Source organism: Myotis daubentonii, chromosome 2 (genome assembly GCF_963259705.1).
Source record: "Myotis daubentonii chromosome 2, mMyoDau2.1, whole genome shotgun sequence".
NCBI classification, from domain to species: domain Eukaryota; kingdom Metazoa; phylum Chordata; class Mammalia; order Chiroptera; family Vespertilionidae; genus Myotis; species Myotis daubentonii.
The window spans coordinates 177,639,587-177,711,675 of record NC_081841.1 but is presented as its reverse complement, the minus strand read 5'-3'; the positions used below and the strand labels follow the sequence as shown (position 1 = coordinate 177,711,675).

Below are 72,089 nucleotides of genomic sequence, written 5' to 3'. Positions count from 1 at the left end.
TTAAAAAATGAGCAAGAAAATATAAATAATCAGAAGGAGCAGACTATTGTACGTGTTTATAGGAAAGTACACAATTCAAATAGGGGTTTACATACAGAAGAAGGAACTGAATCCAGGGCAAATGTGTCTCAGACCACAAAGGCGCTGCTTAGAAATGGTGTTGTAAAACCTCGTAGGAAGTTGGCTAGGGAGATATGAAATGGAATGTTTAGGAAAGGATCTGTTGTTCTGCTTCCTCAAGAAATGGGTCAACCCCAGTAGAAGATGTGATACATCCTTCGCTTTGAAGTTGGAGAGCCAAGATTCCCTACCCCTGGTTATGTAGTTGCTGGTGACTGCATTTGGGGGCAAATGGAGGTCATGAAAAAGAGCTTTTATCTCCTCTCAGCTCTCTCCAACCAAGACACAAAAAGTGTATTCTAATGCTATGGACTTTCACACACCCATCACTCTGGATTTTCACACACCTATCACCTGTATTAGGAAAAACATGGGACTTGACTCAGAAGGTCTGGTTTGAGTTCCAGTTCTGCCAATAACTATGTGGCTATGTAATCTTTGCTAAAATTTCTAACTTTCCCAGAATCATCCATACGATGTGAAACAATACCCACCACCCAAGATCATTGTGAGCTGCAAATAACACCTCTCATGTTCAAATGAAGTCACGTATGTCAACACACCCAGTAGGCTAGAGAGCACCTCCATGTGGATGAAGGTTGGTGATGGGTGTTATTATGCTGTTATTATTTAGCATTGAATTTACAATTACTCTACCAAGGAAAAATAGCACTAGCTAAGCAAAATGTAGTATACTCATACAATAGAATATTATCCAGCCATAAGAAGGAATGGAGTCCTAATATAGCCTACAGCATGGATGAGCCTTGAAAACATTATGATGAGTAAAAGAAACTCCACAAAAGATATTACATTACTCCATTCATATAAAATGTCTAAAACAGGCGAACTTGTAAAGACAGAGAGTAGATTACTGGTTGCCTAGGGCTGGGAGAAATGGAGGGATTGGGAATGACAGGCAATGGGTATGGGGTTTCTTTTTGCAGTAATGAAAATGTTCTAAAATTGTTTGTGGTGATGGTTGCACAACTCTGAATATGCTAAAAACCATTGAAGTGGACACTTTAAATGGGTTAATTGTATGGTACAGATTTATATCTTAATAAATCTGTTACCTGAAAAACAGCAGCAATTGGAATTACCAAAGGGTTCTTAACATGAAACAGGATCTCTCTCTCTCTTTGTACTCATTAAAGATATTTGGGTCCCTCTGCTGACAAGAATAGTTGTGAGCACTTGTAAAATGACAGGTATTGTGCTAAGCATATGATAAGCATTCTCTGTTTCATCCTTACAACACAGGTTTTTGTTCCTGTTTTAGGGATATGTAACAAAAGCTCAGAGAGGTTAAGCAACTTCCTCTAGATCACACAGCTAGTGCATTGCCATCAGCCTCCAAATTACCGGTTACTTCCACATATCGTCATTGAGAGCATGTTGAAATGTCTTGAACTCTATTCTGTTTCCATGAGCTCTCTCATTAAGTTTAAAATGGTAAATCTTATTTAAATATTTACCATGTAATTTATGGTTAGGGGAGAATCTACCTTTTGAAGAGAAAAAAATTATTCTAGAAAGGCATAAACTTGGTATCAGCAACTCCCTCTGACTCGACTGCCAGGAGCATGTTTTGATCTTGAGAGGATGCCCAGAAGGTGTGCGTGTCTCAGTCTTTTCTTCTAACCACCTCATTAGAAAACCAGAGCTTTAGCCAGACATGACTTAAAGCCTATGGGTGTACCTGTTTCCAGAGGCAAAAGGAAGGTGGGTTCAGTTGATTAATTCTGGGGAGCCGTTTAACATGTTTGTCAGATTCGGGGGGCCCAATATGGTTTTGTGATATACTTAGCGTGAATACAAAAGGCTACACACAACACGAATCCCCCGTTTCTCCACTCGCACGCAATTGCTTTCCCCTTTGAGGCAGGGTCGGAGGCTACTTCCCAGCCGGGCCACCAGAATAGATTAATTTTGTCATTACCCTTTCTCAGTTTCTGCCTTTGACCAGACAAAAGAGGTTAATTGTGTGCCATTTCTCAGGAGAATGAGGTATCAGCATTTTAATTCCTGATATTTTATGAATTGTGGGCAGCTAATTAAAACTTAAAGATTAGAGGAGCTATTTTGGCTAAGAGGCCATTTGCAGGCTTGTGAATTGAAGAGAACAAAGGGTTGTCTTTTCTTTTTATTCCTACAGTTTAAATGAAACTTCATGCTGAAATAGAGCCTTGAATTGCTTTACACACTGAGTATTCGTTGTATTGATTTTGATTTTAATTTTGTCGCAAGTGGTGCAATATATGAAAGCAATTGAGGGGTTAATATTGGGATTCTTGGGAATCTGAACTAGCAAGATTTGTGTTTGGAGGCTCCATTTGACCCCACTTGACTTCTGAGAGACATCTTAAAGTCAGCTAGGAACCACTCACAGATTCTATTAGATGTCCTTAATTACCATCTCAGAACTCAATACGCGTTTAGATTTTCTCTTCTGTTCTCCCTTGCAATTAACTGTTTGAGTTGCTACATAATAGATTAAAAGACCTGCCACGGCCTTGGGCTTTTTCTTGGTTCATTTATTACCTGGTTGACTTTCAGGCTATCTCATTTCTTTGGACACCACTTAAACCAAAACCATCAAGGGCCCACACCTTGGGATGTGAATGAAGGAAGTCACCAGCCTCTACACTACTTTTTGCAAGTTAGAAAAAAAGACACATCTCCTGCTGATGCAATTCCCACAGACTTGCCACTTGGAGAATCAAGCGTGGATGGATTTTAGCTCCTACCCACCTCCTTGACTATGCAGAATTCTGAGCAGAGCAGCACCCAGTCAACAGATTATGTGGCCATGATTTAAGCAGCTCTTTCCACCCATTTCTCAGCCCTGTGTCTCATATGCTTCTTGGTGTAAAATAGTGACTTCTTTCAGAGGTGGGATTAGGTTAGATGAGATTCGAGTCAGTATCCCAATGCAAACGCCTTGGGCACAAAACCAGGCCTTCCTTGATCATCTTTTATATCCCCAAGTACCTAGTTTTTTCCTTCCATCTAAAATTGAATAAGTACCAACTAGGACCCAGGAACTGTTCTAGGTGTTGGATGTTCACCAGGAAGGACACAGGCAATATTCCAGATGCTACAGAAATTGCCCTCTGATGAGATGCACTAAACAACGACACAAGTACTTAACAAGTATCGCCTCCTTATGTGCTGTGAAGGTAAAGTATAGGGAGAATATAATTAGCAAATGTGACTGAGACAGGGAGGTCAGGGAAGGTTTCTTGGAAAAGATGACATTTACAATGGAACTTAAAAGTAAGAAATAATCAGGCTGGGGTGGGGGTGGGGGCGGGGTGGTGATGGGGTAAAAGAGAAAGGACACTCCTCCAAACAGAGGAGTGTGGGCCAAGACTCAAGTTGGAAAGAATTTGGTGCATTCTAAGAATTGAAATAAGGCCAACAAGACTGAAGCTTAGGGATTAAGGAAAAGCATGAGGTGAGATAAAACTGCGGAGAGAAGAGGCCACATCCTGGGGGGCCTGGAGTTCATGCTCCCCAAAGTAAGGGTTTGGGACCTTATTTTATGAGGAACTGGACTCTATTCAGATATTCAGGTTTAAGCAGAGACATAAAATGATCAAACTTATATTGGAAACAATGACTCTGGTCATGAAAAATGAGCCACCTGAAGGAGAGCAAGAATGGATGTGGGAGATTTGTGCAGAGGCAATGGCCCAATTCAGGCTACAAATGCTGGTGAAAACATCAGTGAAAGTAGAGAAAGGTGATCAGCTTTGAGAAACCATCAGAAAGTAAAGGACTTGGCGATAGACTGGCAAGGGGATGAAGGAGAAAAGTGCGAAGGATGATGCCCAGGTTTCTGATATTAGTGCCATTTCCTGAACATAGAAAAGAGGCTTGCAGAGTGAGAGCCTCAGATCAGTTTTAAACACATTGGATTTAAAGTGCCTGCACGACCTCCAAGTTGGGTATGCAATTATATATGTATGCTGCCTTCTATAACGCTTGAACCTAGTCAATTTTCCCCACACATTGCCAGATAAATTTGTTTAAAATACAACTCTGATTTCCTTAATCCCAGCCCCAAACCTCTCAAGCTCTTCACTGTCTTCAGCATAGCCATCCACACTCCTCTGCCTCCCCCACAAGGCCATCTATACTATGCCTAGGTCTCTACTAGTATCTTCATCCTCCCCCTCACACCCTGTACTCCAGTCACACCAAACATCTTAAAAGTACCAGCCTTTGTCATTTACTTGCCTTTCGCTGTGGTCTTCCCTTTGCCTATTTAGTCCCTGCTCTCCCTGGTTAGCACCTATCCATCTTTCACAGTAAGCACAGCCTCTCCTGACACTGCCCTGAAGTCTGGGCCTCCTCTTGGGCTGTCTCCTCTTGGGCTGCTGTAGCCCTGGAACACCAAGAACCTTCCAGTGACTCAAGCCAGCCAGAGAGTCCCAACAAGTGGCCTCCAGGGAGCTGGCCGCTAACTTTGCTGACCTCAGCCAGACTCTGCAGTGGTCCATCCAGCCTCCACAGTCAGGCAGGGAAACAAGAGGGCATGGTGCAGACAGTCAGCTTGAATTCATATGTGGTGAGCCCTGTCCACCCCTCCCGGTTTTGGTGGTCTGGCTTGAGCACTAAGTTTGTCACAAAGTTTATATTTTACGAGCTCTTCTTATAGGTAAGGGCTGAGCAGGATCATCAGGGAGACAAGTTCACAAAGGTAGGTTTTCCAAAATGTAGACCTCATGTAGGGTCCCCCTTTGCTCCACATGACTCACACATCAATCCACTGGTTGTCTAAGTCGGTCTCTTATCCCCAAACACCTATTCAATTGGCTTCTCCACACTGAACATATAACTAAGTTAGAGCTGTGTCACCAGGAGCAAGTGGCTGCAAATTGTCATTTCTCATAGGGTCTGATCCAGTGGCAAAGTGGAAGCACAGATTTCCTCCTGGAGTTTCTTGGCTGGAGGAGGCTTTCAAGGGCCTCTAATTTAAGTATCAATCCCCTGCTTTCATCCTTCTTCGAGCGCTGGTCCTCCAGGACCAGGAGTTCACTGAGTCCTCAGGCAGCCTCACCTGTAATTGGATATCTGGGTTAGAAAGTTTCTTGATAATGAGCTGAAATCGCTCTCTCTAAACTTCCTTCTCAGAAGACATACACCAGTTATAATCCCTCTTTCTCAAAACAGCCCTTCACATTTTTGAAGATGGCTTTCACGTTTGCCCTGAGTCTTTCTCCTCCAGTTGGACAATTCTCTAATTTAAAACACATCAAGCTGAAAGTTCCATGTTTGTGACATTGACAATCTTTATGCAATTTGACATGATTCTTTCCTCCTTTCCTTCTTCTATTCCTTCCCTCCCTCCTTTCCTTCACTACCTTTCCCTTCTCCCCTCCATGCCAATGTTAACAGAATGATCCAAGTTAAGAGATAAATAAAAGGGGATTGATCAAACAGGTCCAGTGTGCATTTATCTAAAGCCAGAAATTATTAGCCAATGTGTTTGCTGCATCATCTATGCCGACCTCACAGAGTTATTGAAGGATTAAAGGAAATAATCCATAAAGTGGTCTGCTCAGTGCCTGACATATAAGAAGAATAAAATGTTAGTTATCATGACAAATAAGGCACTATTAGACAGCTTCTACCACCAGCATAATACACATAATGGTTAGTGATCAATTTTTCCTCATATCATTATGAAATGTACCATGCTATGCACGTTCTGGACATATTTTCAGATGAATGAGGTTTGACTATGGTAAGTCATGGGAAAAAGTAAAAACATGACTAAAGAGCAGCATAATTGGGTCTTGATGTGCACGTATTTTTTGCTAATGATTTGAATGAGCAATTTCTTCTAACGTTAATGACGTGAAGGACAGAGGCTAAAACCTGTAGACTCTTGACTCTATAAAGTTAGAAGGGATTAATTAAAACTGAGCTAATGTTTTATAAGGCTTAAATAAAAATAGTCAATATAGCAGAAACGCAAACTCCACCTGTTGTTCAAAAGCAAGATGTCCTTTGATATGGGTTGATTAAAATCTACCAAGGAGAGACTCTTTTGTAGCTTAGATCAAAGGTCTTGTATCCATTAACTTGTGGTGTGAGGCTGAAAGACCATCAGAACTCCAAACTTAGAATACCAGATGGAGTTTTTAATTTTAAACTTTGTATTTTGAAATAACTTCAGACCTGCAAAGAAGTTGTAAAAAAGAGTAGAGAGACTTCTTGCAGACCCTTCATCCCAACTTAACCTTAGGTTGCTATCTTATATAACCATAGTCTAATTTTCAAAATCAATAAGTGATTGAGACAATGATATTAATTAATTTAGAGATCTTATTTGAATTTTACCAGTGTCCCTGATGTTCCTTTTCTGATCCCATAGGGCATTTAGTTGTCATGTCTCTTTAGTCTTCTCTTATCTGTGAAAATCCTTTCTTTGTCTTCCATGACTTTGGACTTGTGAATAATACTGCTCAATACAATGCCCTTATTTTCCATATAAAGAAACCAAGACACAGTAACATAATAGTAAAACTGTCAATGTGCATCTGTCTGAGTTTCTTTCTTTTTAAATTTATCTTTATTGTTGAAAGTATTACAGATGTCCCTTTTTTCCCTATTGACCCCCTCCATCCTGCATCCGCCCCTCAGGCCTTCACTGCATGGTTATGCATATGTGCATACAAATTCTTTGGTTAATCTCTTTCTTTCCTCTGTCCCTCCTTCCCTCTGAGATTTGTCAGTCTGTTCCATGCTTCTATGCCTCTGGATCTATTTTGTTCATCAGTTTATTTTGTTATTTAGATTCTATATATGAGTGAGATCATGTGATACTTGTCTTTCTCTGACTGGCTTATTTCACTTAGCATAATACCTTCTAGGTCCATCCATGTTGTCACATGATAAGACCTCATTCTTTTTATATGGCTGAATAATATTCCATTGTATATACATACTATCAATTTTTAATTCCTCATCTATTGATGAGTACTTGGGCTGCTTCCATAGCTTGATTGTTGTAAATAATGCTGCAATGAACATAGGGATGCATACATTTTTTCAAATTAGGGAAACATGATTTTTAAACTTAAAAAATATTTTAGAATAATGCAGACCAAACTCTAATTCCTCTTATTTCCTAGATTAAAAAAAAAAGACTTAGTACAATAATGGGAGAACCCCCATGCCAAGAACCCTAAACCAGGATCCCAAATCCTGTGTTCTTTCCTCCACACTGAACCAGAGTGCACAGGATAACCAAGAGTATTTCTGTAAAAAAGAAAAAAGGGATACATTGTTTTTATGAACATTTTCTAAACATTTTGGCTTACCAGATTTCATCAAACTGAACTGAACACCCCTGTGTCCCTGACGTGTGCTAGGGTATAAGGATGAATGAAGCACTGTCTGAGTTCTGATACAACATAGAGACTAGGGGAAAATACACAGGCGAATACACAGTTTGACAAGAAAAAGTTATAAGGGAGTTGTGCATAAAGTACCTCAGACACTAAGGGAAGAAGCCAATGCAAGTCACTTTTGATTATTTTTCACAATAAAGCATCTCTTAGGCACATCACAAATGTTGCATTAGAAATCCATAGCAGTAATTGTCACAGTGGTGCTCATGGGCATTCTGAGCACGATAGTCTTGGCTCCTGCCTATTGAATTTCAGTAACAAGACCCCCTCCCCCCAGATCAAAAACAAATGCCCCAGCACCGGCTGGGTGTGCACTGTGTTAGTTGAGAACCTTGCACCAGTTAACAGACAAGTGTCCACCTGCAGGAAATCTGCTAAACTCACCTGAGAAACAAACAAAAGCAGAATGGTGCTTTCCAAACAGTGTTTGAAACATTGAAAATAGAGTATCCATTTGGAACAGATGATGTTGGCTGATGATTAATTACATTAGCCGAACACAAGCATGAAATTCTATATAAATAGCAATGGTTGCACCATTTACACTAGCACCTTATTCATTCGACACCTCACAAATCTGGCTTTGGATCGGATAAACTAATGTTTATTTTGCTTTGACTTTTATGAGTTCACCAAGGAAAGACATAAACAAATAAGATAGAAAATATCTACCCCACTTATGCACACTCAGCACCACCCATTTTACAGGTAAAACACAAACGTGTAGCTAATGACTCTAATTGTTAACAAAGTCAGGGCCTCCACTTGATAATTACGTGAGTAATTTTTAAAAAGAGAATAACAGATACACGCCTGTATTGGCTTCCTAGGGTGGCCATAACAAATGACCACAAGCTAGGCGGCTTATACCAACAGAAATTTATTCCCTCACAGTTGTCTGAGATCAAGGTGTAGGCAGGCTGCACTCTCTCTGGGGGCGCGAGTGGAGAGTCCCTCCTCATCTCTTCCAGCTTCTGGTGGCTCCAGCCTCTTCCTCCACAGACTTTCCTTCTTGCATTCGCTACATCAGTTACATTACAATGACTTGTCTCAGGGTCCTATCCTTGGGACACTCTACCTCGCTCATCGGCCCCCAGTTTTGGTGTTCTTGCCATGTGTCCCTACAGCTCTGTCACTTGCTCTATCTCACTGTGTCCATGTGCCATGCGTGCAGGAGCCATGGCTTTCTTCTTCCTCATTATTCTATGTCTGATGCCTAGTGCAGTGTCCGGCATACAGCAAGTGCTTAATAAACAGTTTTTTGCAGTGAATGAAGCAATAAGAAAAAGAAGGAAGGAAGAAAGGAAGGGCAGATGGAGGATAGGAGGGTCATTGTATTTTCTGTGTGCTAACCTGTGTGCTAGGTGTGCTAACTTGTTTAATTTTCCCAACGACCTGATCAGATATGTATGATAAACACCTTCTTCATTTTATAAGTGGTGAAAATAGAAGCTCGGAGAGATAAACATGCCCAGACTGCTTTAATTCTTCTTGGAACAATTGTTTTAAAAGAAAGAAACTAAAAAATGTGTATGAAGTTGGCAGTGGTAGAAAAAACTGGAAGAGCCACCAAGTATTCATTGGGTTATCTCTGAGTGGTGGATTGTGCTAATAAGTTTTTGTTCTAGATTATTGGAATGATTTTTTTTTTGGTATTTTTTATTTTTAAATTAAAGTTGACATTCACTATTATTTTAAACTAGAGGCCCAGTGCACAAATTCGTGCATGAGTGGGGTCCCTAGGCCTGGCTGGCGATCAGGGCTGATTGGGGCCCTCTCACCCAGTCCCGATCGGGGCCAGGCTGATCAGGGCCTGCTGGCAGGGGGAGGGACTATAGGAGGTTGGCTGGCTGCTGAAGGTTGGCTGTGGGAGTGCACTGACCACCAGGGGGCAGCTCCTGTGTTGAGCGTCTACCCCCTCATGGTCAGTGCACATCATAGCGACTGGTCAACCAGTTGTTCCCGGTTGTTTGGTCATAACGGTCGCTTAGGCTTATATAATATATATAGATTAGTTTCAGGTGTACAGCATAGTGGTTAGACTTTATATAATGTATGAAGTGATCACCCTGATATCCAGTTGGCATCATACATACTTATTACAATATTATTGACTATATTCCTTATTGAATGATTTTTCAAATGAAAATGTGTTTAAAAAGTGAAAGCTAGCTGTGTTTTGGGCTGGAGCACAGTGGGGGTATAATCATCTCCTATGAAAAGGGCAAAGATCTGGAAGCCAGGCTGGACCATGGTTAGAAGATGAGGGTAGTTTAATATTTTCCATGGCTTGGAGCTTGAGGTTAGATCCAGGAGTCAAATGATTTCTAACTGTATTTTGTTGTTGGTGGTGATGTAAAATTGAAATGATGTTTAGCTACTGATGGCACACCTTGTGTATTTGTCCAGTAAGACTCAGAGATGAAAAAAAAAAAAAATCAGAGATGTTCTGTGTATTTGAAGTTAGGCAGGTCTAATCCATGCAGCCAATTTTGCTTTTGAACATCCTGAAGAGAACATGATTCTCTCTGTTATCCTGCCATCAGCAGCCAGCTTTTAGTGCTTCTGAGGGGAAAAGAAATCCTCCCTCAATGTTCTTACTGCTTCTGAATGGGAATATGTATCTTCAGGCTTTTAGTTGTCTTTATGCTAAATTTTATTCAGGAGCGTAAATGCACAGCTTTCAAAGATTTTCTGTTTGGCTCTGATGTATTTATTTATGTTTCTTTGACAATTTTAACTGTAGGATTGAACAGAAAATCAGCAGAGTCCCTGTGTTATGCTGGGCCTACCTGCTTTCTCTCACTGATGGATTGAGCAGGCCACTTGGTATCTATAGGGTTGGTTTTCTGTACCTTTTATCTACAAACAGTCCTTGAAACACCAACCTTGGGGGCTCTGACTCATCCAACATTATTCCCTTCCTGAGGAGAAAGGAGACTTATGATTCTGTTTTGCTGTTGTCCTCAAGCCTATATTTGATTCCCGAGGAGAGTAGCTCTAATTGAGACCTCTAAAAGGTAAACTTTTCTTACAATTTTGAAATCTTTTCCATTGAAAAGTGTAGACAGGTATATTAGTCATAGTTCTTTAGAGAAACAAAACCAATAAGGTGTGTGTGTGTGTGAGAGAGAGATATTTTAAGGAATTGGCGCATGTGATTATGGGGTTGCCAAGTCTAAAATCTGCAGGGTGGGGCCCGCAGGCTGGAGACCCAGGGAAGAACTGATGTTGCAGTTCAAGTCCAAAGGCCATCTGCTGGTAGAATTTCTTATTGCTCAGGGGGGGTCAGTTTTTGTTCTTTTAAGGCCTTCAACTGATTGGATGAGGCCCACCACAATATAATCTACTTTACTCAAAGTCCACTGATTTAAATGTTAATTTTATCCAAAAAACACCCTCAAAGAAATATCCAAAATAATGTTTGACCAATTATTTGGGCACCCAGTCAAGTTGACACATGAAATTAATGATGACAATAGGTCTTCCAGACTGGAGAGCAATTATGAGAGACAACTCAGTGCTATACCCAACATGTTCCTTGTGGGTTTTGAAGTAGGACTAGGACTTGGTGGGGACAGGCAAGGGTACTGAGATATAATTGACATACAACGAACTGCACACATTTCAAGGTAAAATTGAAAAAATTGCCCAAATCAAGGTAATAAATGTATCTACTATCTCCCAAAGTTTCCTCATACCCATTTGTAACCCTATCCTCACAGCTATACCTGCCATCCTGTCCCTAGGAAAATACTCTGCTTTCTGTCACTTGAGATTAGCTTGCATTTTCTAAGTTTGTAGAAATGGAATCATCAGTATGAACCCCCTTGTCTGGCTTCTTTCACTCAGCACAAGCAGGGCAGGCATTTCCCCTGGAATCTGTAGAAGTCTAGACTTCAACTACTGGCAAGTCTTCTGGGAATGGTAACCGATAATATGGAGTCAGAGGTTTGTCCTACTGTCAAATATCCCCTCATCAACTATCGTCTTATATACTATCTATAATAATAAAAGCATAATATGCTAATTAGACCGGACGTCCTTCCTTCTGGAGAAAGCCGCAGCGGGCGGGGGCCACACCAGAGGCAGCAGAGGCCCCCAGCCTCAGTGGCTGCGGGCGGGGGCCGGGGCCAAGGCCCTTGCACAAATTTTGTGCATCAGGCCTCTAGTATTAGTTATAAAAAGAGCCCAAACTGCCCTAACTGGTTTGGCTCAGTGGATAGAGTGTCAGCCTGCAGGCTGAAGGGTCCCAGGTTCGATTCCAGTCAAGGGCATGTACCTTGGTTGTGGGCACATCCCCAGTAGGGGGTGTGCAGGAGGCAGCTGATTGATGTGTTCTCTCTCATCAATGTTTCTAACTCTCTATCCCTCTCCCGTCCTCTCTGTAAAAAATCAATAAAAAAAAAGAGCCCAAATTGTTTTTTCCTTCAGAGTCATGTTGCAAGAGTCTTAGTACAGACATGAAGCATTTCACAATCTATACGATGAACCTTCCTAGCACAGTGGGCCCCTGGATGCTAGCACTCTCTCTGACTGCCATGTTTTGATATGACTGACATGGTTTTGACTGAGTGAAACTTTCAGCCTTCCTCTGCTCTGTACTTCAACAACTGCAAACTATGGAAAAGTGTCTCCAGCATATAATTAAATGGAGGATAAAAGTAGATTATGAAAAGGTATATACTCTAATTCCAATTTTATTAAAAAGACTATGGGAGAAATGAATAATTACATTTACCTGGAATGATAAACAGCAATAGATTAATTAGAATTATTTCTCAATGGTGAGAATATGAGTGATTTAAAATTTTCTTTTCCATACTTTTCTGTTTCTTAAATGGTCTAAAATGAATGTGTGTATTGTTATCAGAAGACAGACAATAGTATGGTGATTACAAGAGGAAAAGGGGGCTTGGGTGAGGTAGAAGAGGGTAAAGGGAGATAAATGGTGATGGAAGGAGACTTGGCTAGGAATGGTGAACACACAATATAATATACAGATGGTGTATTATAGAATTGCATACCTGAAACCTACATAATTTTATTAACCAATGTCATCCCAATAGATTCAATGAAAAAAAAAAGTAGTGTGAAAAAATTTATATTAAACCTCAAATTTGGGCTTTTGATTTGTAAGAAATTAAGTTACTTGGAATAGTTCCCACTTCGGAATTAACTTGAGCCCTACAGCAATGATAGTTATTGTTTGTCATTCATCATTCATTCATTCATTCATTCATTTACTTATTCCTCCAGGAAACACTTATTATTCAGTTACTAGGTTCTAGATTCTGTGTTAGATGTTAGATATAAAGATGAACAAAATGGTAATTCCCTTCCCTTGGGAAAATCCCTCTAAAGTCAGCCAGTTATCCAGGTCATTTTACTAATTTGAAAGGGTCAGTCAAGGGTTGGGGCTTACGGTTTCAATTAGGAAGTAGGCTTGGAATGAGAAGGAGAAATGCGCTGTTTTGGTTCTTAGGGATATGGCACCCATTCCAATGACAAATGCCATTCTGCATGACTGTATTGGTGCTTCCATCAGTGAACTGCATAAACAAGGAAGGACCTTTAAAATGCTTCAATGCAGTGGTAACTGCAGTTGATTCATTTGCTTGCTGACTCCATTATTCTAGATATTTTTTTTAAGGTTAACATTTTTTAATTTACACTACATATTACTATACTTTAAAAAAGATTTTAACTTTATTTTTCAATTACAGTTTACATTCAGTATTATCCTGTATTAGTTTAGATGTACAGAAAAGTTGTTAGAAATAATGTACTTTACAGGGTGGTCCACCCACTGCTTCAAGTACCCTCATGGACCCACACATACTCATCTCTATACTATTGACTCTATTCCCTATGTTATAATCCACATCTCTGTGAGTATTCTGTAACTACCAATTTCTACTGCTTAATCCCTTAACTTCTTTTTTTCCCAGTGCCCAACCCTCCGCCCCTCTGACAACTCTTACTCTGTTCTCTGTATCTATAGGTTTAGTTCTATTTTGCTTGTTTGTTTATTTTGTTCATTTGATTCCACATGTGAGTGAAATCATATGGTATTTGTCTTTCTCTGACTGTCTTACTTCACTTAGCATAATATCCTCTAGGTCCATCTATGCTATCATAAAAGGTAAGATTTCCTTTTTTTAGGCCAAGTAGTATTCCATTGTGTAAATATAACAGCTTTTTTTATTCACTTATTCACTCATGGGTACTTGGGTTGCTTTCAAATCTTGACTATTGGAAATAATGCTGCAATAACATAGGGTGCATATATTCTGTCAAGTTAGTGTTTTGGGATTCTTTGGATATATTCCCAGAAGTGAAATTATTGGGTCATAAGGCAATTCCATTTTTAATTTTTGAGGAATCTCCACACCTTTTCCATAGTGGTTCAACCAATCTTCATTCCCACTAACTTTATCTTAGTAAAAAGGTTAATTTTTTTTACTTTATGATCATTATAAATTCACATACAGTTATGAGAAATAATACAGAGAGATTCCATGTGCCCTTTTTCCATTATCTCCTAGTGGTAACATCTTGCAAAACTATAGTACAATATCACATATTATAGAAATTTTAATACCTAGGTAAATGAAAAAGAAAGCTTTGGCTCCTCATCAAACTCCATATATAGCAGGTACTTGTCTTTTTCTTGGCAAGCTTCTGCCACATTGGCTCTCGCTTACACTTTAATGAAGACTTCTCTCAAGATAGGTTTTTCTTTATATCTAAAAATAAGTATTTCCTTAAAAGGTTACATGGCAATTGCCTTGTAATAACTTGGAGTATTTTCTTGGATGAAGTTAATATAGAAATGTGAAGGAACAGTTTCTAGTCATCAGGTTATAGGGACTTCCTGGACAGAAAAACTTAACCTACTTACATGAAGTATATCTGTAGGGGTGGAAGGAAGATTGGTAGAAAGAATATTCCCAAAGGAGGTCATGCAGCAGTGCACACTCTCGAAGGAGCCTTGACGGGGCAACTGAAGTGAATGCAGAATCCTGTTACTACAGCCATGGTGCCATATACAAGGAGGCACAAGAGGAGCCACACTTGAACTCTAAAAAGAGGCAGTTCAAGGAAAAATCTAGGAGAGGACGAGAGGGATAGTTTTTCCAGGAGGAGACCAATCCACCTTCCAATTCAGAAGGAAGCAAAGGAGCTCCTGGGATCTTTCCATAGAGATGGAGGAGCAGTAAGTCAGGGACCTCCTGGATATTCAGCTGAAGAGTTTATCTTTAAAGGCACAGTGCTTCCTGTTCCTATTCATAAATTCATTTAATAAATTTATCGAGCACTTTCTATTTGTCCATCTCTAACTGTTGAGTTGGCAGAAAGATGAGAATTGAGTGACTTTTAAATATGAGATGCTCGAGACAAAGGTGAGAGGAAAAAAGTCCCTATCAGGAAAAAGGTAGCTCATATTTTACTCATCCCCATTGTCTAATATGAGGAAAGAGCACTGTACTCTAAATCAGGAGACTGAGGCTCTGTCACTAACTAGCTTTGTGGTATTGGGTAAATTCCACTCTGGGTGGGCCTTGGTTTTCTCAATTGAGAATTCTTGTCTAAAATGTTTTCTTAACTTCTCATCCAGATCTATAATTTATGAGATGAAATGGTTCCAAGAGACCATGGATAGCATTAACTATAGAAAAACAGAAGATCCTGGCACTGCCAACCAAATACTACTCTTTACAGAAATAAGCTCTTCTCCACTCAATTTGGAATTTCCAATGAGTTGAAGTAGAATTCTCCATGCCACTGGAAAACAGCGAAGGCTTATGATGGCGATTCTCTGACTTCTCTACAGTGTCTCTTCCCACCCACGTGATCCATACCAACTCTCATTCTAAACTCAACAGTTTGAGAATGTGGTGAGGGTGACTTGGTTGTGAAAAGAGAATGAGCTTATGACTTTTGATGCCCAGTTTCACCGTTTATCCCATGTGATGAGGTGAACTGTGTCCCCCCACACCAAATTTATATGTTGAAGTCCTATCCTATCTAATAAAAGAGAAACATGGTAATTAGCATATGACCGCTACCCTTCCCATTGGCTAATCAGGGTGATATGCAAATTAACTGCCAGCCAAGATGGCGGCCGGCAGCCAGGCAGCTTAAACTGAACATGAGGCTCGCTTGCTTCAGTGACGGAGGACTCCAACGTTCCCCGCCTGCCTTGCCGGCCTCTGAGCTTGCACTTTGAAACATTGTAACAAATATAGAAGCTAAACAAAACCCCAGAAACCAGCTTTCAGCCGGCCAGGATCTCAGAGCTGGAGTTGATACAGTGTTTCGATTATAGAACCCAAACAAACCAGATACCTGCTTTCAGCAGCAGAGGCCTCAGAGCTGGAGCCAGAGCTAAAGCTGGCCCAGAATAAAAAAGAAAAAAGAAAAAAAGGAGCTGTTGGGAGCTTCAGTCACCGCCAGCCTGAAAACAGTCCTCAGCCCCTCACCCAGACTGGCCAGGCACCCCAGTGGGGACCCCCACCCTGAAGGGTGTGTGGCCAGCTGCAAACAGCCATCATCCCCTCATCCAGGCTGGCCAGGCACCCCAGTGGGGACCCCCACCCTGATCCAGGACACCCTTCAGGGCAAACCAGCCAGCCCTCACCCATGCACCAGGCCTCTATTCTATATAGTAAAAGGGTAATATGCCTCCCAGCACTGGGATCAGCAGAGCCGTGAGGCCTCCTGGCACCGGGATCAGCGTGAGAGGGGGCAGCGCCCAAACCCCCTGATTGCCCTGCGGCTCTATGTGTGACAGGGGGCAGGGCCACAACCTCCCTATCGGCCCTGCTCTGTTCCTGACAGGGTAAGGCGCCCCAACCCCCTGATCGGCCCTGCTCTGTGTGTGACAGGGCAGAGCCATAACCTCCCCATCGGCCCTGCCCTGAGTGTGAGAGTGCTGGCACCCCAACCCCCTGATCGGCCCTGCTCTGTGGGTGATAAGGGTGGAGCCCCAACTCCCCCCCCCCCCCCATGGGCCCTGCTCTGTGTTTGATGGGGTAGAGCCATAACCTCCCCATTGGCCCTGCCCTGAGTGTGACAGGGGCGGCGCCCCAACCCCCTGATCCGACCTGCTCTGTGTGTGACAGGGGGCAGTGCCCCAACTCCCCTATCGGCCCTACTCTGTGAGTGACAGGGGGGAGCTCCCCAACCCCCTGATGGGCCCTGCTCTGTGCGTGACAGGGGGGAGCTCCCCAACCCCCTGATTGACCCTGCTCTGTGTGTGACAGGGTATGAAGCCCCAACCCCCCTTATTGGCCCTGCTCTGTGCGTGACAGGGGGTGGCGCTGCAACCTCCCCATCGACCCTGCCTTGAGTGTGACAGGGGGCGGTGCCCCAACCCCGCAATTGGCCCTACCCTGAGCATGACTGAGGGTGGCATCGCAAACTCCCGATCTGCCCTGATCTGTGCATGACAGGGGGTGGCGCCCCAACTCCCCAATTGGCCCTGCTCTGAGCCCGACCAGGGGGCAGGCCTAAGCCAGCAGGTCGTTATCTCCTGAGGGGTCCCAGACTGTGAGAGGGCACAGGCCGGGCTGAGCCCCCCCCACCCAGTGCACAAATTTTTGTGCACTGGGCCTCTAGTATATATATAAGAATCAAACAATGAATGCATAAATACATGGAACAACAAACTGATGTCTCTGTCTCTCTGTCAAATCAATAAATAAAAAATTAAAAGTAATTGAATTAGTGCAGATGAGATTAAGTGAGAAGGGGTCGTTTTTAAAGAGAGCATCAGACAGACATAATGGTTAGATGCTTTTGACAGCAAATATAAAATAATGAGCATTAGGTTCAGGTCAAGTATTTTTTTGAAGAAGATTTATTTTATTTTATTATTTTTAATGATATAATTTATTTTGGTCAGCTCTTGAAATTAATAAAAGTGGTTTCAAATCTAATTTACTCATAGTTTCTGTTACTTATTTAAGCTTTGCCCACACAAATATTTACTATCATTAATAGTGGGAAAACCTAAGTTCCAAGGATAAAAAATAGCATACTTAAGAAATCATTATTTAATAAATTTTGCAGAATCTAAGGAAGAACAGTTCTTTTCATTTCTGGGTAGTAAAATTGCATTATTGGTAAGAATATTTCCCATATGCTGAAGTTAGAAGCACCGATTTAGAACGAAAAATATTGTAAAAGAACCTTGTAATTAGATTTTTGGATTAGATGTGTGTATATGAATAAGTATGAATGTGTGCATGTTCATGTGTATGTATTAATTAATAAGTCCTGAAATAAATATTCAGTGGAAATTTTTCAGTGTCCTAGTGGGATCATCCAACCTCTTCCTGCTTGTCCATTGAAATAGAGGCAGTAAGGGCCATTGATTAAGAAGGTAATGATTCTCCAAACAAACACAAAATGACATAATAGGCCAGACCAATGATTTGCCAGTGCAGGAATTTGAAAGGCTGACAGTGGCATCAATGGATTATTTTATGGAAATAATAATAATAATTATAGTCACTCTTTTTTGAGCACCTACTAAGTGTCAGGTTCTACTAGGCAATTTATATATGGTGTGGTATTTAATAGTTATTGTTAAACATAATAGTTATTGTTATATCAGATTTATAGATGAGGAAACTTAGGCTCAGAGAGAATAACCACATTGTCCAAGGTAAGAGCAGGGTCAAGATTCATAAAACAAATCTGTGTTGTGCCAAAGCCATAGTAATCTTACTACTTACAAATATACTCCCACTCTTTCTAATGTCATCCTCACAAGTACTCATCATTCTAAAAATTTTAACTTAAAATTTTATATTTATGATTAAAAAATAACTACTAAATGTCCATGGTTCAAAATTCAATATGTGTAAAAAATAGAATAAAAACAAGTCGCCTTTCCTCTCTGGTTCCCCAGTCCTTTAGGCCCACTTTTCAGCAACAGCCCCTAAAATAGGTTCTTGTGTATAGTCTATATATGCAAACACAGAGACTAGAGAGTCACATCCTCTCCTCCCCGCCTCCCTACTCCAACCCATCCACACAGAATGTTGACAGTGAATTCACAGTTATGGACCTTATATTTTCACTAGACACTATATATATCGTGATCCTTCCAGACCCTGACCAGTCTTAATCACATACTTATAAACTCTGTTGGATCTGTTAGCACTAAAGTTGTCTAGAGAAGCCTGTGCAATCTTTTGCAAATGTATAAGTGGTATTTGCTGAGTTTGATCAGCAAATTTTGAAGCAGAAGTAGCTATATTACTTCCCCATGGCAGTCAGTAAATTATAGGGCTTTATATTTAAAAAAAATCCAAATTGAATACCCATTACCAAGATGAAAAACAATAAACAAAATGTTAATATAAGAATTAGAGGACACAAGTTGTATAACTAAGAACTGAGATAAAGATATAGAGGAGTGATGCAAAATCTGAAATTAAAATGTGTTTGATGTATAAACACAGCCTTAAGGATAGAATATCAAAAAATGCATACAGAAGGGAAAAATGCATCCAACTGAAATACCAGAAGCCACACAGCCCATCCTTAACCCGTAATTCCATTGAAGAACAATTCGCACCACCAAGAAGAGAAAAGCTCTTAGATATAGAAAGCAAAACCCTTATCAGTACAGATGCCCAGCATTCAGGAAACAATTTGGACACAGGAAAAAATATAATCTCTTTCCCCCATGATGTGGCAGCAGAGAATAGATCAAAAAGCATCAGCCAGAGGAGTCCAGCAGGGACTAAAAACGGGGAGGGTTTTCACATTCAGAGGCCTGGAGAAAAGAGCAGGCATCTTGCTCACAAGCAGAAGAAAGATACAGGTGATTTTTCCGATTAATCTTAGCAACAGATCTAAAACATATGTTTATTTATTTATAAATATTTTTTAATTTATTTCAGACAGGAAGGGAAAGGGAGAGAGAGATAGAAACATCAATGATGACAGTCATTGATCGGCTGCTTCCTATGCGCCCCCTACTGGGGATGAGCCCGTAACCCAGGCATATGCCCTTGACCAGAACGGAACCTGGGACTCTTCAGTTCACAGGCTGACGCTTTATCCACTGAGCCAAAACAGGTAGGGGAGCTCTGAAACATTTAGCACCCCATTTGGTTGCTTACCAGGTATTGAGTCTTCCTTTGAATGTAGGAAAAGCACAAACTGGCATCCTCTCTGCAAGTTTTGCAGACACACCCTGTATCATTCACTCACAATTCTCTAAAGTATGTAATTCAGTTCACTCCCATGAACATGCATCAGGTCCTTCTTACATGCAAGATGCTGAAATGAAAAATAAGCTTGCAGATCATCTCTTTCATTGAGATGCTTGCCTCGACTGTAAAAGAAGAGGGTAAAATGAATTGCTTTCTAATCAAGCACTTTTCTACACTCAGATTATTTATTTAGTTTTATGATGCTCAGCTGCCTCTCTTGACTGGGTCTCAGAACATTCCTAAGAATACTCCTTGGTTTTATAGCTGCCATTGGCAACAAATGGTCTCAAAACACCCATGAAATATCTCCTCCTGGATTTCGTTATGCAGTTTCTAGCAAAGACTTTTCCTTCTGAAAAAAAAGAAAGAAAGAAAGAAAGCAATATTTAATTACAGCCATGCTCATGATCTGAGAAATTGGCTTATGCCTTTTGATCTCAGATTTACACCAATTTCACAGGAATTCATCTTGAATTCTTCTCTAAGCCCTAGCTTTCTTACAAATAAGAACTTGGGTGTGTGTTTATTGCCTTTGGACTGACACAGAAATATATATGAACGTAGATATCTCCCTGTCTCCTTTCTTAAGAAATTTGAGATAGGCTGGATAAATGCATACATTTGCAAAGGGATAAAATCAGAATCTGAGAATCCAGGAACATAAGGGAAAGAAAATATCAAACTAAATCTTGTGTGAATCAGTTGCATGACACGAGGGCTGCAAATTTGGCTCTAAGCTTCATAACTGGCAAAGGCAAAGAAAGAAACATTATTCTAAGAGTCACAGGGTCTAAAAGCTATGAGGAAGCACAGCTTTTCCGGGTACTGAGCCCTGAGAGAAATCTCTCCCCAGGATCCTCATAAAAGTAACACTGTGAAGTATAGTAGATGATATAAAAATGCCTTAGAAGTTTCACACGATGTTTTCCTGTAATGTGCCTTAATGTAGAAGGATGGCAGATATCAAAAGGTAATTCAGTTAATGCAAGGCTGGGAGGAACCAGACGGTCTCAGCTTCGGCCAGTTTCCCTATCAGGGTGAGGACTTTCTTTCTTTCTTTCTTTCTTTCTTTCTTTCTTTCTTTCTTTCTTTCTTTCTTTCTTTCTTTCTTTCTTTCTTTTTTATTGATTTCAGAGAGGAAGGGAGAGGGCGAGATACTAGTAGAAACATCAATGATGAGAGAGAATCATTGATTGGCTGCCTCCTGCACGCCCCACAGTGGGGATCGAGCCCACAACCCAGGCATGTGTCCTGACCGGAATCGAACCGGGGACTCTTCTGTTTGCAGGCCAGCACTCTATCCACTGAGCCAAACCAGCTAGGGCAGGATAAAGATTTCTTAATTCGATTCTGACCTGCTTAGGGCTTCTATCTAGGGTAGGAAGATTAAAACAATTCATTTAAATTAGAAGTATTTTATCATAAGTAGCTGGTCATTGCAATTTAGATGGGGTAACACAGGCAAGGAAAGCTAGCCTAGAACAGAGCCTGGCATAGAGGAGGATATAAAGAAATGTGAGTTTCCATGGGTCCCTTAGCATGAAGTGCTTTCCTGGTAAGTTTGGCAATGCGGTGTAACGAAATGACCATGACCATTGTGGAGAGGCAGACTGGTGGTTAATGGCTGTGGCAACCTTTGGAAGCACCAATGGTGCCCCAAGTATCTTTCTAAGTTTTTTCTTAGGGAACTCTAAGGTTTTGCTTATGCTGAATTCTCAAGGTCTGGGTCATAGATCCAATTGAAAAGCTAAACAAATTTATGAATTTTCTTCTTGGAAAAAGACCCATGCCAAATTCTCCATACAATTTCATGATGTTCAAGGACCCCCTCAGTCTATCCTGTAATTCTCCAGAGTTAGGAGACTCTGTTTGAGTGGCATGCCCCAGGATCCTGCAAAAAAACTCTACATTCTCATGATCATTTCCATCAATGAGTTGGGTTCTGAAGACAATGATGACATACCAACCAAATGTGTGGTTAAGACTATGGCCAGAAAGAGAGAAATCACATTGCTTGGCACACCAATTTAATATGACAACATTGAATAGAAATGACAGTGAACTCATGCATTTAGAGTCTGTTATGGGTTGAACTGTGTTCTCCCAAAATTCATATATTAAAACTTTAACCCCCAAAATGTGACATTATGTGGAGGTAGGACTTTAAAGAGGTGATTAAGTTAAAATGGGGCTGTTAGGGTGAGATTAATCCATTATGTCTGGTGTCCTTATTAGAAGAGAAAATTTGGACACACAAGGGGACACAGAGGAAAAGCCATGTGAAGAGAGAGCAAGAGGACAGCCAACATAATAGTGGTGTTCATTAGTCGATAAGCCAAGAAGAGAGGCCTCAGTAGAAACTAACCCTGCTGACACCTTGATCTTGGACTTTTAGCCTCCAGAACTGAGAAAATACAGTATTTTTCCATGTATAAGATTCCCCCATGTATAAGATGCCTCCCACTTTTCCAACCCCAAATTAAGAAATCAATTATTTTAAACATAAAACAGAACACATTTTTATTTAGTAATTACTGCAGGTAATATTTACATACCAGTACTATGATACTATGCAGCATATCTATTCACTTTATTCAGCCTCTGTTGCATCACTGCTCTCTTCTTCATCACTATTAGTTCCAGACATATCAATTTCTTCAACTTCTATTGTATCACTGTTGTCTTCTTAGTCACTGTATATGTGAGACCATCCTCATAAACTGGTGGCATTTTCTGGGCTAATTTTGTTCATGTTCTCATGGACAACCCTTCTCTCCTCACGAGATTGAAGCACCATTTTGCCATTCTAAAATCAACAATGTTCATTTCGCTTGCAAACATTCTTGCCTGACATTGAATAGCTTGGCCAACACACATAAGCCACTCTGGCGCTGCTCCATAATCCAAGTCCTAAGCCTCTGCTCCAAGTTTGCCCACTTTGCTGGTTTTCCTCTTATGGCCTTCTTTTTAGCATCTTCAGGAGTTGTTCTTCCTGTTTTCTCCACTGTCTGACCATACACTCAGTGGGAGGAGGAGGTTCAAATGGTCTCTCTGCAGCTCTATTTCAATGATCTTTTGCATAGCTGATTACATTCAGTTTGAATTTTGCACAGTAAGACAATCGCTTACCAGTATTTATCTTTTGACATCTTTATGGGCTCAGAACGCCCCAGTCCCTGTTTCATCTGCACACTCTCCACACCCACCTCCAATTACGGCATCAGCTGATGTCAGTAACAATAATGCTCCTGATTGGAGGAAGCCTGTTTGGCAAGATATGGGCAGCTGCGCACCCTCGTGGCTCCCTCCTCGGCTGACTTCCATGTCTAAGACACCCCTCAATTTTCATTTTAACAATTTTAGAAAAAAATAGTGTCTTATACATGGAAAAATATGGTATATTTCTGTTTATTATTGTAACTGAACAAACAAAAGAAAGTTCCATAAGAAAGCACAAGGAATGGAGATAGGAGAGACATTTGATTTTAGAGCAGCAGTGTTAAAGCTGTATGAGACATTTAAGCTATATGAGACATTTAAGTTAATTTTAAATGCAGTGAAAATGAAATATTTGCTGACTCTCCCTGTAGAGATCCTCCTTACAAAGCCCCTGTCTTTGAGAACAGCAGTCTTGACCATGAGACTTGCTTTTGCCAATGAAATGAGAGTAGAAGTGAGTATTAGGCAATTTCCCATTATTGCTTTCTTTGCCACAGTATAAACAATATCAGATGTATTTAACCAGACACTGGTGATACCTTGTCAGAAACAGTGAGGAGAAAATTTGCTGTTATTGGTGATGTGTAGCCAGTGGTTTTAAAACATTTTTAGTAATGTAACAAAATCTTAAAAGGAGCCCTCAACACAGACCAACATGTGCTTATTAGTCTAAAGTTATTTTATGTAGTAAAATTAGTAACATTTAATTTGTATAAAACCAATTTCTATAATGGTGAGGCTTTGCTGATGAAATTAAAAATTAAGAATTGGGAGTATTTACTCATCAATTGTTACCAAGTTGACACTCTTTGCCAGTACTGTTCTTGACATTGGAAATAGGACATGGTTAAGTTTCTTGGTCTCCTGGAAGAACTTGAATAGAGGAGACAGACAATCAACAACTAAACCAATAAATAAGATAATTTTAAATAGTAATAAATGCTATGAAGAACAAATAATGCAATATGATAGAGAGTAGGTGACTGTGTAGACACAGTAAAGTGAATGGTTTGGGATGACCTCTTAGGAGCTAATATGTCACTGAAACCTGAGTGACAAGGAGGATTCTGAGCGTGAACGTACCATGCAGAGGAAAAGGCAGTACAAAGGCCAGGGTGGAAATGAACACATATTTGCCCTAGCTGGTTTGGCTCAGTGAATAGAGTGTTACCCTGCAGACTGAAAGGTCCTGGGTTTGATTCCAGTCAAGGGCACATGCCCTGGTTTCAGGCTCAATCCCCAGTGTGGGGCATGCAGGAGGCAGCTGATCAATTATTCTCACTCATCATTGATGTTTCTATTTCTCCCTCTCCCTTCTCTCTTAAATCAATTTTATAAAAAGAAATGAACACATGTTTGAGTAACAGAGTGGTTACTGTGCTCTGCTACTGCAGAATAAGAGGGAGAGCAAGGTGGGTGAGGGACAGATCATGGAGGATCTTATACACCAGCTATCAAACTACCTATGGTAAAGAGCTTTAAAAATTAAAAAAAAAAATCAGCCACAGACCAACATGTAATCCAACATGGTTAGTTTGCAGCATGTGCTACAAGATCAACACCATACAAGTTTGACACCCCCCAACGTTAACTGTAACCTGTCTTCAATGAGATGAGTCCACAGATCATGTGCTTGACATTGTGGCAATGTCAAATTGCTATGACAGTTTCTAAATGCTGACTTTTAATTTCTGTCCTTATTGTATACTAGAGGCCCAGTGTACAAAATTCATGCACTCAGGGGGTGGGAAAGGGCGCCCCTAAGCCTGGCCTGTGCCCTCTCACAGTCCGGGAGCCCTTGGGGGATGTCCAACTGATGGCTTAGGCCAGCCGTGGGCAAACTACGGCCCGCGGGCCGGATCCGGCCAGTTTGAAATGAATAAAACTATTGAAAAAAAAGACCATACCCTTTTATGTAATGATGTTTACTTTGAATTTATATTAGTTCACACAAACACTCCATCCATGCTTTTGTTCTGGCCCTCCGGTCCAGTTTAAGAACCCATTGTGGCCCTTGAGTCAAAAAGTTTGCCCACCCCTGGCTTAGGCCCATCCTTAGTCAGACATCCTTAGTGCTGCTGCAGAGAGGCTCCCGCCACTGCTGCTGCACTCACCAGCCATGAGCCCAGCTTCTGGCTGAGTGGTGCTCCCCCTGTGGGAGCTCATTAGCCACCAGGGGGCAGCTCCTGCATTGAGCGTCTGCCCCCTGGTAGTCAGTGTGTGTCATAGTGACCGATTGTTCTTCTGTCAGGCTGAAACTGGCTCTCTGACATCCCCTGAGGGTCCCAGTTTGCGAGAAGGTGCAGGCCAGGCCGAGGGACCCCACCGGTGCATGATTGGGGCCGGGGAGGGATTTGGGAGGTTGGCCAGCTAGGGAGGAACAGTGGGAGGGCTCCAGGGCATGTCTGGCCCATCTTGCTCAGTCCTGATAGGCTGGAACCCAGCAGCAGGATAACCTACTGGTCGGAGCATCTGCACCCTGGTGGTCAGTGCATGTCATAGCGACTGGTCGACCAGTTGACTGCCCCTCCCCCCCACCCCCCCTGGTCAGTGCATGTCATAGTGAGCAGTTGAGCAGCCTTACCATATCATTAGCATATTATGCTTTGATTGGTTGAAGAGCCAACTGGATGACCAGACACTTAGCATATTAAGCTTTTATTATATAAGATACCTTGATGCAGACCAGGAACACATGTCTGTGGATCTGTAAACCACATTTTGAGTAGTGCATGGAAAGGATCTTAGGTTTTACTCCAAGTGCAAGGGGAAGCACATATAGGCAAGGTGAAAAAGAGAAAAACCAAGGACCAATTACAGGACTGTGGGGGCATTCTTTACCAAGGTGGAGAAGACTTACGAGAAACAAATCTGGGAAGAGAAAGCAAAAGTTCTGCTTTGAACATGTTAAGTGAGGAGTGTCTAGATCTCCAAGTGAGAGGTCAAGGAGTAAGTTAGGTATATGAATCTGGAGCTCACAGCTGAGATCAGGGCCAGAGATATAATACGGAAAGTCATGATAGCCTGCATTTAAAGCCACAGACCAGGGGAGTTATTTAGCAAGTGCTGTTATGAAAGAAATGAGATTGCATGACCTAGATCTGGGGGCATTCTGACATAAGACTCATTGACTCCATGTCAATAATCACAAACTTTGAATCTAATATTTATGGAACCAGGGCATCACAAAACATGAGTTAAATCCCCAAGTGGGACAAGGTTGGCATAAAGAGGGTCGATAAATACACATGGGATGAATGAGCTCCAAAATACCCTTCTAAATCTGAGATACTGAAATTCAAGTATTGTTCAAGCTTCATCTCCATGACATAGTGTGTTGAATAGGGCCTCCAAAAAGCCATTATATGCCTCAGAAACTGTGAATGGGAACTTAAATGATAAAGGGTCTTTGGATGATCCAGCTGGTTCCTACAGCCACTGACAAGTATTTTTATAAGAGACACTGAGAGGAGAGACACAGACAGAAGAGAGGAGGCCATGTGGCCATGGTAGAGATCGGAGTGATGCTGAGGAATGGTGGCAGCCCCTAGAAGCTACGTTAGGCAAGAAGGATGCCCCTCCAGAACTTTAGAGAGAGCGCAGTCCCACAGACACATCCGTTTTGAATTTCTGTTCCTCAGAACTGTGAGAGAATACATTTCAGTTATTTTAAGCCACCCAGACTATGGTAGCTTGTTAAGGCAGCCTAGGAACATAACATACGTGGAATATTTTAGCTGACTCTATTTCCACATTTCCACTGGAGCTGTGTCTTATTCTGACCCAGTGATTCTTGGCCTAGAGCAGTGATTGGCAAACTGCAGCTGGCGAACCACATGCGGCTCTTTGGGCCCTTGAGTGTGGCTCTTCCACAACATACCACGTGTGGGCATGCACATACAGTGCTATTGACACTTCGTGGCCCATGTGCAGAAGTCGGTATTTTGTGGAAGAGCCACACTCAAGGGGCCAAAGAGCTGCATGTGGCTCGTGAGCCGCAGTTTGCCGACCACTGGCCTAGAGAACTTATGAAAAAGACTGATGTCTGGGTCACACTCTCAGAGATTCTGCTTCATTGGGCTTGGGGTACAGGCTGGCTTTGGTGGACAGTCAGGGTTGAAAACTGTCATTTAATTAGTGACAACAACTTAATATCATGGGGTGACATAGAAGTACGTGGGATGGGAACAGCTATAGAAAATGTTTTAACCTTAGGAAATTGCTCTGGAAATAACATTCTGTATCTTTATGCCCTAATATAAAGTATTCTTAGGAACTGTTTGGACTGTCAGCAGTCTGTATATACCCTTTTGGAACTCAGACAGTCCTGTTTCCACTGTGAAGAAGTGAATGGATGCTCTGATGAATCTGGACAAACCCCCTCCCCGTGATGCCCCAGAAGCACTAGGGGAGGCATTGCCTTCTAGATCGACAATGCTTAACTTAGCATAAATCAAAGATGTCACTGGCAAACCCTTCCTTACAATTAGATAATGACAATTTTGAATTTCTTGTGGCTGGTACTTCATGTAATTAAGAAAAAATCTGCAGGCTGGATGTGCTGAATAGCAGAATAGTACCTTATTATTTGGAAGGAAGAGGGTCCCTAATTGTGGAACGAAGCAATTCGTTGTATGCCATCCCTAAATAAATGTTTCTTTATTTCTGAAGCTGTGTGACCTCCTGTAGCGGTCTTCCTAGCACGTCAGGGAGCAGTCAGGAGTGAATGTAGTTAGCAACGCACGCTTGTCTGTAAAGGGCCTTTGACAACGAGCTCACTGCATCTATTGACTCCCTGGGAAGTCTGAGGTCACAAGCTTGGCTGGAGCACATGAGCCCAGATAATGAAGATGGTTTTACCCTCTTGAAACAGGGCCAGAAACTTTATCTACTTCATTGTGCACTTTGGGTCATGTGCTAACCATGAGGCTTTCTCTAACACTAATCCCCCTAATGATGGCTTCTCCCAGCCCTTACACAAACCCCACGAGGCCCGGTGGCTGGCAATCCAGACAGAATAAAGGCAGCCCGGTGTTTGGCTTTTGAACTGAGTTCAAGGCAATTAAAGTCATGGGCTAAGGAGTAAAGGAGGGGGGTTAAAAATACCAGCATAATAAGTAGTATGACTGGAGTGCTCTGCAAATTAACTCAATTAGACAAAGCCTGATTTAACGGGGAAGATGGTGAGAAGCGCTACCCTCATTAAATCTGGCTGTTAGAGGCACTTCTATAAAATTAAATTTGTTTGAGTTGTTTGGATCACATAAAATAGTCTGTGCGTGTGCATGTACACACGTGCACATGCGTGGGTTCTGTGATTTTGTGGGTATTTTTTAAAGAGGAGAGGAACAGACCGCAAAACAAAAATATACAAAAACAAAACAAAACAACAAAAACAAACAAAAATAAAAAACGGAGTGAATGCTCAAGAGCTCGAGTGGAAGACAAGAAGAAAGCAGTATAGGAGGAGAGAGAAAGTTCCCAGAGTGTAAAGCCATGCGCTCTCTTTGGTGGGGGCTTCTGCTCAGTTGGCTGGGCTGTGGAATGCTGCCCGGAGCCCGGGCCCAGTTCCCCCGAGTCTGCATGACGGTGGCCAGCCTGGTGGCCAAGGAGTGCTGCCCGCCGCTGGGTGTGGAGCCGGCCAACGTCTGTGGCTCTCAAGAGGGCCGGGGCCAGTGCACGGAGGTGCAAGCCGACACCAGGCCCTGGAGTGGTCCTTATGTCCTGAGAAACCAGGATGACCGAGAACGGTGGCCACGGAAGTTCTTCAACCGGACCTGCAACTGCACAGGTGAGGCAGACCCCCGGGGGGAGACCTGGCCTGCCCCTAACTGAGTGGGGAGGGCCCAGTTGGGAAAGGAGCCCCAGCGAAGAGATGGCTAGGCCAGGCTCTGCAAGGCAATCCAAGTTTGTGTCTCATAGGGAGCAAATTGAGGAAGGCTAATGTCTTGCTTAGATTCTTCACGCCCTCTAGTACATGTAGTTATGGAATCTAAGTAAATATGGCATGAGCCAAGCCTGGCTATATGAACTCATGCCAACATACCATTGGCTTGTCTGTTGGAAGCTACAGGGCTCAGGAGTCAGCTTTGAAAACCAGAGCAAGTCCTTTCACGATGGAGTCAATGCACTCTCCCGAAATGGGTTTGCACTTGTTGAAGAAAGGGGCGGGTGAGGTTGGCATCTGGAAGACGGGCGTGGAAGGCAGGTGTTCTGTTGTCTGAGTGTCCGAGTTTTGAACATTTCGACAGGTCTCACGCAGAGGGACGTTATGCCTGGGTGGGTCGTAACTTTGCCAAAGCTGGAGAGATGTGGCGGGGCCAAGCTGTCTCTGTGATCTGGGGAGGGAGGATTGTTATCAGAGAGCAATGGCTTTTCTCTCTCTTTTCTGGGTTCGATGTGGGCATTTCACAGTTGCGCAGTGTCCCTCTTTTCGGCATTAGTCTCTCTTATGAACCGTTTGTTTGAAATCTCTGCGCACTTCTTATGCCTCTGGCTCTTCTGAGCCTTCGCAGGTCCTCCTCACTGGGCTCAGCAGCTGTGACAGCCATGACAAACTCTCAAAGGCGGGCAGGGCATTTGAAACACAGAAAACATAAGCGGCAACTTTAGCAAAGCCCTTCGACACTGTCCCGCATATCCAGCTGCATAAGGAGTTTTCCCTTTTAAATTATGTTGTACTATATTTTTATATGATACCAAAACCTGGAAAATACAGATAATTGAACTATGTAAGGTTGTAAAAAGTAAACTAAGAGAATGTACAAAAGATTGTGATATTAAAGTAGGAGTGATGTTGGTATTTTTAAACTTTAAAAATAATTCTGGCTTTAAAATCATTTTGTAGTCATATTGTTAATTCTATGACTCAAAGAAATTATTAATTTTGCCTTGAGTATTAATTGTGACCAGGAGTTTTTAATAGCATATTGAATATTACTGTCCATTTTTCTAAACCAATTGAACATTTGCTTCTATAGACATTATCTCATAGATTCTCATGGCTTTGCAGTCTAATGAGAAACAGCAGGTTTCATATTACTTGGGTGATTGGAAACCACACCACACAGTAATTTCTTTGTATGGACTGAATCAAAATTTCTTCCAGAACACTTATTTCCGGATCAATCAATGTTAGAGTACCGCAAGTACACAGGTTGGAAATCTCTGAGACAGAAGGTATTAAGAAGTCAGATATAAATGTCCATTCTTCTTATCACCATCTACTTTATCTTTTTGACCTGTGTTACAAGCTTTTTTTAAAAAAGATGGGGATGGGAAGAACAGAGAGTGGCAGAATTGAAGGGATAATTGTAATTTCTCTTTCCTGGGGGAATGCTTATAAATATTTCTCTAGAAGTGACAGAAACTTGGGGTCATGGTGGCCTACATTCAAAACATACAAGGAATCCCCTGTCTGAGGAGGATAAACATACCTACGAGGCAGAGGGCCAGGAACGGGGCCTGTCCTCTAAGTCCAGACTGTAAGGACCTCTCATGTCCATAAGCCAGTCAAAGGAAGCAGGGCTTCCTCAAGGTGTGTGGTGTATGGTCTCCAACTCCAGACATTGTCATGGCCATGACTGCTTCTGAGACCCACTACCAGGTTATGGCTTACCCTCCTCTTCCATGAGCTGGTTTATCCGGACTCATACAGGACCATAGTTCTTTCCATCCTCACTTTGGATGGCTCCACTTACACTGGGGAGATGGTCTTTTTCTTTGGGTCTCAGGGCACCAGACTAAGTCCTTAGTGACTGAGCTGGAAAGTTATTTAGTAGGCACAGTAATCACTGTGATGTGTCATATGTCCTAAAGCAAGACACATGTCTTTCCCTATATTCTTCCTAAAGAGTGAGTTGCTTGCCTTTCTAGGGTAGCTTTTTCATGGTTTAAGAGCCAGTCTTTACGATTTAAAACTAATCTTGAGAGCTCCAAAGCCCTCTTCTCTGGTAGCCTCATAATTACTTTGCAAATAGGACCTTTGGAATTCACTGGGGTCACCCAAAATTTAAAGAAGTATAGCCTTAGCCAGTTTGGCTCAGTGGATAGAGCATTGGCCTGTGGACTGAAGGATCCCAGGTTCAATTCCAGTTAAGGGCACATACCTCGGGTGTCCATCCGGGACCCTGGTTGGGGTGCGTGCAGGAGGCAACCAATTGATGTGTTTCTCTCACATCGATATTTCTCTGTCTTTCCCTTTCTCTTCCACTCTCTCTAAAGATCAATGGAAAAATATCCTCTGGTGAGGATTAAAAAAAAAAAAAAGAAGTATAGATTAGCTTGTGGCAAATAGGCTACTGATGACCTTGAACTTTGTTAAATCAGTGGAAAAATAAGCACACCATTCATCTATTGCTGGACATTTAGGTTGTTCCCACATATTAGCTATTGGGAATAGTGCTGCAATGAGCGTGGGGATACTAATATTTCTTCGAGACCTCAATTTCAATTCCTTTGGATAAATACCCCAAAGTGGGATTGCTGGATCATATAATAGTTCTATTTTTAAGTTTTGAAGAACATTCATACTGTTATCCATAAGCAGTTGCCCCATTTTGCATTCCCACCAATAGTGCATAAGGTTTCCAATTTCTCCACAACCTAGCCAAGCGGTATATATGTGCAATTGAATACTATTCAGCCAAAAAAGGAAGAAAATTCTGTAATATGTAACACATGAATGAACCTGGAGGATATTTTGCTAAAGAAATAAATTAGTCACAGAAAGACAAAAACTGCATGATTCCACTTATATGAGTTATCTAAATTAATCAGATTGAGCAAAATAACTGAGAGTTCTATAGTTTTGTACCTACAATAATGTATTACACATTTAAAAATGTAAGTGTTCTTACCACACAAAAAATAAAAATGAAAATAAAAATTAACACCATAGTTTCTATGACCTCGAAGTTGGTAAAATATTTTAGCCTATTTAATTAAAATAAATGCAAACTCCGAGGGGGGGTGGGTAACTCTAAATTATGTGCTCAAATTCTCTAGAGAGAATTTCTCATTTCTCTATTCTCTGTGGGGATAAATTGAAAACAAACGTTATTGAACTTAATTGTCAGGAAGAGCTGAATTTCAGGAGACTTAGCCATTCACTTTATAAGTCATACCTGCCACATGGCTTTTCTGAGACTAACCAGTTGCAGCTGTGTCTTTAGACTTTTGAAAAACATGCACACCAAATAGTTTTTGAATAGTTGTCTGAGCACTTCTTGTTTGTACAAGTGACTAAGTGCCTCCATTTTCCAATCTCTGGAATGGGGATAATGATGAAACCACACCTGTAAAATCCTTTTGAGCTCTGTAGATGAAAGGCCCTATGTGAGTATAAAGTATTGTTATTAAAATAATAGAATCTCTAATTAAAAGGAATAGCTATTTAGAGCTCCTTATAAATCCACTAATCGGTGGTCTTTAAGCTTATTTAGCCTAATAGCTTTCTGAGGTTGAGCTGATGTAGTTCGTGTAGGAACGTGCATTGTTTGGTTGCCCTTAGTCTCTTTCCATTTCTATCCCAGTCCTAAGTAGATATTGGACTTTGTCTTTTTAATTTTATTTTTTGCTCAAAGACATACTCAGTGCTAGATAGACTGGTATCTAGGGATCCTTTATTTTTTCTTTCTCTTCATTTCTAAAAGGGCCCTCTATTTTTTTTTTTTTTTTTTTTGCTGTTGCTATGGTGGATTAAGGGGAAAAAATAACATGTTAAATTGATGTAAGGAACTACTAGGAAGTCTAAATTAAAGAAATAAACATTTGGGCTCTAGGGTTTTAAGTTGTTGCACTTTTCAGTTGTCATCAGCATTTTAACAGATTTTTGAGATCAGGTTTAGAAGCTAAAAAATGAAAAGGATCTGCAGAGCTTTGGAATATTTTCTCTGAGACATGGTATAACATGAATTTTTAATTTTTTTATTTTTCAATAATAGTTGATGTACAATTTTTTTTGTTCATCCTCACCTGAGGATATTTTTCCAATGAGTTTTAGAGAGAGTGGAAGGGAGGGTAAGAGACAGAGAGAAACATTGATGTGAGAGAGACACATTGATTGGTTGCCTAGTTCTCATTCTCTGGATTGAAAGAGCAGAGACATTTGTGCAAACACAGGGAACCCGCAGTGATTTGCACTTCCTGACACCAAGGCAGCCAATTCACCTTTATGACCTGCCAGTCTTCATTGATTTTGCATTAACTCTGTCTCCTTTGTGAAATGAACCAACTTTCTTAATGTTAGATTTCACCTGAATTCTTGGAAATCAGCTTATATATGTTGGTTTCACCTTTAGCTTAGTGTATATTCTCTCCTCTAAACCAACGAGCTGTCTTGTGTCAGCCTTTTAGTGTATGCCACAGGATAGCGGGGCTCAACAGGTGGACATTGAGGCTGCCGCTCGGTCTCAGGTAGGGAGATAGAGAGAATTAGGAAGGGCCACCCTGCATGACCCATGAGAGGAAGGAGAGTATAGATGACAACATGTGCTTAGATTACTAGTGCTATCATAACAAAGCACCACAGACTAGCTGACAGAAATTCATTTTCTCACAGTTGGAGGCCTAACGTCCAAGATCAAGATGTTGGCAGGTTTGGCTGTCTTCTACCTGTGTCATCACTATCTGAGCAACCATCTGTGTTTAACTTTCCTCTTCTTATAAGGACACCAGTCATAGCAGATTAGGGGGCCACCCAAATGACCTCCTTTTAACTTAATTACCTCTTTAAAGACCCTGTCTGCAAATACAGTTATATTGTGAGGACTTAGGGGTTAGGACTTCAACATATTAGTTTGAGGGGGAGACACAGTTGAGTCCATAACAGCATGTAATACACTTGATATCCTGTTTCTTTGCAGGAAAAATTTCTAGGAAACACTCTAGTGTCCAGTTCACTTTGAGATACAAACATTTCAAGAGAGTAAGGGAGGTAGATCTACATGATGGAATACTATGCTGCTGTAAAAAAGAAGGAAATCTTACCATTTGCAACAGCATGGATGGAACTGGAGAGCATTATGCTAAGTGAAATAAGCCAGTCAATGAAGGAAAAATACCACATGATGTCACTCATTTCTGGATAATAAAGACCATTGTAAACTTATGAACAAAAATAGATACAGAGGCAGAGCTGCCTCGAACAGACTGTCAAACTACAGCAGGAAGGCCGGGGAGGGTGGGAGGGCAGGAGGGGGGTGGGTAAGAGATCAATCAAAGGACTTGTATGCATGCATATAAGCATAACCAATGGACATAAGACACTGGGGGGTAGGGGAGGCCAGGGGATTGTCAAGGGCGGGGGGGAAAAAGGAGACATATGTAATACTCTTTGTAATACTTTAAGCAATAAAAAAAAAAAAGAGAGAGAGTAAGGGAAGGAAATTGGCTTTCTTTTCCCCCTTGCAAGCACCGTCATCTTCTCATCCATTCTATCCCAAAGTTCAACTTCAGACATTTATTCCAAAGGACATAAACTTACTTCTTCTATCCCTCTCTCCCCCCTCCCTCCCTCCTATCCCAAATACTCTAGGAAACTTTGCTGGCTTTAACTGTGGAGACTGCAAGTTTGGCTGGACTGGTCCCAACTGCGATCAGAAGAAACCACCAGTTGTTCGAAAGAACATTCATTTTTTGACCCCTCAGGAGAGGGAGCAGTTCTTGGGTGCCTTAGACCTCGCGAAGAACACCACACACCCTGACTACGTGATCACCACGCAACACTGGCTGGGCCTACTTGGGCCCAACGGGACCCAGCCACAGATCGCCAACTGCAGCATTTATGATTTCTTTGTGTGGCTTCATTATTATTCTGTTAGAGATACATTATTAGGTGGGTTTCCCCCTTAGATTAACGCATATTATCATCGGTTTGTGTTTGGGGGTGGGGTAGTTGGATGGAAAGTAATTTCAGACAAGTTAATTAATAAGAGCACAACTGGAAGGAAGGGGTAGGTGTGTGAAAAAGTCAGAGAACTGTCAAATGCTGCCTAAAGTTAGGCTGGAGCAGTTTCTTCCTGCACATCAGCTGCAGACATTTGAAAATGTTCTTTCCTGTAGTTTGTGTTTTGAGTTTGAAGTCCAATCTTGTCTACAAAGCTATTAATTCTCAAAGGCAAGAGATGGTGAATTGAAGGCAAATTCCTTTAAAAAATAGTTTTATTGAATTTAGAGAGAGAGTGAGAGAGAAACATTGATATGAAACATTGACCAGCAGCCTCCTGCATGCCCCCTACTGGGGATAGAACCCAAAACCAGGGTATGTGCCCTGATCAGGACTTGAACTGGCCACCTGTCAGTGCCAATTAAGCCACACCAGCCAGGGCAAGGCAAATTTCTTTTGATTCCAGCAGAAAACATTTTTAAATCTGGCCATGGGAGCCCTCTCTGACCTTTTCTTCAAATTAGAGGATTTAACTAAACACATGCTAAACCACATGACACTTCTTTGGGCAGAATTAGAGTGTGTGTTGGAAGTGTGTCATTACCAGTAAACTCACACGTATTAGTCTTTAGACTTCCAGGTCATTATCTACGGTGCCCATGCCCTGCTGGGATCCCCAGAGTTTTTCTGGAGTTGTATTGTCAAGAAAAAGCATAGCCACAACAATGTCGTGTTCCTTCTGGCTCAGTTATTGGACTACAGTTACGTTTGATGCTTGAGAAAATGGTGACTTGCCCTTCTGGATCCTAAAAATTGGGGCTTGGGTAGAACTTGGAATGGGAAGAACTTCATTAATCTAGTAGGTTCTGCTCCATCCTCAGTCGTTTTTGACTCAGGTGAAAGCCATAAGCCCTAGTTTGTTCCAGAGGGGCTGAGTCCATTCCAGCATCTGCTCAGTGCAGTTCTGAACCTTTGGTTATACCTGCTATTATTCCCACTTTGGGAGACCCTCACTGGGGTGAGGGTTCATGAGGACATGAAGCTCACTTTGAATAGTCCCCTTCTTATTTGGAATTGTCTGTCCCCGTGTTTATCACTGGTCCCCCATCACTTGATTTTTCCTCATCATTTTTTAAATTTTAACTTTAATTTTTTGAATTAAAACAAAATTTTCCATTACAGTTGACATACAATTTTATTCTCCCTCATCATTCTGTTTTGAGAACTTTAAACTTTTTCTGGGTTAAAGCATTTAAAAAGGGCTGCACAGCCAACAGCAGCAACTGCAGTCCTTTCCTCCATGTGTCTTTAAAACACTTGCCTCTCCAGTACACATCTGTCTTTCTCTATCGATAGATAAGGAGGCTCTTCTGGCAATAAACCTTTATAGCTTTCCCGTCCTGACTCTGAGGAATTTTTGCGTTATGAGAGGCTAGTCTCTCAAGAGTAAAAGAAAAACTATAGTTTCTTTTCGTATCTAGGAATTAAATTTATATTCATGTCTGTTCAGCTCTCTGAAGTTATTATAGGCACTTTGAAAAAGAACTAAAGTTAGCTAAAGTTTCTACATAACCATCAAAAGCTGTTATGAAAGGGGGAAGAAGGATGGAACAGGCAGCAGGGAGGTGATTAAATGGCCCACAACTTTTCAGTAAAATTGGCATTTCCACTGGCCAGCCAAGTTGGTTTGAATGTATTTTTCTCTCTTCTAGTGTCGGCGACCACACTTGTCAGCCAGTAGTTCTAACTGATTGATGGCTAAGGCAAAATCCGTGAAAGTTCTTTTTTGGTTATATAAATGCTGAATTAGTGCATTAGAAGATGCTTTATTCTTAATTAATCCTTCCCTTGTAAATGTATTCATTTGTAAAGAATCAGTTAGAAAATATCTTTTAAAAATATATTTCATTTAGGTCTTAATGATCTATTCCTTTGGAGACTCTGATTTCATTAAATATATAACATGAACTTTTAAAGCTGAAAGTGACCTGAATTCCTCTGGGTCTCCGTTGACATTCAAACTTTTGAGAGTTGAAGAATTCACCCTAAAAGTGCCAGTTGATTCTGAAATGATTTTGTTGTTGCTTTCAGAAAGATAAATGACAAAAACAATTATTTTGGACTAAAACACCATGGATTTATTGGCTTTGCAGACACATCCTAGGTAAGGTTTAACTTTTTTAAAACTCTGTTCTGTGGTGTCTAATTAGTTTCCCAATTGTTTTAGGACCAGGACGCCCCTACAAGGCCATTGATTTCTCACACCAAGGACCCGCCTTTGTCACCTGGCATCGGTACCATTTGTTGTGGCTGGAAAGAGATCTCCAGGTTGGCGAAAACCATACTTTTGGTTCCTTACATTTTGTTATACATTTGGTGAAGACCCATAACATTCTTTGCATTATATGCTTTCCTGTTCTATCTTATGGCTGGATTAAGTGACTAGGCATGTCCTTTGCTTTTAGCGACTTATTGGCAATGAGTCCTTTGCTTTGCCCTACTGGAACTTTGCCACTGGGAGGAATGAGTGTGACGTGTGTACAGACCAACTGCTTGGGGCAGCAAGACAAGATGATCCGACTCTGATTAGTCAGAACTCAAGATTCTCCAGCTGGGAAATTGTCTGTGATAGGTAATCACACCTGACACTGGGTTTTCTTATGTCTGAGAGATGGCGAGTCACTTTATGTTTCTGTCCCTAGTGCATGTTGGGTTCTGTTTACATGTTTCTGCAAATGACTTTCCTGGGGGAGGTAGGATTTTTTAAAATTCTAAACTCTTTAATAAAAAATAGAGGCATGGCCCTGGCGGTGAGGCTTGGTTGGTTGGAGTATAGTCCCATGCACTGAAAAGTCACATACCCAGGTTGTGGGTTTGATACCCGGTAGGTCTCTCCCTCTCTCCACCCCCTCCATTCCTTCCTCTTTAAAATCAATAAGAAAGCATATTCTTGGATGAGGATTTTAAAAAAAATTATGAAAGTCACATTTGTGAGTTGAATGTGCTTGGCCATCATTTTGAGATCAACTATTTTAGCACCAGTCATATTCTAAGCAGTGTAATAATGCTGGGGATATAAGAGTGAATAAAATATAGCTTTTAAAAATATTGTTTTATATTTACAAAGGTGGAATGCTTGTAAATAAATTACAATACAAGGTGGGAAGTATCATAATAGATGTATGTGCAAAGTCAAGGAGAGGAGTGGGGAAAGACTCTAAGAGATAGAGATGATTATTCTGAGACTTTAAGGAGGCACAGACCTCAACCAAGTAGAGGAGGGTGGTAAGTGTGCCCTAGGTGGAGGGAATATCATATATGAAGCTAGAAAGTCTTTGGAAGCGGTGTGGTGTGGCTGGACCACAGGGTGCTGGGAGTTGAGAGGGATTGGGGAGGACGGGCTGTAAGTACTAAAGAACACAGAAGAAGGCAAGCAGCCTGCCGCCCAGGGAGAAGTCTGTCCTCAGTGAGTCCTTGAATTTGTTTCTCTTTCCTGGCACAGATCTCAGAAAAAAATTTCCCAAGAGGATTTCTTTATTCATTTGCTTCTTACAAAATCCTGTTTTTAACCCTGCTGAGCTAGCTCCCCTGTCCAGGGCACAAAGCTTCAATGTCAATACCCCTGAGCCGGGGCATGTGCGTACTTTCAGGGGTGGAAGCCTAGCTTGCAGGATCCCATTGCTCTTTCCTAAGCTTTTGCTACAGCCCTATGAACAGCGCTCCACACCACAGGGGGATGTTAACAAGTGCTTTTTACGTGACTTAGCATAATTTCATAAAGCACCATTTCTTTTAATGCCTTGAGGTATTAATAGGTGGTACGTGACAGAGTTTTCTATAAATTTAGGGAATGCTGACTAAAAAAGTTTTTTTTTTAGTTTCAGAATGTCTCAGGGCTTTTCTTCTATAAGCGAATTATTACTCTTCAAGAGGGGCCTACACTTATGTGACCCTGGCACCCTTATTTCACAGACCATCTCAGTGGAACACACTTGGGAATGCTGCCTTGGAGGCCTGCATTGTATTCCCCCCCCTGCCTAATGTTAGGGACTGGCCTCTCTCATCCTCCTGTGCGCTGATTCTATTCTCACATCCCTGGTACCATCCATTAAAACCCACACAGAAACAGCTCTAAATTGTTATTTCTCTCAGTGGGATGGCATTCTGATGGTGGAATGTCAGACCACCACAGGCCTGGGGAATATAATCTTTGGGGGGCATGGAACTTCCTCAGCCTCCATGTTCATGACATGACCATCCCCACTGCCCTAGAGCATTTGCTAATACAGCGCTTGCCCCAATACCTCCTCTCTGTATTGTTTTATCTGTTTTCACTCTGGCCACCTCCATTTGCCTTCGGTTTGCCTAAATGCTTTCCTAGCTTTCCTAGTACATAGGCCCTTCTGCCCCAACTGGCTTAGCTTGTATAGTACTGGTCACCCTCTTCTCTCTTCAGTCACTCAAGATTCAAAGGCACATAATAGGAATCAACATCTTATCTGTAAGCCCTCTTACAGTCTCTCTAGTGGAATAGTAAATATCATGATTATGCATATCTATTCACATATTATAGTTTTGCATCTATGTTTTTGAAAGTCTTTAATACATAATTACTTTTGGAGGTAGTACTTTTACCACATATCTTTGACCCTTTAAGGTAACTGTAATACATTTTATTGTATACTTGGCCCAAATTTATGATACTATCGACACATTAAGACATATTCTTTGTAATCCCTGTACAAATCTTAGCTTAGATGACTACAACCGCCGGGTCACTCTGTGTAATGGAACCTATGAAGGTTTGTTGAGAAGAAATCAAGCAGGAAGAAACGGTGAGAAATTGCCATCCTTAAAAGACATAGAAGATTGTCTGTCTCTCAAGCAGTTTGACAATCCTCCTTTCTTCCAGAACTCTACCTTCAGCTTCAGGTATGTGCTCTGAGCTGTGTAAGACGGGCACTTGACAACACTTAGGTTTTCATGCTCGTGGTTGAAATGAATTGAAAGGAAATTCAGGTGTTAGGCGACAAAACTAAGTAATGAAGGGGCTTGATAAGAGGGGATAACCAGGAATTAGTGTTAGAAAAGTCATCATCCACCCACTATAATTAATAGTGCAGTTTTAATAATTTAGCTACTTAGAACCATTTTTAAATATTTCTAATTTCTGTACACATATAGGTATAGTCTTCAGAACCAGGGAACCTCATCAACTATAGTATTTTAAAAATATTTGCCAAAATAATTTTTCTCATGATCTTTCTTATACTTTTCTGTCTTTTTTTTTTTTTAAATCTGCCTGCCATAGACCTTAAAATGGGGGTCTGATATCTCAGAGGGGAATTACAGGCTTCATGCAACTCAAATTATAACACAGCAATAACATTACTATGCTTGAAATTTAAAGGTCAGCTAATAATTCTCTCCCTCTAAATACACTTTAAGAATTATGAGAAATATGTATGTATGTATATAAGTAATATTTTAAACAAAGATAAATGAGACTCCAAAAAGAAATGGTGGATAGAGTCATATTTGTCTCCCAAACTTGGTTTTCTCTCTTTTCTGTGTATAAATTATATAACTGATGGGTTATTTGGGGCCAGGGCATGGGTAGACTCAACTTAAATGCAGAGGTTGTGTTAAGTGTAACAGGTCTCAGGGTCTGTGATGGGCTGGCACAGTCCTCAGGGTAGTGTCAAAGGTGACATAAAGGGAAACTTTTAAGATTCTCTTGAAAAGAAACATGCATTAGTTTTCCATTGTGATAAAAATGCTTTTTGACACAGATTGCATTCCATATAGATTTAAGGGAATGGTTCTCAAAGTGTGGTGCCCAGACAACCATAATTGGCATCCCCTTGGAACTGGCTGGAAATATAAATTGGTAGGACCCCGCCTGAACCTACTGAATCAGAAACTCTGGAAGCGGGGTATGAAATAAGTGTTTTTCTCCAGTGATGCTGTTATATGCTTAAATTTGAGGATCACTGAGTTAGGGTATGGACACTGAAAATGGAAAGGTTAAAAAAAAAGAAAGGGAAATTTGGGGATATGTTTAGAACACTGAATATATATTACAGTCAAGCTGCAGGTCTATTTAGTTGAGAAATAGGAATATAAGAGTATATGTTGATTTAAAAACATTTACTGATCACAGACCATGTGCTGGGTGTGGTACTGAGTCCTGTTAATAAAACTCAGAAGAAAACTGCTCTCTAGGAGTTCATTGCCTGGCCTGGGAGACAGATGTGAAGGTAAAAAATTGTCATACAGACACTAAAGAGATATAACCCAACTGAGCAGGTGCAGAACCAGCGCTGAATAAGAGTTCCCTCCCCTTAGAGGAGATCATCATTAACAGTTTGGGCTACTTCTTAGTTAATGAGCCATGGCAGAGCTCCCCATTTCCCTACCTAATCTCAAATTAGAAGATGATTCAGTAGGCTGGGGCAAATGAAAAGCCTTTATCAATTCGTGACTGTTGTTGCTGACATGCCGATTCCTCTCAGGAATGCCCTGGAGGGGTTTGATAAAGCAGATGGAACCCTGGACTCCCAAGTGATGAGCCTTCATAATTTGGTTCATTCCTTCCTGAACGGGACAAATGCTTTGCCACATTCTGCAGCCAATGATCCCATATTTGTGGTAAGTTCAAAGCCTCAGCATAGATGAAAGATTTTCAACATAATATGTTGACTTTATTTGCTTTTCAATAAGATTGAAGTTTGGTATGTGTTTTATTCTCTGTGTAACAATGGGATGTATGCCTATGTAAATTAATTTTAATCTGCACCATTGGTGTGGCTAGAGAGCATTTGAAGTCCCCTTTTCAGAAACTTGTGCTTTGGAGATGGTTGGCTTTGGAATGATCCTAGATAGGAGTTTACTGTCCAGAGGTCGATTCAGAAATTAGCCTAATGATATTAAATATTATGTCATAATTTAGCATAATTTATACCATAAATCAGCATAACGAGAAATGATTTCTAATTGGTGAACTTAGTGGCATTGAAGAGAAGTGGTGGGCTGCAAGGACTTTGCAGACACCATGACCCTTGCATGAAGGCCAGCAATCTGGCACCTTTGAAGCAGCACACACGGTCCAAAGCTCTAATTGGTGTTGGGTTCTGGTCACCTCACTTCGCAAAGCATTCTGATTGAGCTTGGCTGCTCCAGCTGTCAGATATCATTGTGTCCACTTCAGAGTGAATCTTCCATGCAAGACACTTGCCAGAGGAGAGCATGGATGTCCCTGGGTGTACAAGAACAGGTTCTTTCATTTATTTCTGTGTCTACTTGCTAATAAGTGTTTGTAGGTTTACTAGAATTTGGTCTTATACTTGCTTTCATTGTTACACACCACCTAGTAGCAAATCTACTTGAGATGGGGGACATATGGCCACTACCCCCCCTCCCCCCGCCAGTTGCAGGAGCTTCTGATATAGTATAAAAGAACCTGTTAGAGCTGAAATGACAAACCGAACTGGGTTGGTTGCAAACCTGAAGGTGTATTCTTTGGTCCTGTTGTTACTAGATAGAAATTGGGTCTGCATCAGGTCTGCCTCTGGCTGGCCTGCAGTTTGTGGGTTCTTGATTTAGTTTAGGAAAGATTTTATAACACGAGTCCAGGTGATTTTGAGAATATGTTAATTAAAGCCAGAGAAAACAAAACAAGAGCTTACAATAGAAGAAGCAACAGGAAAGCTAGGCAGGGCTGCTTTGGCTCCCTAGAAATTTTATAAGAGGTGAGGTGAGGTGGGCTGCTTTGACTCACTACAAAGTCAGAGAAAAGTGGGCCTTGGGGACAGGTTCAGGGGGTCAGCCTGGGATGAGCTGCTGCTGCCTATTGCTCTCCTGATTGCAAGTCTCATGGGGAGCCTTAGATTTTAGGAGATGAAGACCTGAGGGGCAAGAAGGGTGTGGGTGTGTTCCTGGGAGTGAGAATGTGCCCTGGGTCCTTCGCCTTGAGGGCTTTAAAGGGAGTTTAAGGAAGGTCTTAGGGGAGGATCTCAGCAGAATATTCATCAGCTTTATGCTGATACACCAAAAGGAGATTTATTCCCTTAACTTAATCCATCATTGGTTGTGTTGGAACAAATGGCAGTAATCGGATTTCTGTTATCTATCTTCCTGAGTAGGTTGATTTAAGCTATTTGCCCTCTGGTTGGGGAGGAAAAGTGTAAACCATTTACTCTTAAGTGTCCTTGGTAATAGAAGAGAGGGTTTTGTGATTTACTAGATAGCTGTAAACTGCTTGGCCTTTTAACTGTCTGTCTCCCTTTCCCTGTTCCACTTGCCCTGGCTTACTCACCTATCTTGGATAGATGGTTTCAGAGCAATTAAAGAAGAAATTTCCCTCCTGGTCCTTTTTTTATTTTGCCAGTATTTTGAGTTTATATTATTATTCAGAGAGAAGGAGTGGACTCCTGGTGTGTCCTCAGAAGAACACTAATCCTATTATCTAAAGGTCTCACCTTTATGACCTCATTTAACCTTAATTACTGCCCTATGGGCCCCATCTCCAAATATAGTCACATTGGAGATTAAAGCTTCAGCATATGGATTTGGGGGAGGATGGAGTCACAATTCAGTCCATAGCAAAGTGCATCCTGAAACCATCAGTGTATAACAGTTTATTTTTCTGGACTCCTGGGAGGCCACATGACTAAATCAAAAGCGCACAGGATTACAAATCAAATCAGTTTCACTCAGTCCTGCCTTGGGCAGTGTGGGGGCCTCACTGAACTATGTAGAGCCTCTGTCTGGTGTTGGGTAAAAGTGTTGTGTTCCTTAAAGCAACTCATAATAAATTAGGGTATTATGAAGGCACTATAGAAACTGTCAAGTGCAACATGAATATCTCAAGAATATCAATGTGTTTTATAGTAGTTGGTAGGAAAGAATTAGAAAACTGTATTGCATTTGAATTTCCAAACCTTAATTAAGATTCATCTTGTTCTCTTCAGCAGACAGTTGTGCCTTAAGGTGATTTACTGACAAGACAAAGTCAGAGGTATTTCAAAGATTATTATTATTTTTACTCCATCCAGAGTACAAAAAGAAGGAGATTTGAAGAGGGAGGGTAAAGGTATAGCTGCCACGACTCTCAGCTTCCCTGGTGGTGTGAAGGCTGAGGGAGTGTTCTGGACTCCCAGATAGATAAAAGCATGGTAAGAGAGAGCCGTAAGAAATCCCGAGATGGGAGCAATTGCTGGAGCTGTTCCTTCTTTCTAAAAAATGTTTCTCCCATCTGTGTGGTAGCAATAAATGAAGGGGTTATCACAAATGTGAACTATTGGTCCCAACCACTAATAAGAAGGGGTGAGGGAAAGCTTACCTGTTAGGTCTCCTCAGCCATCTTTGCTCTTCTGGAAGATGTCTGCCTTGTTCTAACTTGGTATTTCACTCCATTATTTTGGCTATCACCTCAGCCATCAGCTTATACCTATGCGTTTCTGGTGCTTACCTTCTCTGCTATGTAGCTATACTTCTATTTATCTATACTATATATCTCTAAATAAGTTTTTATTAAAACATACATATTCTTTCCTTTAATTTTATTTTTCAATTGCAGCTGACATTAAATATTATTTTATATTAGTTTCAGCTGTACAGCATAGTAGGTAGACAGTCATAGATTTTACAAAGAGACCCACCCCTGATATTTGAGGTACTCACCCACCTGGAACCATACATAATTATCACAATATTATTGACTATATTTTCTATGCTGTACCTTATAGCCCCATGATTATCCTGTAACTACCAATTTGTACTTCTTAATCCCTTCACCTTTTTCACCCAGCCCTCCACCCCCTTCCCCTCTGGCAACCATCAGTTTGTTTTCTGTATCTATGAGTTTATTTCTGTTTTGTTTGTTCATGTATTTTGTTCATATAAGCGAAATCATATGGTATTTGTCTTTTCTCTGCCTGACTTATTTCACTTAGCACATTACCCACTAAGTCCATCCATGCTGTTGCAGTGGTAATATTTCATTCTTTTTTTTTATGGCCTAAAACATACACTTTCAATTGTGTATCATTTGTACACACCATTTATATTCATAAGAAAAAAATGGCACAATACTCCTTATCCAGTACTCCAAAATATGAAGAGTAGAAAAGCAGAATCCTCTGACAAATAGAGAATTATGGCCCAAATCTTTCTCTCCTACTAAAGGGAATAATGATGATCCTAGCAATTTGATTTTAAGCATCCTAAGTCTCAAGGACTGCTGTGTCTTATTTCATCCTTTTGAGAAAGCCCAGTGAGTGTACACAGCTTGGCAACATTTTTCTCCCAGTGGCCAGATAACAAGTATTTTAGACTTTGCAGGCTGGACAATCTCTGTTGCAGCTACTCAACTCTGCCATTGTAGCATGAAAGCAGCCATAGACAATGTAAGAACAAATGAGAGTAGTGTTCTAGTAAAGCTTTATTTATAAAAATGGGTGCTAAGCCCTATTTGGCAACAGGCTTTAGTTTGCTAACCCCTGCTCTAAGGATCGATGTCCCTCCTCTACAATAGGGATACCTTTTTAGTCAGATTTCTCTCCCTGTTCTAGTTGGAAGCCCACCTAATGACTTTATGGATGAGGAATTCCATGACTTACATGTAGTTCAAAGATACTAGATGTTTAATCATCATTGTCTTCATTACTTTTAATGCCTTTAATATTTAAATTTTGATTTTCTTTGGGATATGTTATATGCATAAAAATAAACAAAAAGCCCCAGCCTTTCTTTGAAGGCGCTGAAGGAATAATGTTTTAGCACTAGTTCCAGAACTCACAAATAGTGTAGTCTATTTACAAAGAGTTTCATTTTAAAACCAATTTGGCCTTAAATGAGTCTTCACATATTGAGAGCCAGGTTAAAGCATTTAAGTGAACAGAGTTATAGCTTCTGGAATTTCAAATTCATGAGGCAATTCATGCAAATATACTGAATGCATTTATTAAAATTATTTTGTGTGAAATCTCTTCAAGCAAGAGAGGTATAAAGTTATATGTAATCATAGTAATGAGTAAAAGAAGGTATAATGATAAAATCAGAAAAAAATCTCTGAACTAATGTCTAAAATTCTAATAATTTCTAAAATAATTGAAGGAAATGCACATATTTATCATGGAAAATAAGATTAGGTCACAGCTAAATGGTGCTGTCTTCTATTAAATATAGATATAACCTAGGGAAAGAAAAGGAGGAAACCTAATAGACTGTAGAGTTAAATAGTTGAGTCAGCTGCCATAAAAGTAGCTATGTTAGAGACTGGTAATTCTCTACCCAATTTCTAAGGATACTGTTCTTAAAGTGTACATGTGTTATCCTTTTATTTATTTATTTATTTATTATTTATTTATTTTTAAAATATATTTTTATTGATTTCAGAGAGGAAGGGAGAGGGAGAGATAGATAGAAACATCAAATGATGAGAGAGGGAATCATTGATTGGCTGCCTCCTGCACGCCCCCCACTGGGGATCGAGCCTGCAACCCAGGCATGTGCCTTTGGCCAAAATCGAACCTGGGATCCTTCAGCCTGCAGGCCAAAGCTCTATCCACTGAGCCAAACCTCTTTGGCTATTATCCTTTTAGAAAGTACACTAGCAAGTTCTAATTCTTTCTATTCCTCAGTGGCTGGGGGATGAGCAGGTTGCATGGTTAATACCCACTGAACAGCTTGTATTTGTTCTCTACCTTTTACACTGAAATTTTAAAGGTAATAAGATGTACAAATAGCCTTAATTTCATAACACTGGCATTTCCTAACATTGACAGTCAATTGAATAAGGTAGGAATTTAGGAATCTAAAGCAAGAAAAGAGAAAACGAGTTTCTGAAAACAAAGATCTGATGGATCACACTAGGTTAATCCTGTAAGATCCCTTCAGACTCTACTATTCTAGGTTGCAGTAAAATTAGTCATATTAATAATTAGTAAAAATAACAAGTATAAAATATCTCGGAGTCAATATGATTTCAGTTGCAATTTTAAAAAAGGAGTACATAGGACAATGCTTTTCTCTCCCCAAGAGTGAAGCACTTATAAAAATAGATCTATTTTACTTATCTTTCTTTAAAAAGTCATAATTAAACTAGTACTTTGAGTAACATTTAATTTTAAATTTTAAAATAGATAATGCACGTAAGTGGTTGCAATGTAAAGGCACAATTTGAAGAAACTATCCACAAGTATCTCCCAGCTATCAAGATCATTTCCTCTGTTCTCCCTGATTTGATTTATTGTTTTATTAATATGAACACATATGTTTATAGATTTCTTCCTACTTTTTTACTTATATGGTAGCATATCACAGACACTTCTGTGACTTCATTTATATTTTCCTATTCTAAATCACTCCATACCAGTTTTTTTTTTTTTTTTTACTCCATATCAGGCTTTCTTATTCCTTTTCATTTTTTTAGGGATGAATGGGTAGTCTATAGAATGGATTTACCCTGCAATTTTTAATCAGTCTCCTATTGATGAGCATTTGGGTGATTTACTAGTATAATCTTTCGCTTTACAAACAATGCTGCAATAAGTGAATTTGTAGGGTAAGTTGAGAGACTAGAATCGCTGGGTCAAAGATTAAATAAATGTCTTTGAAATTTTTATAGATACTGCCAAATTGCTTTTCCCTCCTTACCAGCTGTGTAGCAGAGTGACAAATTTTCTGCTCTCTCTCATTAGTACACTGTGTTATTATACTTTGTAATCTTTGCCAATCTGATAGGTGAAAATGGTACTTTAGTAAGTTTACTTTTTCTTTCTCTTCTTATAAATGATGATCAGCACCTTACAGTGGTTCTCAACCTTCCTAATGCCGCGACCCTTTAATACAGTTCCTCATATTGTGGTGACCCCCAACCATAAAATTATTTTTGTTGCTACTTCATAACTGTAATTTTGCTACTGTTATGAATCATAATGTAAATACCTGATATGCAGGATGTATTTTCAGGGGCCGAGACCTATTTGAAGAACCATTTGCGTTTCCTTGAGCTGTCTATTAGGATAATGACTTCTGGGAAGAGAAAAAAATAGTTTCATAAGAGAATCAGTAAAAGAGATCTCTATGTAAGTTAGTAACAAAATACAACACATGCTTTTGATATCTTACTTTTCATGAAAACTTAACACTGTTCATATAAAATGTGTTTTGCAGTTTCACTAGCTTATGAGGAGCTAATGTGATCACTGACACCATAGCTAACCTCCAGAACAGTGCCTGGCACTTAGTAAGATACTCAATAAATTTTTGTTAGGACAATGTTATGCTATTGAGTATCTATTAATGTGTCTCTATACAAGATGTTATGCAAACATAATCTTTTAACTTCACAAAAATGTGTATGATAAACTACTCTCTTTATTTTACACGTGGGGAAAAGAGAGTTCAGAGGGGCTAAGACTTGAGTGTAAGGTCATATGAACCAGTAAGTGACCATACAGAGAACAAAAGAAAAGTTTCGTACTTGAACCTTTCCCCATGTCGTGTTTCTAGCTATAATTTTGCCTTTTATCATTATAGACAATTCTAAATTTGATCCTTTCGTAATTGCTTTCATTATAGCTGAGGAAATGTAGTCTTGTTAGATCATGTTAATAGGAATTAACATTAATTGGTAAAGGACAGGTTTGAACAATTTTGCTTGACAGGGCATTGGTTTTATGATGAATAAGCATTCACATTTTAAAAATGCCACATTTGCTTATTTAATATATGTATGTTATACATAAATTCATAAGTAGTATAACCTCTTGGTGAGTTTTATAAGAGCTAAGGTGCCAGAGAGGGTGGCTGGCCACCTGCTTGGGCAGGCTTCCCAGGGTGGCAGGATTTCTATAGGCTCAGTTTGGGGAATACGTTTGTGTTTTTTTTTTTTTTAACTTGGCAGGTGCTAAGTGGCTAGATGGAGTTGAAGGGGTCCTCTTCAAATCTAGACTTTATAAGGACAAACCCATGCTCTATTGCGGAAAACTAAACCTATACAAAGAGATGAACTATAAACACTACATTATTGTTGAAATTAAGTAGTATAATGGCAAACAATAATTTATATACAAATCTAAGATGGTCTAGCATTGATTTTTGAGTTACTCTCTCCTAGAAATTTGGTGGTTCCTTAGCCATGAATGGCCTGGAAGTGTCTCAGCTATCTAGAATCTCTTCTAACATCACCCTGGCTCTTTCTTCAACCTGTATTGTCTGGTTATGAGGAATCCTGAACTGGTCACTTATTAAAACATACATTTTTATTGATTTCAGAGAGGAAGAGAGAGATGGAGACATCATTAATGAGAGAGAATCATTGATTAGCTGCCTCCTGCATGCACCTGACCAGGAATTGAACTGTGACCTCCTGGTTTGTAGGTTGACGCTCAACCACTGAGCCATGCCAGCTGTGCTGGTCACTGCTTTTAAAGCCAACATACTAATAGCAGAACCTTCTTGTAGCCCTGTTTACACCTGTTTAAAGTTGAACCCTTAAACTACAAGCTTCCTTCCTGCAGGATTTAGCAACTGAATTTTAATGCTGTTGATATTTCTTTTAGTATGCAAGCTATTATATCTTGTATATATTTTATATATACGTATATATATTTTGAATGCAATGTTATTAAACAAATCTATACAGAAAGTGTGCTTTCCCTAACTATATAACTCCTCCAAATGCCTGAAAAACACCTCCTATTCTGTCTGCTCAGGATGCTCTGTCTGAAAGGGTGCATAGGGAAGGATAGAAAGAAAATTACAGTACGCCCTCACTTAATGTCATCAATGAGTTCTTAGAAAGTGTGACTTTAAGTGAAATGATGTTGTAACAAAACCAATTTTAATGTAGGCTAAGGGATAGAAACAAGAGTTAAGTTCTTGTGGCATATTTCTGGTCACAAAAACATCACCAAATTTCTAAATAAAGACCCCCAACACTCCTAACATTAAATATTGAAATAAATGTGAGCTATTCATACATTTAAGAAAGATGAGTAAAATGAAGATAAGATAATTATTCTCCAACTTGCTTGTTCCAGTTCAGGGTCTCAGGTGGGTGGGGCCTATCGCAGCAGCTCAGGGCACAGGGCAAACACCCATCCTGGACAGGACGCCCTGAGGGCACAGGGCACACTCACGCACAGACCCACACTCTCTCAGCCGGCACAAGGTAGACAACCTACTTCCCCTACCAGGCACATTTTTGGAATGTGGGAGGAAACTGAAGTTCCCCCTCAAAAAACCCATGCAGACATGGGAAAACATGCAAACTGCACACAGACAGTGGCTCTGGCTAGGAATCGTTTTTTCTTTCTTTCTTCGTTTTATCAATGTTATAACAAAATGACGAATAAAACAACATTTTTGAAGACCTACTGTATATGTAGAAATTCGGACCCAATGTTTTTATTATGTCATCTACCTTAAGTTCTAAATTGGAATTTCCCATATGGAACTGTGGTCTCTCTTGGGACTCAAGCACTCACATGTACATTCTCAGAGGGCCAGAGCATTAGCATGTTACTACAGTAAGAGCTACTCTGAATCGAATGATATCTCTGGATAGCACATTGAATCCAAATGCTGAACATCGTATGCTGGTCTTCGGTAATGTACAGATGTCTTTGCAGCCAGCCCCTGGTTCTTATGGTACTGTTCTTCCAGATGCAAATACTCTTGTCATGCCACCAGTGTGGCAAGGTTCTGAACTTGCAACCATCTTAGTTAAGGTTAAGTTTAATAGTAATTTCATCCCCCACTGATCTTGAAGAGATGCATGTTTTTTTCTGTAATTTATTAAGTTTCTTTATGCCTGTAAGTACAATATTTGTTGATTCATTGCTTTCTTCTGCATGGGTTACATTAAAATTTTTTTTACCTTAAAAGCCCATGCAATTACATTTTCTTCAATAGTGCCTCCAAGTTAAAATTTGGTGGTTTTTCCCTTCCTGTATGTATCCTACAGGTTGCATTACTTCTCTTTGTAGCCTGTGGATATGTTATTGCTTCCAAAATTTTGTTTATTGCATTCTTTGCATTTTCTTGGCACACACTACCCTTTTTAACTACATAAATTGGGTACTCTGTATAGAGTTCCTACCAGAGCATTTATTGTATAATGTTTTATAGCCCCTCTGAGACCTATAATCTCTCCCTATTACTTTTTCCTGTTCTTTTATCTCTTCACATTGTGAATTGCTTTAAGAGTCTTGTCCCCTCCTTTATTATTTACACTTTGCACTCGGCGAATTCTGGTGCTTTCCAAAAGTTATTTGCCTCTTGCAGCACTAAATCTGGAGCTTTCTATGTCCCGAGAGTCTCTTGTCTTTTTTTTCTAATCACAATTTGATTTCTGACTTCAATTCAGACAGTTATCTTACAGTTCAAGAAATATTGTGTGGACTTCTTTGGGAAATACATTCTGATATAGCCCTAGATACTTTTCCCATGTATCACTTAGGATTTGTCTCAACTGCTTAGAACAGGAAACCCAAATTACAGAAACCTAAACCAAAAAGAAGTTTATTTTTTTCTTTATGTGGAAGAGTTCCAGGGCAGGCAGTCCAGTCATCACGGATACTTTCTGTCTTTTTGGTCCTTGGTGAGTGGCTTCTTAACTTTGCTTGTTGGCTCTTCTTTGCTTGAAGGCTGCTGCAGCCCCATCCACATCCCAAGAAGCAGCAAGAAGAAACAGAAAGAGAGAAAGGACACTTTTAGGGTGAAACAATCACCTTTAAAGAGCTTCCCCAGAAGTCCCATCCAACGACTTCTAGTTAAATCTCATGGGTAGTTTGGCATATGCATTCACTCAAAATGCAAAGAAAGTGAACTAAGGAGAAAGAGGGGAATGGACATTGGGTAAGCAACCACAGTACTTGCCACCTTTAGACAGTCCCACTGTAGTGCTTGGGCTCCATACTTGAGGCAAAACTTCCATTTGAGGCTGCCAGGCTCCCCAGGCCATACCTTCCCTTTCTGTGAAACGCCTAACCTTCTCTGGACTTCCCAGGACATAGGGCATGTGGTACCTTTTTCAGGGACATACACCAACGACAAATGCTTAGCTCCTTTCCCAGGGATGATGACCCTTCTCAAAGATGACTCTTTTTGAACGCTACTTGTGAGAAACATTGGTCACTTGCATTATCAAGTATTCTTCCAAAGTTGTTGATTTTTGCAATAAACTATGCCTTTATTCTTTTTTTTAAAATTGATTTCAGAAAGGAAGGGAGAGGGAGAGAGAGATAGAAATATTAATGATGAGAGAGACTCGTTGATTGGCTGCCCCCTGCACGCCCCCCCACCCCCCACTGGGAATAGAGCTCGCAACTCAGGCATGAGCCCTTGACTGGAATCGAACCTGGGGCCCTTCAGTCTGCAGGCTGACGCTCTATCCACTGAGCCAAACCAGCTAGGGATGGCTTTATTCTTTTGGAGTTAAAATTTTGTTACTCAAAGCCAAGACTTTTGAATTAAAAATATCTTTTATCTCTCTAAAATCCTAGGCCTTATAATTTGATATTTTGGTTTTTAAGATGATTGTCTCTGCCATAAACTTTAAAAATCTACTCATGACAACAAATTCCCTTCAGTAAATAACTTGATTTCTGTTACTATTCAGAATGCAGCCACTTGAGACAATGTAGAAAGCCCCCATTGTTACCTGAACAGGGCAACTAAACTTCAAGGAACCTTGGGTAAGATATGAAAATGTTATCTACTGAATAAACAATAATAATACAAGCCAGAAGGGCAATGCACTTAAAGCGGTTTGAGAAGTGCAAAGAGCAAAGAATTCTGACTGTGGGCAAGCAGGGAAGATGTGCCTGGACAGGGATTATTGAGTTCCTTCGTCCCTGAAAGACTCTGACGCCAGAAAACAGAAGGAATGACTTTGCAGACCAGCTAGAAAGGTACCTGTTTGGGTCAATTGTACAGAAAATATAAATACTTTGGCATGACACTGTCATCAGCCAACAAATACTTACTCAGCATCAACTTTGTCCCGGTTGCATACTAAGCTTGAGGCTTCAAAGGCAGAGAGACCTTATTTAGGAGTTAGGGGTCTTGTTAGGGGAAATAGGTAAATAAATAAAATCCTATATAATAAAAACCCAGGGCGGGGGGGGGGGAAAAAGGACACATATGTAATACCCTTTGTAATACTTTAAGCAATAAAAAATAAATAAATAAATAAATAAAAACTTTTCAAATAGTTTAAAAAAAACAAAAAAAACCCCACAAACAAACAAACAACAACAAAAAAACCCCACCCAGTGACCATAATGGCAGAACGACCAGAATGACCACTCGACCAGTCACTATGAGGTGCACTGACCACCTCTTGGTCCCTTTCCCCGGCTGGCAGGCTCCGATCGCCAATGGCAAACAGGAACTGGGGTGGGTGGTGGGAGATGCGGGTGGTGCCAGGCCAAGGCCCCCACCCTGCTGGTCGCCCCACACACAGAGGGCAACACGCAGTGGGGTTGGGGCTGGTGAGCCGGCAGCAATGGCTGATCTCTTGGTGCCTCCCCTGGCCATCAGGATCCCATCACCAGATGGTGAACGGGGAACCAGGGTGGGTGGTGGCAAGATGGCCTCGATCACTGGTCAAGCTGACAGACTCCACCCATGCATGATTTTGTGCATTGGGCCTTTAGTTATAGTATAATTTGACCAGTGCTATATTTGGGGTAGAAGTAACAATGGTGAATGGATGAATAAATTTATTATTAAGTATTTATTGAAATAAGTACCTTCCTCTCCCATGTGACAGGCCCTGGGGTGACAGGCACTGGGGACACAATGGAAAGAAAAGCAGACAGTGTCCCTGAGCTCCCTGAACTTACCGTCTAGAAATGAAAGAGGAAATCTAACGACCAGGCATAAAGCCTAAGCTGAACTCACATTCATATTCTGTTGTGAAATCAGGGCTATACATGTGGAAATTTTGCTGTGAATATTTTAAAACATGTAATAATTTCTGTATTTAAGAACTTTAACAGCTTCCTTGAGGAAATTAAAATAAGCACTATGCACATTACAACATTTTTAGACTTTCTTTTCCTGGCATAATACTCAAAATTCCAATAGAGGGTTATCAAGTGAGTACACAGAAGGGTACTCCTGGTGAGAAAAATTTGAAAACCCATTTCAGATATATTTTTAACTGTCCATTCGTATTATAATACTGGCAAATGCAACCTCTTCTATCTCTCCTGTTAAAGCAAAAGCACCTGAAATTTGACTTGGCTATGTATCTATCATCCTCGCCCTTTTTTCTGAACTTAATCATTAACCTATACTTGTTGAAGGCCTCAAATGTTCCCAAACCAGTGTTCAATCTGCAACAGAATCTTTATTTGTTCACTCGACAAAGGGGTTTGTAATCCTGTTTGGAGCGATATGTCATACATTCTTGAAAACTTAACTGAAAATGCCAGTAGGCATGTCACTGATATTAGATTGGGTATATAGAGTTGCTCATGTCAAGAAGACCTACGTTCCATTGTAGAGAAAGCTCCAGCCAGGTTAATCTAACTGAAATAGTCTGATAAACGTTAAAGGTCATGTTCAATGTCTTGCAGGTCCTCCATGCCTTTACTGATGCCATTTTTGATGAGTGGATGAGAAGATTCAATCCTTCCGCAGATGCTTGGCCTCAGGAGCTGGCACCCATTGGTCACAATCGGATGTACAACATGGTTCCTTTCTTCCCTTCGGTGACTAATCAGGAATTATTTTTAACCGCAGACCAACTTGGCTACAGCTATGCCATTGATCTTCCAGGTAACTAATACAACTTCTAAATGGGTGATTCATCTTTTAAAGGAGCTTTCTTTCTTTAAAAAAAAAAAGTAAACCAAGACTTTAAATTGAAGCATTCAGGTCTCATTAACTTTATTGGCAATTTTCTAGGATACATATATTTAGTAAAATTAGCCTTTGAACTACTAATTAAACATCAGAAAAGGGACTGGTTGGATGACTGTTGTTTTAGAAAACTGAAAGTTGTGAACAAACCTTATTCCACAGAGGAAGTATCTACTCCTATACTTGATTTGGCAGTTTTGTCTGAGTTAATTGAAAGTTGGCCATGGTTTGAACTGTAAAGTCAAAATTCACTAGCCTCATGTGGAGAAGGACTCCCAGGAGATCGTTACTGGAAGGCAAGGCTGGGTTTAGAGTGAGGCAAGAACAGCACTTGTTTGGAACACAAAGTTTCAGGGGAGGCCAAATATCTTAGTAATCTAGATATGTAATAATATCATGAAATATTTTAAAACAATAAATGCAAAAATGTGTATATTTTATAAATTAATGCTTTTTTAAGACATGTTTTTAGATTGTTGATTTTTTTATTTGCTTTTCTTACTTGGTTCAAAATATAGAAGGATATTTTGATAAGTTCATATAGGGGCACTTTTTTTTTTTTTTTTTAACCTAGGCTCCAATATAGCTCTGTGTGCCATTTAAAGACTCTTAGTTTGCAATATATACAAATATTGAGTCATTATGTTGTACACCTAAACTAATAATGTGCAGTATATCAATTATACCTCATTAAAAAATCTTAGAACAGGTTGAAAAAGAAAGCTAAAATAATAGCAAATATCTTAATTTGTTAAGAAGTCAAAAAACAGACATCCCCTCTGCCAGTAGCTTTTCCCATTCGTGTCATTTCATCTTCACTAAGCCTCCACCTAGAAGTAATTAGGACCGTGTTTGAGCTCACATTTGTCTCTTTGACTGCAGAGTCTTTCAGGCCCCAGAATCTGTCCGCTGCTTTTCCTTCTAATTTGCATCTACTGCTGCCCCTTCTCCTTCCTGATTTGAAATTTCATTTCTGTGGGCAACTGAGGGTATCTCTTTGAAACTTCTTTTCCTTTTCTCTGGGACATAAAATAACCAAAAATTTTGCAATGTGCATTTTGACCATCTTTCCTGCTCTGAAACCAGCCAATTAAGACGTATAGACTGAGTGTCTAAATATGCCCTGAAAGCATTGACTCACTAGAAGACACAAACTCATACTCATTTACTGGTCTGACAAATAAGTTTACAGTTGCATCTGAGGTAGCAGAACTATAACCAGAAGTCAGAGAAGGGAGTGAGGGATTTGAGAAAGGAGGTAGGTCTTGAGCTAGATTCGAAGAGATGATAGATCTTAGGTAGCTGAGGAGGAAAGTAGCAACATTTTAGATTGAAGAAGGGCAGGGCACAGGACTGTGAAAGGCACAGATAGTCTACATAGAGGACTGTGCGAAGAAATCCTGATTGTAATATAAGGCTTGGGTAGAAGATTATTGTGAATTCAAGTTGGATATGTGATATACACCTGAAACCTATATAATTTTATTAACCAACGTTACCCCAATAAATTCAATTTAAAAAAGAAAAAATGGGCATTGAATAGTTAAAAAAATAAAGCAAAGTTGGATCTGCGAGAAGGACCTGATTATGTAGGACTTTAAAAACCAGTCAAAAACCACAATTAGGTACCATTTTCTACCCATTAGGATGGCTACTAACAAAAAAAAAAGCAGAAAATAACAAGTGTTGATGAAGATATGGAGAAATTGGAAGCCTTGTGCACTGATGGTCAAAATGTAAAATGGCACAGCCTCTGTAGAAAAACAATATGGAAGTTCCTAAAAAAAATTAAACATAGAATTACAACATGAGCTAGCAAATCAGCTTCTGGATATATATTCCAATGAATTGAAAGCAAGTAATCAAACAGATATTTGCACAACTCTGTTCATAGCAACTTTATTCACAGTAGATATAAGGTGGAGGCAACCCAAATATTCACTGATGGATGAATGGATAAATTGAGGTGGTATATGCATACAATGGAGTATTATTCATTAATAATTCACTCATTAATAATATTCATTAAAAAATCCTGTCATGTGGTACAACAAGAATGAATCTTGAAGACAGTATGCCAAGTTAAATAAAGCAGTCACAAAAGGCCCAAAACTGTATGATTCCACTTCTTTGAGGTATCAAGAGTAGTTAAATTCATAGAGATAGAAAGTAGAATGGTGGTCACCAGGATCTGGGGTGGGGGGTGGGAGATGGATGGGTTACCATTTCTGTTCTACAAGATGAAAAAAGTTCTGCGGATGGATGGTGGTGATAATTGCACAACAGTGTGAATGTACTTAATGTCACAGAACTATATACATAAACATGGTTAAGAGGGTAAAATAGATGTTATGTGTATTTTACCACAATTAAAAAATAATATTAATTTTAAAAAAAGCTAGGCAGGGCAGTTTGGACAATAACAAAAGACAATCATTTTTGGTTCCTGAACAAAGAAATGCGGACTTGAAATCTGTGTTTTAAGAAGCGTAGATTGGCAAAAGATGCTGCTCAATTAGAGCAAAAGGAGACAAATTAAAGTCCTTTTGGGGGAATCCCATCAGGATGGGTCAGAGCCCTCTGTGGGATTGAAAGAAAAGAACGAGAAGGAGAATCTACATTTAGATAGGTGTAGGATATAGAACAAGAACCTAGTGTAGAGAAACTGAATTTAAGAACAGCTGTCCAGGCTAAGATACTTTCTAAAAAAATGACAAGTAGGTATACATATACTAGAAATTATATCCATTAATTTTGTGGAAGAGTGATTATAAAATACATTTGAGTAGAGGATTGGATTTCTCATGTAGAAGATTCAGATTTTATTCACAACTATCTAAATGGGTACCAATTTTAACTGTTCCTGCTATTGAGTGTCTCCTGTTGTAATAACCCATCTGATCTGTCTTGATCATTTATCATCCCATAAAGCAGGTAGAGACAATGGCAGAAATTCTCCACCTGAGGGTTGCATATTTTGCAGTTCACCAGATACCATTTTAGCATGCATGTTTACAAATGAGCTTCTAACTCACAAAAGTAGTTATATATACTTCCTTGGAGGGTTTATTCTATATAAATATTTATTATAAGACAATTTTAAAGATGCAATATACTGTATTTAAATAATGGAATGACATTTCCCACTTCCTTAAGAAAGAAAACAATTGTGGCTATGATAAATAGTTGGTGAGGAAGGAGAAGATAAATTTTATTCTAGCCAGTGTTGTTTTGCTTTATCAACAAAAAATGCATGTAAAAGGCAAATTGGTCTACTTTTTCCTTTGTGAAGAGTGTTCAGCTGATGAAAACCCCAACCACAGACTTTTTTTCTTCTGTTTTAATTTCAGTTGAAGAAACTCCAAGTTGGTCTGTGACTCTCCCAGTGGTTATGGGAATGCTGGTGGCTTTGGTTGGTCTTTTTGTCTTGCTGGCTTTCCTTCAGTACAGAAGACTTCGCAAAGGATATGCGCCCTTAATGGAGACACATTTGAACAAGAGATACACAGAAGAAGCCTAGGATGCTCATGCCTTACCCCAGAGAAGAGGCCAGCCACGAAGACCTTGTTGCTGAGACCCTGACAACAAGCTAATCCTCACGGTTCTTCCTTTAGCTAAAGATCTTTGGCACAGCTCATTCTGTTGTGATGATCCCAAACACAGACGATGCTTAGCTGTAGTTTCTGGTTTGCTTTTCTGTGTAACAGACTGAAGCTGAAGTGCTTGAGGCTATCTCTACCATCAAACAAAGGTAGAGCTGAAGATGTGTGCTATCTCATAATAGTTCCCCATATGGATTTAGCCTCCTCAGTGTTTTGAGAACGTAAAAAAAAAAAGTTGGTTGTGTAGATTTATTGTAATATTATGGTTAGTGAAATTTGTGATTTGGACAAGATTATGGTTCAATCTTTCTCAGCCCAAGTGTCACCATTTGTAATAGGGTTGGGTAGGGAGTGGCAGATGCCACAATGGTCTCTAAGCTCCCTTTGAACTACAAATATCTATGCTTTTAGGTGCCTTTCTGATTGTCTTCTTGAGGCTTATTTTTCTTCTTTTCCTCTTCAGCCTTTAAAATGGCTGAGAGGATGAAAATAGGCCTTATTTTCCAAGTAAGGTAGAGAATAAATGAATGAATGAATGATTCGGTTCTTTTATATATCAGACTTTTCAGAATTTGTCAAAAGTCTGAAGTTCTTAACAGTAGACATATCACAAGATTCAATAGCTGGATAGATATGAATCATACAGTGATAAATAAGTAAATGAAGGATTAAATTATAGAGCTTTCCAGTTAACTAACATACAATTTCAAACCCATTACCAAAAATAGAATCCCTCTTTCCAGGAAAGGCTGACTGGAGAAGGCTGGTGAGGATCCCGAATATCAGAGTTCCATTGCTCTCAGTCTCATTTGACTGATCCTGAACCAATTTCTTTACTAGGCAGCCTCAGATGAAAAATTACTAACCTAAAATGCATTTGGCTTATTTTTAAGAGTTGACTTTATACTAATTAATTCTGTACTATACTGACATTACTTATGAATATTAATCAATTAAGTCTCATCATTTAAAAGCAAACCATGTATACAAAATAGAACAACTCAGAATTAAATGGTTATGTTCCATTTAGTAAACATCAGATCATGAGAGATAAGAATGAGGCATTTTTTTTCACTAAGATGTTTAAATTTAGCAATATGATCTTCACTTCCAAGAATCTAATAGCTATTGAGAGTTCAAGGCAAATTTCACCTGCTCATATCTGGTACTTATGCATCAGGGGTGAGGCCAAAGTTCTAGAAGGTAGCCTGTCTGTCTGCTCATTTCAGCACCTCTCTCTGGAATTGATGTGTGTCAAGAATGGGTGCTAAGAGGATCCTAGAGCTGCCTTCTACAGATGGGGGCCTAGAGGGTACAAGGTTCACCAACACTCAGTGTTGTCCACTGGAATAAAATTGGGAAAGCCAGAGAAATGGACAAAGCTCAATCTGAACTGAATTTGAGTCTCATAAAGCCACAGGTATATTTAAGAGTAGGCTCAGTAAATAAGAACCAAGGTAGCCCAGAGTCCTTCATGGGGTGAAGGACTGCTGAGATTTTTTTAGCCACAGCTGCATCAGAATTCCTGCCTTTAATAGCATATGGAAAATTTAACAATGTTTCATTAATGTTCTCCACTTTGAAAAGTTTATGCTCCCTACTCAGGATTGAACACATTTTTACATCCATTTTTATACCAAAGGAGATATATATTAAAATGAACATATAGCTGTGCATGATAGGATGTTCCAGAAAAGTTGTGCATAAATCATTTCTACATTAAAAGCACCAGGGTAATTATTTTTTATAGATGAACTATTATGAATAATTCTATAAAGCAAATAACCACCTCTAGCTTCTCTTTTAGGTATATTAGAATTTTCATACATCGTATTCTCATAAGATTTGTTTAAAGCAAGATCTATTTGTGGTAGAAATAAAGGATAGTCATTTATACTTAGCTATTTTATCTTTAGTGCTGAAACTTATAAATATTATATTTTAAACTGATAAGAACAGATACTACACTTGATCTTAGCCAAAAGGCCGAGAAGCGATAATAAATATTATATTTTATAATGTCTTCCTGAAAGAAATAATTTCCTGATTTTATAGTTCTTTTAAGAGGAATAACATTTTCTAACAGTTTCTAATATTACAATAAATCAATGATGAATGTCTTTTAAAAAATTTAAAGGTAGAACAAACCTGTAGGATAAAAAGAGTTGGTATTTACATACATTGAATGTTATGCAAATAAACTCAGAAAATATCAATGAGCATTGTAGGGTTATACTTCTCAATGATAGGAAGAAAATTCAACCTTGAAGAAAATGAACAGATAACTTTATATGCTATATCCTCAGTATGAGAAAAATTATATGTATAAGAATTATGATTTCAAAGGAAATGTTTTTATAAATCTAATACACAGAAGTGAAATGAAATCCACTGACATCTTTCCTTTGTGAATGAAATTCTCTTCTAATTCTAAAATTCTTTGACATTAATTTGTGTCTTGCTTAGGATTTAACATTGTTAATTATAATAATCCTAATGAATAATTTTAATCTCACATTAACAAGAAGTAAAAAACTTATTAAAGAAGAAAATAAAAATAAATGTTGTTTTGCAGATTATTGTCATCTGATGGGGCTATTGTTTTTTAACAATAATAATTTGTGAGCATCAATTATATATATTAAGACTGATCCTGGGGGTGGGGGTGTGGGAGAGTGGCTACTTGCAATCACTGACCAGGAAGGAGGGGTCTGCAGCAGCTAACTCACTGATCCTTCTGGAAAGCCTTCTCCATCGATCAACTTGTTGGAGGTCCCAGAAGAAGGAAGTTAGAAGCAGTGAGGTAATGGTCACGTCCTGTTTACTTCTACTTTTAGACTTGAAGCTTCCAGAGGACAGGTGTTACACCTTTCTGTATGGCTCCAGTGTCACTGCATCAGAGCACTTCGAGTAATCAGAAAATGTTGGCAGTTAATTGCACAGACACATAAAAGAACCAGTTCATTCCGAACTGGGAGATAATTACTCTCCTCAATGAAATTACAAAACCCAAGGTTGAACTTTTCTCATTTCTACAGTGCCTTGCTCATCCTGAATGCTCTATTAATATTTTTGAATGAATAAATTAATCTCAAAGTGAACCTGAACCATGAAATAAACTATATTTTAGATTCTGAGTAGGGCATAAGATAGGCAAAATTTTACTTCAAACAACCTAATACAAGGGTACACTTTTCAGCTATATTTTCTTTTTGGGTATATCTCCCCACCGATTGCAGGCCTTAATTTTACCATTTCTAGGGACAAGCATAGAAAGTTGGGTCCTCACAGTGCCATTTTAGGGCCCTCCACTACCTGATATCTTAACAGCCTTGTTCCAGTGGAAGAAGTAAGTGGGAAAATTATCTAGCCAGGCAAACAAGTGCTTTTCCTATTCGAATGGGCTCAAGAGTTTCTTTAGAAATTCTCTAAAGATTATATGATATTTTGACTTAAGCTATAATGACAGTTCAAGCTGAAAATACACTTGTGAAATCTTGAAACCAACACATAAGAAAATTGTGAGCATAACAAAGTTTTCTAAAAGTAAACAAAGCAAGCAGAAGCACAACTACTCCAGGCCTGTTTGCTCTATATATTTTCACCAAGACTATATCTATTTGGCAGAAATCATTAACCCACTTGTGTTATTTGCCACCTTGATACCAGTCAGACTTCTTGGATGTAATATGACTAGATTTGGTCCTTTCTTCTTCTGGCCATCCTCTGCTCCTTTGGAAGTTTATAAACAAAAGCTGAAACCATTACAGTGTCTCCCACATATAATTGTGCTCTGTGTTGTAAATAACACCTCGTAGAAAGGCTTAAACTTGTTCCTCTTTATTAAAATACCACAGATTTTCTGCCAGCATACACATTCTGATTACTCATTCACTGTTACTGAGCATTTCTGAATGTGTAATTAGCACAGTGACCTTCCTGATTAACAACATAGCTGAATTGGGTTTACAATAAAGCAAAACCTGCCCTCTTGTGTTTTATTAGAACATTGCACAACCTGGTAAAGTTCTTAGGGTTACTTTTCTCCACTGTGGTTAATTGCCTGGGTCAGAAAAAACCAAAGGCTGGAAGATTTCCCACGAATTCAGAAATCAGAACAGATAAGCACAGTACTTAGAAGGAAATGATTTCCTGTGTAGGCAAAGTCACTATATAATTAAAGTTCTCAGGATTTTGTTTTTAATATAGTTTAAAATATTAAATGTTCACAGGAAGCCATCAAAATTTGGGGGAGCATTTCAGGCCACTGGGCAAAACTCTTCTATGCTTGTCAAATACACATAGGGTATAATTTAGTTAAAATTATTTATATGATCATACTGCAGCTGGAGATTGGAGAGATGTTTTTTGTTAGTTTTTTTTTTTTTTCAATTAAAAACTGTTATTGAGAAGCTGGTAAATTTTGAAAACAATGTTAGAAAAAATACTGGATCAGTGAATAGAAACCAGATATGAATACCTGAATATGGGTGTGGGTTAGCTCAGTGTCAGGTAACATCCTTCACAGTGGGAAATTCACTTTTCACAACTGGGCTATTGGCCTGATGGTGCCAAGAGCAAATATTTATTTGGGTGCCTGCAGTGGTTGATATAAGGTGAATGAAAAAGGGACTCAAGTAATAAAGAAAATATCATTTTTTAATGTGTTTGTAAAGCTTTCCCTTCTAGTACAAGTGTGTCAAACTCAAAGGCTAACATGGGCCAAATAAACAAGGTTTAAGTTTATGTGGACTGCAAAAAAACCCCAAAAGCTTCAATTTTCATAGAAACATAGGTTTATTTCAATAGAGACATGCTGAATACAAAGGGCTGAAATAAATGAGCAATCATTAACATAAAATAATAGAACATTTTAATAAAAAATTAATATTTTTTCTTGAACATTAACTTACCAGATACTGAATAACTGCACAGATTAAGAAGCGTAATGCAAATAGACCTATTTTTCTTGTTCTCCAAAAGCGAAATATTTCCTGTTGCGCACACCAAACAAGTCAGTACAAGATTAGTGACGTGGCAATCGGCTGCTAAAATATTTGCTGCTAGTATTAGTGGAGAGAAATGGTGCGCCTACGCATAAGGTGTGTAAGGGAAATGAATGCAACATGATTATAGTAATCAGTCATTAGCAAATGTTGTAGTTCATTATTAATAACTAGAGGCTCGGTGCACGAAAATCGTGCACTCGGGGGGGGGGGGGCGGTCCCTCAGCCCGGCCTGTGCCCTCTCACAGTCTGGGAGTCCTTGGGGACAGCCTTAGCAGTGGAGGCTGGAGAGGTTCCCGCCACTGCCACTGCGCTTGCCAGCCGTGAGCCCAGTCTGCATTGAGCTCCTGCATTGAACGTCTGCCCCCTGGTGGTCAATACATGTCATAGCGACCAGTTGTTCTGCCGATTTGCTATTAGCCTTTTATTATATAGGATTATGTATAGCAGGATATTGTAAAACTTAACACGGTAAGCACCAAGCCTGTTTTGTCTTCTTTTCCGTTTAGCCCACAATATCCAATTTCACCGATATGCTGGCGGCACCAGTGACTGACCTGTCCGGACAGAAAGTATAGTGTCAGTCACCAGTGACTGACATGGTGCTTAACATGTTAAGTTACAAAATTTTTATTAAAACGTTTTTCACAGCCAAACCGGTTTGGCTCAGTGGATAGAGCATTGGCCTGCGGACTGAAGGGTCCCAGGTTTGATTCCGGTCAAGGGCATGTACCTTGGTTGCGGGCACATCCCCAGTAGGAGGTGTGCAGGAGGCGGCTGATCGATGTTTCTCTCTCATTGATGTTTCTAACTCTCTATCCCTCTCCCTTCCTCTCTGTAAAAAATCAATAAAATATGGAGTTTGTGGTCTCTTTAAAAAAAAACACAAAAAAACCCCACGTTTTTTACATACCATTATATTGTCTGGGCCACAAAAATATTTGTTGTGGGTCACATGTGGCCCACGGGCCTCGAGTTTAATAATGCTTATTCTAGTACGTATACCAGGTAAAGGTTAAAGGGGCAAAATGTATTTGCCTATGTATTTGCTTATTCTGAGAAGTTTTGCTTATGTGAAAAAATTAGGGCTCAAATTTTCCAGCTGGCTCTGCCTATTATTCTTTTCTCTCTTAGTGGGGATTCCAGACATGGGGACAGTAGCTGTTCCTATGGAGAGGATAAAAAAGGGGAAAAACACCCCAAAACCAAGAACTGAAATTGGGGAGTCAGATGGGAAACAGCTGCTGCTGGAAAGAACCATCATCCCTAGAGGAGGATGACAAATCCTCCTACGGATAAATATGTCACCATACGAAATGCCTCGCTGAAAACTTAATTTCCAAAGCAGCACATCTATTATTTGTTTCTATGTAATGTCTCATCTTCAATATTTTTATTTGCTTCTTTAAAAAGCAAGTTGTGTCTTGACTATTGCCACTAACCAGTGTTTACTCTTATGAAAAACTAGAGGTCTGGTGCACAAAAATTTGTGCAATTGCGGAGGGGGGGGGGGTCTCTCAGCCCGGCCTGTGCCCTCTCTCCCAGTCTGGGACCCCTCAGGGGATGACCACCTGCTGGCTTAGGCTTGCTCCCCGGGGATTGGGCTTAAGCTGGCAATCAGACATCCCTCTGGCATCCCGGTAGCCCTCAGGGGATGTCCACTTGCCAGCAGGAAGCAGACCTAAGCTGCAGTCAGACATCTTTACCGCTGCTGAGGAGGCAGGAGAGGCTCCCACCACCACCACTGTACTGGCAGCCATCAGCCTGGCTTGTGGCTGAGCAGAGCTCCCCCTGTGGGAGCGCACTGACCACCAGGGGGCAGCTCCTGCATTGAGCATCTGCCCCCTGGTGGTCAGTGTGTGTCATAGTGACCAGTCACTCCCAGTCTTTCTGCTGTTAGGGTCAGCTTGCATATTACCCTTTTACTATATAGGATAGAGGCCTGGTGCACGGGTGGGGGCCGGCTGGTTTGCCCTGAAGGGTGTCCCAGATCAGGGTGGGGGTCCCGTTTGGGTGCCTGGCCAGCCTGGGTGAGGGGCTGATGGCTGTTTGTAGCTGGTCACAGCCCATTCAGGGTGAGGGTCCCCACTGGGGTGCCTGGCCAGCCTGGATGAGGGGCTGATGGCTCTTTTCAGGCTGATCACACCCCCTTTAGGGTGGGGGTCCCCACTGGGGTGCCTGGCCTGTCTGGGTGAGGGGCTGAGGGCCATTTTCAGGCTGGCTGGTGACTGAAGCTCCCAGCTTCTCCTTTTCTTCTTCTTCTTTTTTTCTGAGATTTATTTACCTTCTATAATTGAAACTTTGTTGCCGTTACTGGAGCTGAGAGCTGGCTCCAGCTCTGAGGCCATGGCCTGCTGAAAGCAGGTATCTGGGGTTTGTTTAGCTTCTATAATTGAAACTGTTGCTTTCAGAGCTCAGAGCCGGGCCGTGGCAGGCGGGGAACCTTGGTTTCCCCCATCACTGGAGCAAGCAAGCCTCCTGCTCGCTTCAGCTGCATGGCTGCCGGCCGCCATCTTGGTTGGCGGTTAATTTTCATATCGCCCTGATTAGTCAATGGGAAGTGTAGCAAAGGTATGGACAATTACCCTTTTTGTCTTTTATTAGATAGGATATTTGTATGTCAAAGCCTTGCATTTCATGCCAACGAGGCATGCTCAGCTACAATGCACGCGGGTTGGTGCCTTAAGTCTCAGACCTCTGTATGCAAGCACGTGGTGGGCCTTGAACGGCAATGTAACCTAAGTAAGAATCTGTGCGGTTATCTATGAGCCTCTTTCTCTGCTTCCATGTGGCAAGCACACAACTCCCGACCTTTCCAGCTCGGAGACTCTTACTTGAGCAGCACATTTTCTTTTCATTTCAGGCATTTTACAGTTCTGAGGCTTGTAACATTTTACAGACTCAAGGTCGTGTTCGTTCTGTTCCTTTCTCTCCACAGCCTGTCCTCTTATCAAGATGCAGGCTTCTTTGTGTTTTTCACACGCTTACTTGAGATAGTCACCACTCTTTGATCCGGCACTGACTCTCAGCAGTGAGCTGTCAGCCACGGGGAGCGCGTCTCAGGTGTGCTGCCTGCCAGGGCTTGACAGCAGCACCCGGCCTCTCCAACAATCAAAGGGCTCTTCCAACCCAGTAACATGCAAATGTGTCCCTTTTTCGCTGCAGCCTGTCACAGCCCGCATTTTCCAGCTTAGCTGCACAAAAGCACGCTTGATAAGATCATTCTGAAGCTGACTGCTGGGCGTCATGGATGCAAATGTATTGTTTTTAAACAAGGGACTCAACACATGAAGTCAGAGGGAACTCACCTTACAGCTAGATGGCTGCCTCGGACCTGGTTTCTGCTTGTTGGGCGGACCATGCACATGAGTGGCATTTATCACAGAGCAATCTGCTCCCCTTTGTTGCAGCTGTGGGAGGGAAGAACGCTGTGTCTGTGGGAGACTTTGCTGGGATTTCTCCCTATGCACCGACTATACATAGTCACAGGAGAAAACAAGAATGCCACAGCTCAGTTCCCAGGTTTAACTTTTCCCTGCTAGAACCTCCTCTCTGTAAATGCCACTAGAAAATATTCATTACAAATCCTCCATTCAAACCAGTAAGGGATTTGACCTTAATAATCTCTCTATGTGAATGCTTTGCCAGTGTAAGATAAGAGTGCTGGCTCCCATTAATAATAAAGAATATCACCATCTTTCCTGAGCCAGGCCACAAGTCAGTGTCCAGTATGATCTCTCTTGAAATTGGCAGGTTTCTTTCCATGCCCGTTGGTCCTGGCACTGGTTCAGGTATTAGGGAGGGCTCCCAAGGGTTATTTTCAATGGCATAGGGGCATTTTGAGGATAAAATACTGGCCTCAGCTGGCATAGGAGTGAAATGTGTTCATACATTTTTGAAAATTTTTACTTTTTAAATTACTGTAATTTTTTTTGTGGCAAGGTATATAACATAAAATTTGTTTTTTAAAAAGATATCCTTACCTGAGGATATTTTTAAAAATTGATTTTGAGAGAGAAAGATAGATAGATAGATAGATAGAGAGAGAGAGAGAGAGAGAGAGAGAGATTTCAGTTGCCTCCCCTGATGGCAATCAAACCTGTAACTTTTGGTGTACTGGATGAAGCACCAAATAACTGATCCACCCAGTCAGGGAAAAATTTGTCATTTTAAGTGTACAATTCAGTGGCATTAATTAAAGTCACAATATTGTACACCATCACCACCAGCTATTTCCAGAACTTTTTCCAAATAGTAACTCTATACTCATTAAACTCTATACCCATCTACCCCTCCTCCCAGTCCCTGATAACCTCCAGTAAGGCTCGGGGAAGTCTTCATTTCCATCCCGAGACCCTCAGCTCTGTGATTTGGGTGGGGACCTAATTGTCTTAAACTAATTACTCGATTTCATACCCCTGGGTCCAATGTAAAACTGAAGGCCAAAACATTGGAAAGGGATGTTTACTGAGGATTTAGGAAATAAAGCCAAAAAACATGTTCTTACCCCTGAGGGGTATGGTGTAAAGACGTGAGATCTGGAATCATGGCAGCCATTTTGCCTCCATGAGGAAAAGTTTGGAACAACTGGGGTACCCCATCTTTTAAAAAAATTTAGATCAGTTTAGGTTGGGGTTTATCCTATCTAATAAAGAGGTAATATGCTAATTGACCCTCACACCATCACAAAGATGGCAGCGCCCATAGCCAAAAAGGAGGGAATATGCTAATTGACTACCGCATCCTCAAAGATGGTGGCACCCACAGCCAATAAAGAGGGAATATGCTAATTGACTGCCATGCTCTCAAAGATGGTGGTGCCCACAGCCACAAGATGGCCAGCAGGGGAGGGCAGTTGTGGGCGATCAGGCCAGTAGGGAGGGCAGTTGGGGGCAATCAGGCCAGCAGGGGTGGGCAGTTGGGGGTGACCGGGCCAGCAGGGGAGGGCAGTTAGGGGTGACTGGGCTGGCAGGCAAGGGCAGTTGGGGGTGACCGGGCTAGCAGGGGAGGGCAGTTATGGGCAATCGGGCCGTTAGGGGAGCAGTTAGGTGTCAATCAGGCTGACAGGCAGAAGTGGTTAGGGGCAACCAGGCAGGCAGGCAGGCGAGCAGTTGGGAGCCAGCAGTCCCGGATTGTGAGAGGGATGTCTGATTGCCGGTTTAGGCCCAAGGGTCCCAGATTGGAGAGGGTGCAGGCTGGGCTGAGGGGAACCCCCTCCCCCCACCCCAAGTGCACAAATTTCATGCACCGGGCCTCTAGTCTTATAATATAAAGAATCCTAACTGATAAACTTCTCTTCAGGGAATTTAAAAATAAGGTAAGGATGCAGAGGAGCTGATTTATTTATTAATTTTCAGACACCATAATCCTTGCCGTCAATTGAGTCAAAAGAAAATTTTCTTTGTTCCTTAAAGATTGCAAGAGAAGCACCAATGCATAAGTAAGGGCTCCTCTGGGTGTAGAAGGACAGTAGGGTGTAGTGGTTCAGTCCATGGCCTGTGGATGCAGAGTGCCAGTATTTAAATTCTAGTTCAATCACTTGTCACCTACATTTTTTTTTTTAACTGCTCTGGACTTTAGTTTCCTTGTCTGCAAAAAACATATTAAGAATGTTCTTCCTGCTCCATATACACACAGGTTGTTGTAAGAATTAATTGAATTATATTACATATAATATATGTCTTCCTATGTGTCTGAATTCCCTCTTCTAAGGGCACCAGTCAGATTGAATTAGGGCCCACACGAACAGCCTCATTTTAACTCAATCACCTCCACTTAAAGGTCCTACCTGTAAATATTGCTACATTCTGAGGTACTGGGGATTGGGATTTCAACATATGAATTTTGAGAGGACAACCAAATTCAGATTGGGGGGACATAATTCAGCCTGTAACAGCCTGGAACAGAGAAGATGCTCAATAAAGGTTAACATTATCTGTCAAATCTCTTTAGAATGCTTGGTGTGTGAAACCAATGCTTCAGATTAAGTCCTATTGATTAAGACAAGCAATTGTAGCTCAAAACTGAAAACCAGGCTCTATAGAGTGTGCATGGATATCTGAAAAACTAGGCAGGGCCCTGCTGTGGGATCAATGCTCTTTTATTCACAACGGGAGAACCGGTGCGATTTCTTGATGCTCAGATGGGATGGAGTGTCACTGAGACACTGACGGCTTCAGTTGGCATGAAGACATCTCACCACAGAGCGAGGTAAAGGGAAGAGAGGGAATGACAGGGAGAGGCCCTTCCAGGGAGCCAGCCATCCTGTTCCGCCCCAAAGGGCACCAGTGCCTTTCTCATTTGGTGGAGAGAGAACGGAAGTGTAAATGGAGTGTGAAATGTTAAATGTGAGCGAACTTGAAGCAATTGACACAGTCCTTCTGCTTCATTACCAATTTCATTTTTTTCTGTGCTAGTGAAGCCAGAGAAAATGTTCCCCATTTCCAGTTCTTTCTAAGAGATTAAGAACTTCAATGGCGGGCTCAGGCTCGATTTACCGCAGACTTACCTTGGATCCTGCCCTCTGCTTAGTTTGGTTCTGAGAGAGAAACAGAAGGGGTTTGAACAATTGGGAGGGAAAGGGTTGACTAACTTTCCACCGCTCTCAGTCTGGAGCTGGAGCTATTTATTGCCTCACAGAACAAGCAAGAGGAGTGAAGAGATTCTCCCCTGCTCAGCTGCATGCCCCCCTACTTAAGGCATGCCTAGGTACTTCGGGTCTTCAATATAGAATTGTAACTTCTCTGAGGTCTTTTTTTTTTTGGCTTTGCTTATTTTACCTGTTGTCTTTCACATATGTGACTGTGATAGAACATATTCTTCTGAAAATTATGCATTGATACCCTTAGATTGCCTTGCAGATTGCACATTGGATTTGCATGTATTGTCAAACCAATAAGCATTGTGAGCTATGCTGCATAGGGTGCCACCTGCCAGGTGACTGCTCAGTGTCAACAGAGTCATTAGGGTTTTTTTCCCTCCCTAGTATTTGTGTACTTATTGGAGTATTTAATTTTATCCTTACTCCTTAATGTTTTAGAAAAGTGACTGAAAAATGGAGCAAACAGGGAAAGATTAATACTAGTGATAAGTTTCACAAAATTGTATATTCTTGGGACAGAGATGGAAATCAAGGGTGGGTAGATTTAACCTCAATGGAATGTAAACTGGTTAACTGTGGGTTTAATAGCAAAGGACAAGAATAGGATAATCAAAATACTGAAAAAAAATCAGAGATTTTGTGAAAATGGGGAGGCATAATTAAAATTTTTAGAATATTATTTTACTTTCTGGAAATACATGCTTGTTGTCAGGCTTCCAACTTCGATGCCTTAGGTCTTTGGATGTTTACTAACTAGCATTAGAATTAGAATTGGCTGCTGTCAGGTAAATGGTATTTGGCCAAGACTAATTTTAGTCTGCAGCCTCAGTCTCAAATATTCTTTTTCATTGGGCCATAAAACATAATGTATTTAAACTGTTAAACCTAATAAAAATGAACTACATTTCCCCTACTGGCACATAAAAGCCACTTAGTAAATATTGGTTAAATAATTGAATGAATAAATAATAGTTTTGACTCTTTGAATTAGCAATCTGTAGAAAATTAAAGATGCAAGCTACATTCAGGAGGAAGTTCCAAAGCTGGAGTTACTGGCTTGGGAACTCATTTGCAGGAAGTGATCATCAAAGCATGGAAGATGATGAGATCTACAACATGACCCTAAAGGTAAGGAAGGTGGGAAGAATTAAAGAAAAAAAGCCTGGGGAGAGCCATGATTGTGGGCCCAGGGACAGGAGTAGGGCGCCTTATCCCAAATCTTCCATTTGCTGGCAGAATGGTCTTGGGTAACCAACCTGGCCTCTACTAGCTCCATTTTGCCCACCTGTAAAACTGAAGGGTTTAGGATTAAATGATCATCAAAACTCTACCAAGGTAAAGAGGAGAAGCTGCATATTATAACAGAAAGAATACTAAACAAAGAAGCAGAAAGCTGGGTCTAAGTTCCTTTTTTAATATTTGCTAGTTCTAGACTTGGATAAATTATATATGTTCTCTGGACCTTAAGTTTCTTTTATAACGTGGTGTCAGTACCTCTTTCACTACAGGTGGGTTGCAAGGAGTCAGGTAACACATATGAAGACACCAAAAATGACTCTGACACTCAAGTGTTCAGTAATCATTCATTGAATCTCAGCTCATGAATCTGAAGTTTATGTTTTGTGATTATAAAAAGGACTAGAGGGCCATTTCATTTCCATGGGATTTTTGCTTTGCTTATCTTCAGAAACTTTGGCTGACAAAAGTAAATGAAATATAAAGCAGGGGATAATTTAAAATATCAAAAGGATAAAAATGAAGCAGAAGGAGCAGAGGAATTGATAACGTCTTGTTCCCAGCATAATTTAATTACAGAATGGGACACCGAATCTAGCTCTGAGTTTCTTAGTTAATTGAAACCTAGGAATACATTGGTTTTTATAATTAGCAGTAGAGCCTCCAAGAAAACATACACACTCAATTGCGGAGACCTCAATAGTGCATTAAAGCAAGCACATGGCCTTTCTGATCACCGGACCTGTGCAAGTGTCACACACCCATAAAGCTGTACCCACATTTTCATTTGGCTGTGGGCCTGGTAATTTATGTAGCTGTGCCTGCTGGGGGTACTGACTGAGGTAGGAGAGCAATCACTCTGTTCTACAAA

At 40.4% G+C, this 72,089-nt stretch overlaps 1 protein-coding gene and 1 pseudogene across 1 annotated transcript; one reads left to right on the top strand and one right to left on the bottom strand.

The window, feature by feature from the left end:
* The first annotated feature begins 28,020 nt into the window (after window positions 1–28,020).
* DCT (dopachrome tautomerase) lies at window positions 28,021–58,914 on the top strand. The gene is made up of 8 exons (XM_059684951.1): window positions 28,021–28,793; window positions 34,539–34,838; window positions 37,117–37,217; window positions 37,355–37,521; window positions 39,642–39,821; window positions 41,405–41,540; window positions 54,488–54,689; window positions 58,124–58,914. Exons 1-8 carry the CDS (start codon window positions 28,424–28,426, stop codon window positions 58,291–58,293), a joined length of 1,626 nt encoding a protein of 541 aa, XP_059540934.1. The 5' UTR covers window positions 28,021–28,423; the 3' UTR covers window positions 58,294–58,914.
* A 1,339-nt stretch (window positions 58,915–60,253) lies between these two features.
* LOC132229087 (U2 spliceosomal RNA) lies at window positions 60,254–60,373 on the bottom strand (annotated as a pseudogene).
* Window positions 60,374–72,089: the final 11,716 nt, after the last annotated feature.

Coding starts and splice junctions, on each gene's coding strand:
- DCT (XM_059684951.1), top strand. CDS start 28,424: ATGCTCAAGAGCTCGAGTGGAAGACAAGAAGAAAGCAGTATAGGAGGA. Junction 34,839..37,116: donor TGTTAGAGATACATTATTAG/GTGGGTTTCCCC, acceptor CAATTGTTTTAG/GACCAGGACGCCCCTACAAG. Junction 54,690..58,123: donor CTATGCCATTGATCTTCCAG/GTAACTAATACA, acceptor TTTTAATTTCAG/TTGAAGAAACTCCAAGTTGG.